The following is a 57,261-nucleotide window of genomic DNA, read 5'->3' as shown; positions in this document are numbered from 1 at the left end:
CGCGATAGTTTCGCGATCGAGTGAACCTTACGGTTTCACGCTCGTTCGGGCGAGGTTCTTTCGCCACTCGTCCCGCTAGTATCATAGAAACAGAACTCTCGCGATATCCTCTCTCTCTTTCTCTCTCCCGTTCGCTCCGGATGTATCGGTAGCGCGATCTCACCCCCTATCCTCCCGGTTTCCGAGTTAACGGCGTGTGGCAATCGGTGGCCAGTGGCTCGGCAACGCCACCGATAATTACGTCGGCGGCGAGATTATCGCGCGAAAACTTGGCGCGAGCGAAAGAATTTCAAGGCGGAGCGCAGAAACGCGGAGCGATCGTATAGGGATCGGCGGAGCGTACCGTCGGTCGGCGCCGCGCGCCGTCACGATCGCTCACCCCAAATCAATTCGATTAATCGCGTTTTAAGCGACAACCATCGATAATTGCAGTTGCTTAATCGCGCGGAGATTGCCGTAACGATCCATCGCGCGGCCGGCGCGGCGCGATGAGGCAACGCCGGCCGTTCGGTAACCGGCGGCAGCGGCCTTATCTCCATCAATAAGCACCTGTCGAGGCCCCACGTTGGCCCGACGTGAACCAGCCAGCAGCGGTGTGTTTCACCTCCATTCACGGAATGAAAACCGCGAGCGGAATGGCCGACCGCGTGCACAATCCGCCGCGAAGAGAGCCGAGCGTTTTGACACCTCGGATCCGAATCGGAGAAGCTGGGCGTCATGCGTGCGAGTGTGGTTGCCCTGGGGCTCTTATTTCCTCAACTACGCTGTATGCATATCGAATTACGTAAAATACGGGGAATTGCATCGATTCCAACTTTTTCTTCTTGCATATCACGCATCGAGATAAATTTATTTCCTCGCGTGCCCCCTCGGTGCACGTGTATATTCGACGGTATGGTCCTTTTTTTTGATTTTTAGATTCGTAGATAATATAAATGTTAATCAACCGTCATAAGGTTCATTTGCGGTGGAAATGTTGAACGCGTGCAGACTGAATGTGCTCGCAGCATTTGCTGTTGCGACATAATAAAAAAAAAAAAAGGGAAATTCTCTGTATCTTTTACCATGCAGTCTGCGAAGGCGAATGATGGCGCACAAAAAAACCGATTTATCTCGACGTACGGGCAATAGCAAGAAATTCGCATTCGATTTCTCCTTTATGACGATTTACGATTCAATACGGCTATGAGAAAAGGAGTCTCGATATTCAATATTGCATTTTTGACACGAAGCAAACCGTTTTGCTAAAGTGTCTAAATCCAGACCTGGAAAGTAATTTTGTTAGAAAATATCAGCCAAAAATAATTACGTATAGGATACTCGAGCTGGATGCTCTACATGTCCCAACTTTTTGCAGCATTGCTTATCGTGCTTGAGCCTCCTATATAATTATTTTTAGATCTGTATGCATAGCTAAATATTTTAATACTTCAGCAAAACGGTTCTCTCCGCGTGAGGATTTTTTAAATTTTTTTTATAAAGCGCGTCAAATACACAGCTTGCCTCTGAAACCCATTAATTAAATGTTAACTGACATAACGCTAATTAACACGTTAGAGGCAGATCTTGCCGATATCGAAATCCGCGTGTTCCGGATGAGAGGACGGAGACGGCTCGCGATTTCATTCCCCGAACGCGTCGCGTCCTATCGCGCGATACGCGATCGCACGCCAGCCTGTATCCATTACCAATTCGAACGTGTCGACGTCGTTCGTTGAGCGACCATCATGTTACATCTACACACGCTCGCTTCCGAACGGAGGAGAATCGCGGACCGCCCACCGAAATTCCATCGATAACGTGCCGCGTCGCCGAGCTGCGATTGCAGCAGCTATGAGGAACTAGGTTAGATGCATTCGGAAAAGGAAGTGAAGACGGGTAGAAGACGGCGACGCGCCTGTTATAATCGACGAAATCTTATTTATACTGTTCCGTTCGGGCCATCACTTTTTATGCAGTCCGGATTATCACGGGGGTTGGACGTACGAACGAGGATTGTGCGACGGAGGAGCTCGCGAGATCTACGTCGCTTTTTACACCGGGACAAATCAGGCAGATGGAAAAAGAGAAGATGACTATACGTATATAGGTAATTCGACGACCACAACATCGTGCAAACGCGAACATTGCTTTGAACGAGGCAGCATCGATCGTGTAAGGTAGCCGCATCGGAGGAGCGGGATGGACGATTCGATCGACCTTAGAAGAATGCTCGATAGTAGATTGGCATGGCGAGATAGAAACTCGACGAAGGTCGACGAAAAGGTAGAGGAGGAGGAACAGGAGGAAGAAGACGAAGACGACCAAGATGAAGAAGAGGAGGAGGAAGAAGAAAATCAAGAAGAAGAGAGGAAGAAGAAACGAGAGAAGAAGCGCGCGGAGCAGGGGAGAGAGAGAGAGAGAGAGAGAGAGAGAAAAGGTGGAAGGCCCCCGGGAGGTGAACGTACGATTATGTGATCACTGGAGGATGCACACTCCTCCCTCTTTACCCGTCTCACAAAACTAGTTTACACCGAGACTGGAACTGGAAGACGGGGAGAGAAAAAACGTGCCCCCCCGTGCACGTCGACAGCCGATCTGATTGGATTTATCAGAAGGCCATTTTTTCCTCCCTTCCCTCCCCCCCCCCTTCCCCCTTTCTCCCGCGTCGATAGATTAAATCTGGGATGCCCTCCGTGGACGACGGGGATATGACGGGTAGGATCGTGGAAATAAAAGCGGCTCCTATATAGATAATCCGCGACGTAAGCGAGATAGGAAAGTTAATTACGTCTCTTAGACGGCTGGAACGCGACGTCGCGAGTCTAAAAATAATGTCACCCCGATCGCGAGGATGAAAAGGAGAAGGAGGAGGACGCCGATACCATTGGGATACGTCATGTCGCGGTGTTTTCTCGGGGAGGAAAGTCAGAAAAAGAGAGAGAGAGAGAGAGAGAGAGAGAGAGAGAGAGAGAGAGAGAGAGAGAGAGATACCCCCCGGGGAGCAGTGGAGCCACCCAAGAAGCGGGCACCGCGACCGATCCGCGTAGGACACTGCAGCCGTAAATACCGTTGTTACGGCGCATGCAGAACGATCCTCCCCTGCGACCAGGTGGCCGGCATCGGCCACCGCCTCTCTCGCGATCGCTTCCGATTTGGTTGCGGACGATCGAGCGGCTACAGATCTATAAACGCGCGCTAACGGTACGCCGTCACCGTCCGCGCGCGCACGTACAAATCGCTCTCCACCTTACGGGTGGCGCACGACGTACGTGTTAATTATCGGCTTAGGCGGCTTTTTTCGCGACAGCATTCCGCGGCAATGGCCGATGTTTACGGCGCGGTCGCATCCGCGCGAGCGTTACACATTCCAAGCTCTCTCTCTTTCTCTCTCTCTCTCTCTCTCTCTCTCTCTCTCTTCTCTCGGTGGGCGTTGACATTACACGGTTAACCGTGCGAATGGAAACTAGAGTGTTGTTCCGTAAGATCGCTCGCGGAGACGTTAATATTGTTATTGGACCGGTCCGCGCAATAAATTTCCAGAAACCGGCCGATCGACGAAAAACCGCCGCGATATTTTAATTTTCACTTCACGCCGGCTTGTTTTTCCGTCCGCGCTGAAATAAATTGTCGCGATTACGCGTTTATCGCGACCGGTTGCTAATAAGCTGCTGCTGCTGCGTATTATTCGCGTAACCCGGACGTACGCGAATACCCGCGCAATTTGTTGAGGGCAGATCACAATCCGAGAGAGAGAGAGAGAGAGAGAGAGAGAGAGAGAGAGAGAAATACTCGAGGATATTCTCTTGTTATTATTACTATCTGAAAGCTCTACACTCAGCTCTAGATGATAAATAATTCTATTTTTCTTTATCTCATAACTTTGCTGCATAACACAAAGGCATTAAAAAAATTTTTAAAAAAGAAGTAAACCATCGGTTAAACTACTGAAAAGATTATATTGAGTTTTTTTTAATAATTGCTAAATATCAAACTTTTTATAAAAATATTATGTTTATGCGTGAACTTGTTTTTTTTTAATGAAATTGTAGAATTTCATCCTAAGATCTGATTACGAGTTGATTACGAGTGACCTAAACGCACACATACACATCATCCCCTGAAATTAATAAGAGGAATCAACATGTCACACTTCATGTCGCATAGAGATTCATAATTCAGTACGATCGGCGTAAAACGGAGGGGCAGATCTTTCCGCGATCGTCACTGGCGACAACGCGATAACCAGGGTCGTCCCGAAAACGAGGGACGATCCATGGATCACAATTTCGACGAGGAGACGCCGCTTAAGGCGAGACTCTCGAATCCTGTTTATCGCCTCTTCGCCTCGAGTTTGTTTCGAGACCGAATCGGCCTTGTACGACCGCGTCACGGCAGGTGCAAGCTCCGACCTTTTTCTCTTCTTTCTTGCGTCTTTCTTTCTTGTTTTTTTTTTCCTTCTCTCGTCCACCGGTTTCGTGCTGCCCTACAGGCGCAACGAACAGCTGAGCGCCAGGATCGGACCAGCCTTGGCCGAGTACTGACTGGCCCCATCGAATCCGTTATAAAAATGGATGCTGACGTGTCGCGCGAAATCGGCAGGATTATCTAGGTCGACTTGGCCTAGATAAGACTGTTATCGCGCTGTTATCGCGGCTTCACGCTTCTGCGATTACGTCTTCAAACGCGTCCGAGGTGCGAGATCGACCTGGGAGGAGGTTGGCACGCTTTTCTCTCGCCCTCTAGAAGAATCCTAGTGTCCAGATGATCAAACGTGTACTTGTGTCTTTATTAACGAAGTCAGCGTGAAAACGTACTATACAAAAAAAATTGCAGAGAACAACACCTAAAAATAGACACAACGGAAGATGTAATCAATTCCCTTTAACATCTTTATGCTGAAATTACACATAATTACACATTATATATAGGCGCAGCCTAAAAGCTTACAGCATTGTAGATGGTTTCTGCTCGACCTTCCGTTCGATATCGCGAGGAGAGGCTGTCTGAGGGGTTTGCCGCATTTGAAAAAAAGTCGCACGCCGATCACGAAACTCGACTGATAACGAGTTATCCGCTTTTTTAAATACCGAACCGGTCCCGCCGGCCACGAAGAAAACCAGTCGATGGACGCTAATAACGCGAGAGGCCCAACACACGGCAGAATTACGGCCGGTACAAGTTACTTGCTCACAAAGTTGTAGCAAGGCGCAACTAATAAAAATCCGAGCGATGCAACCGAGAGAGACTCCTCTGGTAGTCACGCGATATATTCTCCGCGCTTCTCCGGCCGCCATTATATTAATAACGATATATCGCGAACGTGCGAACGAACAAATCTCTGACTTTTCTGCCCTTTCGGGGCCGAGCGCGATTTGTAGGATGCCGAGGAACTTCGGGAAGCGTAGTGCCTCGTAATGTCGGCCGCGGTCATGTTACGCGCTCTAAGCTAATTGAATTTCCGTAGTCGTGATAGCCTCCAGGCTAAGTCGAAACGGGCGGAAGATGCGAGCGAGAAAGGGCGAGTGATTTTTTTAAAGATCCGATGCTGTGAAAAACTCACAGTTTCTTAACGTGAATATTTGAATATGGAATTCTAATTTAAGGGATGATACACTGAGAGGAAAAAGTATTGCGGCTACAATTGCATGGTAAAATAATTATGCTTTATTTTTATAGCTGTCACTGCTGTGATGTGTGTTTGTATATCTACTAATTAAATGTAAAAAAATTTTATTTATACATATATAACATATAAAATTAAATCATATATATGAATACAACTATTTTTTAACTTCCTTACAATTTATGTAGTGATAGTAACTAACAAGCTATAATTTGCACAATCATATTTGATTATCACAACTATAAACATATAATTGACACTAAAAATGACTGTAAATTATTATATAGCTATTAAACTAAGGCTGTGCAACTACATTTTTTTCTCTCAGTGTAAATTTATTTGCACCACTTGGCGTCAAACAAAACTCGTTTGTTATATTTTTTTCTCGATATATCTGTAATTTTTTATCAAGATTAATTCCACAGTTTTTATAATTCTTTTTTTTTTTTATTTCTAATGACCAAAACGACAGGTTTCTCCTTGACGAGCGCTCGTAATTGAATTATCATGCAACGATGAGTGATCGGCGAGCACATAGTACAATATATTTGCCCGATAATTTCTCGTCGCGAAACAACAAGACACTCGTAAAAGTCAGAACGGCCCCTTGTTTTATGCGTTACGGCTTTATAAGAGACCTCGCGCGAACATCCCGGAACGTCGTGTGAGGCGTAAGACACACTCTGCGCTCTTTCATTCGCGCGTGTACCCAAGCGAGTAGCCATCTTTTTAAACGGCACACGGAGTGTGATCTTTGAGAAAAGGATAGGTGACTTCCTTGGGGTCAATAAACGGCGGTCGCGATTTCCCCATCAATAATCATTTCTGTTGGTACAACAGGTACGGTGAACTTTCTTTTTAATTTTGTCGAGTTCGCTAGTTCTCGAGACGGAGCACGTGGTACCGGGAGACAGATCGAAGATCGAGGTATGCGAATATACGAGCGTCGTACGGCGAGTAACGACGCTCTGAAAAATCAGAATGACGTCGGCGAGGCTAATGCGGGCTGCACATTCCGCGATATCACGGCGAGCAGGGCGCCGAGACGTTTTGACATTTAACCAGCGGTGCCGCTAATTGCCTCGATTAATGACCGTAATGCTCGGAGCCATTGAACGCGCAAAGGTGTCACCGGGATAGATATACGCCAAAAGATTGTTTCGCTCGCTTATTAAACCCATGCGGGATTAAACCGCGCGCGGGCACGCGCCGAGCGGTTGAGAGGTAATCAAGAAAATTCATTAAGGCGAATAACTACAGCTATTTCGCGGCGATACGAAGTGGGCTTCGCGAGGGATTTCTTTCCGGCTTTTCTCGGCGAGTGAAAAAAAAAATACGCGAGAGACGCATGGCACGTCGAAATTACACTCCGAGGGCGTCCGGTGTTGCGCGCGGGCGTCTCGCGGCGCTCGGAGCATAATTTGATCCGAGTTAATATCGTCGACGGCTAATAAATTATCCGTCGTGCCGCGTCAGGGTTCAGACTTCTGCGATCCACAATACGGAGCTGCGAGGCGTAGCCGGGGCCGGGGCCGGTTAAGCAGAGAGGCCGGGGTTAATCGAAGGAACTCCCCGGCAAAGCGCGCGCGACGCGGTCCATAAATCCAGCCGCTCGCGGCCGTTTCACGGACGCCCGACGCCTGGCGTCAGGACGCGCGACAGGACAAAACGTCGCGACGTGGTTGCGACGACGGCCGACTATTTTTTCCAGGGTGAGCGCGTAAACGCGTCGGCCCCGCTTTGTAGGCTAATGCTTTCCACGAATCGCATTTGATTCAGCTCTCTCAGCTGTAAGGAAGGCCGAGTCGCGAGAGCAAGGGAGAAAAATCGGAGCTGAGATGATGATAACAATAGGAGGAAAACGTCAGACGTTTTATTTTACGTTGAATCTTTTTTTTTTTTTCTTTGAAACAATACGTTTAAAGCAATACTTTTTACTGCATTAGGTGTATTGAAAGAAATAAGTTTGGTAATAATAAACAAGCTTTAGTGAAATAATTTCAATCAAGTTTTATTAATATTATTATAATATATAATATTATTTACTTTGTAATTAATAGTCCATTTGTTCATTAAAAAATAGTTACTAAATCATATTATTAATAAGTGTGTGTGTGTGTGTATTTCAAAGCTTAGCAATTATTATTCAAGCTTGATTATCAAATCCTTTTTTAGTGTATTTTTTTAACAAGTCATAGGATAATTATATTTGGGAGTTTTATTTCGATCCGTTTTACATTGCCATTTTTTTCTTTTTTTCTAATTATAAATACCTAATGTAGATATGTTGAACCTGACAGTTTTAAACTAGTCATTTCTGTCGTTCGAATACGAAGATTTCTATCTTGCGAGCAAACGACTTGTCGTTCGCAGATATGGACTCTTAGAATAATTATAATATATTAAAACAACCTTTTTAAGGAGTTTAATACGTATAAGAGGCAGAGATAACTTATTAATATACTATAAGAAGTTCGAGTTAATTAAATGCACGATTAATTGGTCGTGATAACGACCGGTGTTGTTGCGGTCATTAAGAGTTTGTTGCAACAAATAGAGTAATGATCGTGTCACTTCAATTCTTAATTGCTGATTGGACCCGAATACACAGTTACGTTCCGCTTGAATGACAAGAGATCTAGAAACGTGATAGGATTCTCTAACGTCAAATACATAAAACAAATAATGCCATTGTATGGAACTGACTTAAAAGCTTTGTTTCATGCTCCTAAAAATATTGAAATATAAAAAGTTTCGCTTTAGCGTAAAATATAATTATTTTTTTGTGACAAAATAATTATAAAAATAAAAGGAACTGCCGTTTCTCGGTTGAAGCAGATATTAGTACTAATAATAGTTTTATATCGAACATTAAATATATTTTTCACTTTTATATACTGCGTACCGATATGGTTTGTTGAGAACCTGATATGTAAACTACATGCTAAAGATATAATATCTTAAATTGATTTAATCGTTAGATTTAACAACGATGTGCTATAAACATCTTTAAAAAATTATTACACGTAATAAAATAATTTCACAGTATTTAACATTGTAGAGGAAAATTATTTATTTGATTCCACATCAATTTCAAAATATTATTCGTCAAACGTTATAAATTTTTTTATTAGATTTTTATAATAAGTATATTTTCAAATATTTTTTGAGTGTTTTCTTTCAAATGTTATTAATAATGTGATGACGAATTTCGAATTCTTCTGTTGAATGCTTTTAAATAGTTTAATCACACAAAATTTTTAATTATTGCTTCAAATATTATTTGTAATTGAAAATTCTTGGACAATCTTGAAAATTTCGTAATTCTTGAGTCTTAGATTCTAAAATAGTGTCGAGGCTTTCAAAAATCTTTTGATTTGAATAACATTCGAAACAGTTAGATTTCCAAAGTGACTCGATATTTCTTGTGACTATTCGTGTTACCTGTTTGTTATCAGAATTTCTTTATGACCTAGACCACTATGTTCTTGCATACTTTGATACATTGTAGATAATTTCTCTCGCCGTTAACAAACTGTACTAAATAACGAAAAGCCGGTAGAACAACTACGATTTTAATTTGCTCGTATCGACACGCACACGCACAGCGGACAACATTTACGTGTTCAACATAAAAGGACCTGACTTCGTTCATATGAAAGCCCCGCACCTCGCCCGTCCTGTAATTTATCGCCATAATGAAACTCGGCCTGAAGGAAAAAGAAAACCGGGGCCGGCTACTGGTCATCTGCATGACGAGTAAATAGGCTCGCATTACTCGCGCCAACGTGGCACTTTATATCAGGCGAGAGATAGCCAGATAAGTTTCCGAGCGGCGCGCCGCTAACGTTTACGAAGAGCCGAAAGATCGCCGCCATTTGTCTGGGATGTGATGTTTCGCGCGCGGGATTCGGCTTGCCGATTCCGAGATTCTCCAAAGTGTCGAGTTTTAAACTGAACTATGTCGAAGCAGGTCGCCAAGCTCGAATTAAATTGATCATTAACCGGAAAGGAGCTTGTAGAGAGAAAAGAAAGTTTTCAGAGGGGGAGGAAGAAAAAAAAGATTCTCCCGAGGGTAGTTTTAGACAGCGTTTGTTCCTCTCTTGCAGAACCGCGCTGCTCATTGCCGCGATTATTTTGCTCACCGCAAAACAGTTCGCTCATGTAATGGCGTAACCGAGAGCCCCGGCAGATACGAGGCGGACTACGGAGCGAAGACACTGGTAATTAGGTGGTAATTAATTGCATAATTAACGACGATGCCGGTACGCGTCTTGCGGCGGGCTGCACTCGGCCGCAATGTTCCATTCCCCCCGGGTATCGGGTGTCGCGTCGAGTCTCGAGCCGCGAGCAGGAATGGGATCAAGTTCAACATGCACTTAAAAATCCAAGACAACTCCAATAATCAAGTTTCATAGAATATTTAAGTGACATTTTGCATATGCAATTACGGAGTAATCGACACCGACTAGTTCCTTCTTAATTTTAAAACGAGTACTCATAAGGCAGTTTGAAGAATCGAAAAATCTTTTACCAGTGATAAACTCGTGGTTTACTCGAACTTGGAGAATGAATAAATTCTTTTACTAGAAATAAAACTTTAGTAAAATTCCTATAAAAAGTACTCATAAAGAATTCGAATGTTCGGCTTCAGGTCTTATCTCGTACTTAAAGGAAAATTCCTATTATTTTTCTTTACCTTAAGTAATACAGAGTTCGAGAATCTACGTAGATTCGAATCTACTTGTAAGATACTTAATCCCATCGCTGTGGCCGCGAGTACGCGCCGCGTATCCCTGTGAACGTGCGCGGAGAATCCTAGACGCCGTACAGCGGCGTATTTATCCCTTAATGGAGTACCACGTCGCATTCCAGTATCTTACGATAATTATTTCGAGCATTCTCCCGTTACGATAGTCGACTTCGGCGCATAAAGCGTACGCGATATGACTGTAAGCATGCCGGATTGATAAAAGACGCGGTAAACGGTCCAGCCCTTTCGCGTTCCCGATCTTTTAATGGGAGGAGGTGGAATCTAGTTTAACTGTCTTTAAAAATTTTCGGCCGTTAAACGCGAAAATACGATCAAAATGTGACAAGTGAAATTGGCGCGCGGGGGCCATAAAATATTTTCAAAATATTCTATCTCATAAAAGTGGGTATTACGAGATTTTTGTTTAAAGGAGTTAAGCACGAAGGAATTTTTAATCTTGTTTTGCAGATTTCTACAAGATCATTACTATATATAATTTATTCCTTTACGTGCTAATTGCACGTAAAGGAAATTATATAGAAGCTAGAGCTAAGTAGATAAAAGAAAAAGTGCACTGTTTTTTGTTGTTTCTTCAATTCTTTTGACGAATCGTTGTATCGCTTATTGATAGGAAGAGAATCCGGTTGCAACTGCGACCTATTCCCGAGCTCTCTCTCTCTCCATTAGGCGAGCGATTCAACGAAAACAAGGCTGGAGTTATGAACGGCCAATGTCAGGAATCTAACGTTGTTTCACCAGATTATACGCCTCGGCGTCTCCCCCTCGAGGGAGGGGGAGTTGTTGAACGACGGACGCCATCTTGTCAGGCGTGCCTGCGCGAAAGCACCCTACGGTGCTGCGGTGCCCTTCGATCATCCTCTCCGATCCCGTAACTATTCTCTTCTCTGCCCGATTACGTGGATAGCACCGTCATTCGTGTGTCGTAGGGTAACGAGCGTTTCACGGCTGCTGGGAACATCGTCCTCCCGGCGGCGAGGGCCTGGCGTCTCGAGCAGAAACGCAAGCGCATTGCGGGACGTTAAGGCCAAGGATAGAACTAAATCTTTACTGTTTCATATGTCCTTTATTATATGTACATGTAACATATAAAATTAAAAAATTTTTAAATTGTCCTCTTTTCTCCCTTTACCGTGCGAGCGTTCGCTGCAATTTATTAGCGTTGATCCGCGCGCAAATGCGCGCCGCTCGCCCGAGACCGCGGTCAATAATTATGACAAACTCCGTCCCGCTTGTCTGTCACGAGACCACCGTAGTTCCTCCACGGTTAACCGGATTAGACCGTACGGCTGCAAGAGACGCGTCTGGCCTTTCAGCAGCCGACTCGTGACCTTTCCGTCGTCGCTGCAACACGTTGCACGTTGCTGCATCGCGTCGCTAATTCTGAAATATGATCGTCGCGCGCTCGCTTCCTTCTCGCACCCTCGCGACTTCTCTCTCTCTCTCTCTCTCTCTCTCTCTCTCTCTGTCTTGAAAATCGAAATTCGGCCGTGCGGATTTTCATCATCGATGATCGAACGTGCATTCCAAGTTTCAACGTCGTGGAGGCATCGATTTTCCGTTGCGCGAGCGGAGAGATCGGCGCGATAGTGCGAACCCGCGGCTCTGCTATCAAATTGAAAAGGAACGTGGAACGTCCCACTCGAGGGGCAAAGGTGGGCGGGGGAGCGAGGGAGGGATGCTCTGTCGCTCGCGCCAAGGCGGAGAGCCGCGAGTGCGGCTTAATGGTCCGCGCAGCGGTACACACGTGCGGGGATTCTGGTATGCGCTTTACCGTGTTATAATTCACCTGGAGCAGTCATAACTCACGACACGGCTACCACGGTAGACAGTCCGATGCAGGGCGGAGCGCTCTTACCTATTTATTGCCGTCGATGCGCGCGTGACGCACCATCACCACCGGACGAATTCTCGGCGCGCTCGTCGCTCTCTTCGCTTCCTGCCACCCTGCGCTTCGTTCCGGAAGATATGGATATTTCGGAGCAGGAGCAAAAAAAGAGAGAGACGGGCGTGTGTTCGCGCTGCTGATTCCGATTTTTGCTTGTTGCACCCTTTACCAACGCGCATTCTCGCGCCGGCCGTTAAATATTTAAGCGTCATCCCTGGAAACGTATCGTGTAAGAGGATACACTTCTTACGGTAGTTAAGATAGGGCAGATAAGAGATAGTAGTAGCTGAGATAATGAGCGCGATAGCCCCCGCGATTCATCTCGGGGGAGAGGAGGGGAAAGACGAGGGGAGGAGATGCGTTCCTCTCCTCGTCCTCTTCCTCTTCCACCTCACCGGCAGGCAAACGTGTATATACGCTACCCCCCGCGCGCGAGCGCATCCACAGAAGCTGCGTGTCTCGCCATTGTTAGGCTTATGGGATCCATTAGGGAGCTCCGATATTTATTGCACGCGAGCGCTATATCGGAGGAGCGGCCGCGGCCGCGGCCGGCGGTCTACCCGGTCGCTCGGGGTCCCCGACCGGCTGCACCGATCCCCGACGTCCGTCGATCCGGAATTTATGAAGCGATCGATAATGGCGAAAGGAAGAAGCGGTTTTCGCAGAGCGAAAAATGCGAAGGAACGACGCGGAACGTATCCCGAGTATCCAATAAGTACATTTGAATATAATATCAACGGCATATATATTTATTTGAATCTTCGACGTCTATATCCTTCCCGGGTCTGAAATTGCAATAAAGTTTCTCGTTATCTCGGAAGGTTCACCGGGACATTTTTGTACGTTACACTCTGAGGATTGATGTAATTATTCGGGTGTTTTAATATACAATCCAGATACGATCTAACACGTCAGTGGCGTCGTCTTGTAAGCGCGACCGATCCCGGTAAGCAAGTCGACCGGTAGGTCGAACCTGTCCGTGCCCGCGCGCGGCAATATTGCATTATTATTTATTAATTCAGGGCATACCAGATGCGTATCTCTCTCCGCACCGCACCGCTCGGGAATCACGACTCTCTTATCTGCAGAAGCAGCGGCAGTGGCTCTCGAGCCGCTCGTGCTGCTGCCCACGGCACGGCGAGGGCCATTAAGTGACGATTGTCAAGGAGATCAAAGTGCGAGCCGAAAAAAATATTCAACTTCCGGGAAGAGACAGAGAGATTTGAATACTTTATGAAGCCGAGCGATTTTCTTCTCAAGGAAGAACAAGTCGTAAAGTTCCGTTAAAACGCGTCCTATTTTGAGTAAATTGTAACTATATATAAATTAAGTTAAACGTACATATTTTCAAACGTCGCAACTTCATTCACGTCGTAATTTTAACGAAGCTTACATTAGAGAGGCTGAAAATCGACCGAGGTTTTGTGTCTGCATTTAAACGCGGAGTGATTCACCGGAGTAAGGGGGAAAAAAAAGCCTGAATTTTAATCGACTGCGACGTTGATTTTTCGGGATGCCGAACGACTCCCCCGTTTCTCGCCCACGTTTCCCGCTCGCACGCGAAATTCTCCGCCGGCCGAATCGATCTCCATATTGGAGCGTTTATTTGCCGCGAGGAGAAGAGAGTTGATGGGCGAGGCGAGGCCTGAACTCCAGCTCCGGCCGAAGCGGATCCCGAGGCGAGAGAAGAATACCACTGGATTGCCAGCACGGACAGTGTCCACCGCCAGTACCTTTCCTTACGCCGCAATCTCCGTGGCATCGGTCTGACCTCTCCGGTACCAGCCGGCTACTGTTCTGTGATTACCATGATAATTCGTCGGAGAGAGACTCGCCCATACCCCTCCCCCTCCCCCTCCCTCCCCGCTCTGCCCCATGGCACGCCGCAGATAATATGCGATATACACCGTGCGCGGCCTGACGCTTAACGATCGCGGCCGCGGCGTGCGCTTTAAGCGGCCATTGTCTCTAAACTCTCGGCCGAACGAACAGCCGGGCAGTTGTCGTGAAGCAAATCGCAACCCGCGCGCGAACGCGCGCGTGGGTGAAAAATCTGGCGAAGCTGAAACGAGAAGCGGCGAAAAAGACCGCGTCCTGAATCGTTCGCGCGATCCCGACGCTATATAACGTTTATGGGTATATATATATATATATATATATATATATATATATATATATATATATATATATATATATCTTTCTCTCTTTCCTTCGACCCGCCAACCAGCTGGAACAGCGCCGGTTCGATGAACCAGTTCCGGAACGCGGATCTGCAAATCGCAAATCGCGTCAGAGTATGCTAGCGTGCTACCTAAGGTCGGTCAGATCGCACACGCTTTGTCTTCCGTATCAGCGCGGGCTTCATTAGGAATTCGCGTTCCTGTTCTTGAAAATATATAAGGCACGCTCGTGTGTAGAATATAGCGCGGAATAAGATGCTCCAGATATCTCTCACGACGTAGAAAATAAAAATATGAACTCTTGTTCACGGGCCATGGAAGGGTCTGAGGGGTTCAAAAGTCGCCCCTCTGAAATTTTAAAAACTGTTTGCGCAACACAATAGCAAAAGACGTTCTGAATAGAATGGTCGATTCACAGAGACGTTATTGTTAGTCCTAAGGACATGTAATATGTATGTATATAATTCTTTAATTTCGCAAATTTTATTGAATAATTTTCTTTGCCTTCTGTTTATCGTTCCTCCTTTTCTTTTTATTTAATTCAGTTTAATATCTTTTCTAATTTCATATTTAGCAATGTTTCTTACATATACAGGAGGCTTTTCTGAAATTCTTTTTAATTTTTATTCCTACAGAAATGATTATGAATATCGCTTATGCAATAATATTAACAATAGCAATATTGAAAACATACATTTTCCCTTTAATAATTATATTTCGCCTATATTTTTCGTTTAGAACAGAAATAAAAGTTATAGTTTGCAAAACCCAATTTTTTCCCTATTAAAAATAAAGAACGAGAAAACATTCTAATCTTTAAAATTATACAAGAAATTATTTAACCCCCAAAATTTGTTTACGCGATAAAAGAATTAATAAATGCTCTCCTCTCTCGAAAAAAATCTGATCAATAACGTCCATTTTCTTGTTATGTGACGTAAAGAAAATTAGTAAAAATTCAATTGGAAATAAACTAACAGAGTTGATTTCACTTTCTACTAATTTTAATAAATTCTACGAAGTTTCTTAATTATTAATTTACCAATTTTATTTGGCACACATTGTATCGAACACCGTGTACCTAATACTAGTAGACACAGAGAACTCGATTTTGGGAGTAAAAGAAAGGGGGGAATTTGGAAGATGTATTTTCACGAAAAATATTACTAGTTTATAATACCCTATTTTTAGTATTAAAAGTACAGCTGTTGATACTTTTGATACTCAAAATAAGTAATAATTAAATTAGTCGGTCCAGTATTACATTTTATAAGGGTAATATATCACTTTTTCCAGCGTTGCTCTATTCCCCGTAAATCTAAGATTCTACTACTATCGGCTGGCAACAAGAAAGTCAAAAGACTTCGCGTTGATGAAAATGCACGACGGCTCTTTGACAGAGCACACATCGCTTTATTAAGTGTATCCTAGAGAAGGCTCTCGTCCTTGCTCGAGCGCGCGCGTGCCTTTCGAGCCAGGGTGTCCTTCCGTTTGGCTGCATCCCGCGGAATAAAATGCGAGATCCCTACTTCGGCAAACACCGAGTACTTTCGATTAGGAAGGAAGATTACGCGCGGGGAAAGGGGGAGGATTTATCTGCCTCGCACGTCCTCGCCTTTTCCTTCCCTTACGCGCGCCGTAACGCCATGCCTCCTCCGGTTCTCTCAACCCCGTCCGCTCCCCGTGCTGCCGCGGCAGCGTGGATGCACAAAGGGTGAAGGGTCCACCCTTAGGTCCGGGAAGACGAAGCTGACTGGTCGGTCGATCGGCAAAGCGTCACGATAGGTCGTAGGGTGTGGTCCGGCCGCTTTTCTGCGCTATCGAGGCCTCGTAAAAGAAAGAAGGGTCGGTCGTCAGCTCGATCGATTTTCCGCTCTCTCCCTCCATCATCGGGCGAGAGGTCGAAAAAAAGAGACGAACAGTACGCACGCACGCACGCACGCACGCGGTGCGTGTGGCGCAAAAATGTTGCCGTGCGTGGCGGCGGCGACGGCGGCGGCGGCGGCGGCAACGGCGGGTGGCGGGTGGCGGGTGGTGGTGTGCGAAAAAGTTCCCCGTGTCGGTCGTCCCGGCGTCAGTGGTGTGCGTCTCTCTGGTGTGTGCGAAGGAAACCGCCCTCGTCGTTAACCGCCGTCCGTTCCTCCGTCTCTCGGGGGATTTTTCCTCCTTACTTACCGGCGTCGCGCCTTCCCACGTCGGCGACGCCTGTGCACGACGCCGAGCGTCGTCGGGCGTCGAGCGCGACGAAATGAGGGCCCGGCGATGCGCGTTTCGCACCTGCGTACAAGACGCCGCAGCACGTCGATGCATCGCACGTGGACGTGTGCCGCCACCGCCACCGCGGCGCAGTCAGGAGGAGAGGAGAGGAGAGGAGAGGAATGCGAGTGAGTAGACGCGACATCGAACGCGGGCCGGAGGTCGAAACGCTCGACGAGGACGACCCGCGATGCATTTTCAGTTTTTTTTTCCTTTTTTTTTTAAACCCTTTCACTCGAGTGCCGGCTCGGATCAGCGCGTACCTATACGCTTCGCATCGCCGAGGTATCGGAGAGAGACGGAGCGGATTTTGCGAATAAAAAATGAAAGTAGAAGTGCATGAACGATTACTGCTCACTGCTAATGATTCCCGACAATTTTTCCCCTTCCTCTCCCATCTGACAACAATTATTTCGGATGAGTTCCGGTTTTTCGGTGACATGTCCCGGTGTCGACAACAGAAATCGGATTGTAAGCTCAAACGCTGCAACCCTTCCGCGAGAGTCTGGACTCCTGAATCGCCGACACTCGTTGGGAACCACGGGCCAATACGCTGCTCCATATCGCACGGCGTCCTCCACATTGATTTACTCTCATCTCCCCCTCCATCACCCCCCTCTTATTCCATTTGCTTATCAATTCTAGAATTTAATACAGCACGAACGTTTTTTTCGGGAATTGACCACACATGGCCATTTCACCTGCAACTATATGGAACGTTTTTTTACACGCGAATTGATTGAATAAATTATATCTGCTTACAAAATGGCGGAAAACATTAGGCTCGTTTATAATTTTTATCATTGAAATGTATCGCGACGTCGAGATAATTGAACGCACGGAGAGAACAGTTTTGTAATAATTTAGCTATAGATACAGATATAACAACAATTTTGTTAAACTATTAAAATAATTGGACACTCAAATTGATTGTTGGAATGTCAAAATTTTCTGCAGCTTTGCTCATCATGCTTAAGCTTCCCGCATAATTATTTTAATTGTCCAACAAAGTAATTTTCAAACATGAAAATGAAAAGAATCGGGCTATAGTACTCCGTGGCAGATATCTTGATGCCAAATAATAAATTTTTGGGTGACTTTTTTTAACAAAGAATTTAATAATATATTGACGCTCATGAGCATTTTAAAATTATTTTCAAATGTGCGTCCAGCTAAATTTTTAAATATTTTAAAAACATTCCCCTTCTCGTTGTTTTTATCCGTTCATTGATCGCAAGGTTTATTTAATCAAAGTGTAGCTCTTTTTTCGAAAGATAAGCTTATGCGATATAAGAGAGATAACGGAAAATGTTAAGCTACACAAAAAGAGCCGCGATTAAAGTATCTAAAAATTTAACTAGATAGAGCTAAAAATAATTTTTTGGGGATTCTCAAAATAATTGTGCAACAATTATAACAGATTCAAATTAATTGCTAAAATGTCAAATTTTTTTGCGGTATTATTATAATATTTAAACCTACTTTGAAGGTTTAACAAAATTTTTTTCAGGTTAATATTTAGTTAAATTTTTAGACACTTTAGTAAAACTATTCTTTTCGTTTAACTTTAATTTCAACCATCGGTTTTGTTTATCGTTTTATCGTAATGTTTCAGACTTGAGAAATTTTTTACTGAGAAGCCGTTCGGAAGAATACTTTTCTATCATTGGCACTAAAGAAAAGCGTCAATCGTACTTAAAGACTCAATGATTTACAAAAAAGCATAAGCTACGTCGTCATTGTATAAAAGTCAAACCGGTTAAGACGATCAGCGGCTTCGTCGCCGCTTGTACGTCACGCATATCGCGCTAGATTAAAACACTCCAATTCTCTCAAACGTACTTTCTTACATCTATTATTTATTTATAGTGCGTTGACGTGGTGTAATGGCATCGAAAACCAGAACTTTGTCCCGTATCTAACACGAACGAGAATCGCCAGTATGTATATCTCTTTCTCGTGCATCTCGTTCCCGATAACGCTTCCGGCACACCCGTTACTTCATAGCGTGCATAAAATCGCCGTGGATGACTAGGTGCACTTCTGAGTACTTAACATAATGAATAAGATGAACTGTCTCGGCCGACGAACGGCCATTAAATGCTTCCGACGTATTTGAATGCGGCAACGTTTCTGAAAACGTTTCGTCTCGCAGAAATTGGAGAAGAAGAAAAAGTAATGGGCATCCGCGCTAAGGATGAGACGCCCGACCTCTCTTCTTCCTGTAACATTCTCACGTAATTTATCGCGTATTACAAATTACAGTCGTCTAAAAAGTTACGTAAAAGTTGCCTGCATTTAACGCCCACGTTATAGACGATATGCAAATTACATTTTAGGATTAGAGTTTTATTTATATAATTAGTTTTAGAAACGTATAGAAAATTATATTTTAAAACATATCTTGACGTGCATTTTATGAGAAGAAACTAAAGAATTTCTCTACGACTTCCACTAAGTTATATAGTACCAATTACGAACATAACGTATATACGGGATGTAAACTCGAGTATGTCGCTATCACACGACATCCCTATTCTAGATGTCTATTCTTATATTACATTATAAATCTTGCAGGCTGCGAAATACGAGAAATTTTTGGAAAAATTAAAATACGCATGTACATAAAATGCATGTCAAGATATATTTTAAAATATAATTTTCTATACGTTTCTAAAACTAATTATATAAGTAAAACTCTAATTCTGAAATGTAGGCTTGGCTTTGCAAGTGATAAATGCTAGTCTATTTTATTTTTAGTAATAGAGTAGAGTTATATTATAAATCTCAGACCGTACGCATGTCTAAAATGACATCTTTAAGATTTCTCTTTGACGTTTTTAAATATTGCGTTTAAGATTTTATATAATATAATTCTACTCTAAGAATAGAATAGCATTTATCACTTGCAAAGCCAAGCCTAGGATTATAAAATTACTTAAAACATCCATCCGTCTTAACTAAATTATAATGTAACATAAGACTCTGAATTTCAGTACGAATTATAGATTATCTAAAATAAGCTTTGCCATTTAACCATTTTTTTATGTAATTAAAAGCGTATGAGAAACAATGCGATCATTGAACAAGATTTTTTACGAGTAAATAATTGCTTTTGGGATATCTTTTTCAGATCTGCCATCAGAACGTTCGCGCGCGGTGGACGGTAAGGGTGGAAAATGTCGAGGATGACTTGGGCCTTAGTGGTCCTGTGGTGGCTGCGTTTGAATCCTACTGGCCTGCTAAGTCCCAAGTTACCTCCGGCGTAAACGCGATGGGGCCTCTCGCCGACTGAAAGAATCTGTCCAGCGAATACTCTCCTAAATCTTAAAGCAAAGCGTCTCTCCGTATCTCACAATCAGATACGATGGTAAATTCTTTAATTATGTGACAAATATGTGTCTAGAGACTGTTAATTGATAATAATAACATTGGGATATGAGAATTGTAAGAATAAAATATCTTTGTTCCACGTTATGAAAAAAGTGATCAAAATCGGTGTCTACAATATTATGTTGTGCAATAATTCTTCACTTATATGTATCCTATATACATTCAATGCTTGAGTAAAAAAAAGACGACAGTTGTCATTTTATTTTAAACTTCTTTGTTCAGAATACAAATTATCGTTACTTGAGTGAGAAAATTATTGTTAAGGGTTTTTTCCTGGTTTTTGAGATCTCAAGAAACTTTACAGAGGAATTTATAAAAGTTAGAAATAGAGTTGTAAAATAAAGTTCCAAATATAATGTATAATATAAAAGAATCATGCATGTTATTAATGTAAATTGATATCACAATTCTTAATATTTGTTTTTAGTTTATGTATACTGCCGAAGCAAGTACCAATTGTCACTTGTTAATGTATATGCTTAAATGTGCATGTGTAGTCGATATGTGTCACACGTAATCAATCATCTGCAGCGATTACGGGAAAATCAGACATAAAACACCGACATATACAATAAATCCGATAGTAATTAATATAATTCACGCAGCAATTATTGCATTCCCGCGTTTCCTAACTGTTCCTTTATGAATTATCTCTATCGTCTCTTTTGCGAATCGTACCCGGTCAGAGAATTTCGGAGATATCAAAAATTTGTTTTGAAAAATATTAAAATAATACTAAAACTAAAGTGGAATCGTTATTGAACGAATACTGATATTTTTGTCATTTACGAAAGAAGAAATGTAATTTTTCTTTTTTTAGATTTTATTATTAATTATATGGTAATGTAGTGAGATCGTGGCGTAAACATTGCGCGTTTATTCTCAAAGATTCAAATCCACTTGAAATACATATATTAAGGTATACATATATTATATTATGAAATCACTCGGAATGGATTCTGATCGGAATTATGTTTTGTTTTCCCTACAGAAAAGATAATAGAATACTAGGAAATAATTGAATAATTCTGGTAGAAATCCATTACGAAAAATGCTAAGTACCCTGATCTTTAGTTGATCATCACCTCTCGGAAAGCAATAACAAACCATCGAGAGTATCTTCTCTAAGCAGTTATCATGGAACATGATTCAAGTGGAGTTCAGTCATAAAAAACTAATTTAAGAGACAAATATATACTATAATATTTTAACAGATATGTATATATATATATATATATATATATATATATATATATATATATATATATAATTAATCATACAATATTTTTTATACGACATAAAAGATGCTGCAGTTCAAGTGCGTTGAAATGTGCGAATTTAAAAATTACCTTATTAATGAAATAAGAGATGGGCAGGCTTTCAAAATTAGTTTGTTGAGGCAGCTTTGGGGTTTCTATGCGGCATGTGCCTCGACACGGAATGAACGCAATGCCCTTGGAAATCCCAAAGGAGTCCAACGCATCGCAACGCCAAAAAAGGACGGATCTACGAGGTATATTGGACTCACCGATTTCGTACCATCTAGCAGCTCGGTTCTGCGGAATCTCGGATAATCGCCACGCAGAGGGGTGTCATTGGCAATGTTTTGATTCTGCCAATCAAGACTCGACAAATTGAGCAAGAACCTATTCATCTTGCGTAACTCCTATAACGTATAATATTCCGAATTTATGCGGCTAATAATTTTGTAATAGCGTTACTTATTTAATTTAAATCTAGTTAAAATTTCAGTTAGAATAGAAAAAAACATCTGGCCAGATTGTTTAAATTTGCAAACCTTATGTTTAAAAAGTTTTTAATTACTTTAAGAATTTTGTTGTGGATCTAACAGATTTAAAATTGCACGAAAATAAAATTCTACGTGAAGAATGACTCGCCTTTTCTACACCATACTTTGCTTTTTGTTTTTGTTACGCACCTTTGAAAGATTTATTCAAATGACACGCACCACATCGACCATCCGCTGATACGTTCCAGCCGAAACTACTAAATTGTTAAGTGCCAACTGATCCAAACGGATCGCTAGTTGAAATATCAACACGTTGATTCTAAACGTCATGCTCCTATCACATTGCCAAGTGTAACAAAATTCACAAGGTCGATCATCGAAAACTAACGCTACCGTTTGTTGTAAAATCATTGTTGACGCATTGTGTTAAAAAAAAAAAAGAAAATATCTCTATATCCGTCAAATGACAATTTTTAAAATAGAGTTTTGCATAAATTGTGAACCGCGATTAAATGAAATTGTAATAATGAATCTCGGAATAAAATAAATGTAATGTAACGAAAGAATCGCTGTGGTTTAACATCGAAATTCTAGAAATGTGCCGAGTTCGTACATGTGTATATAACAAATTTTCAAGCGATAATGTGAATCTAAAACAACATGTAGTGTAGATTAAAATAAATACGCATACATTATTAGAAATAAAGGATTTATTAAGAGTGTGAACACATTTATGAATATACATCTCAATATTACACACAATATTGACTTTCGTCTAATTAAGTATTAGGAATGGAGGTCAGTGAAATAAAAAAATCACTTTTCTTTCTTTTTTATTCAGCGCTGCGTTACGTATTATTCTCCATATGCATCTCGCTGCATATCATTTCGTACCGCTCAACGTGACGTGTGTCGTCGCTCCGGAACATCGCAGTTATTCCCAAGTGTCGTTTTCCTCGAAAGTTTTCTTCTCGGCCGCGACGGTAGTAGTTTGCTCCTTGCGTTTCTTGCGCTTCTTACCTGCACGAGACAAATCGGGCGGTTAATGCAAAGCGCGGGAATAAAAAGAGCGTATAATAGTACCTACCCGTGGCAACTTGCCAGTCGTCGTTGTCCTTCGGTGCCTTCACGCCGTTCCTGGCCGTCGACGTCTCGTCATCCTTCACATCCTCCACTTTCCTGCGGACAACAATTCCGTCATGTAACGCAAGTAACGAAAAAGGGTCTCACCGTCAGCGTGGCAAATGTAATCTCCGCGACGAGTCGCGGCGTAAAAAGGAGACTCCTGTCTCATTCACGAGGTCCTATCCTACCGTTTATATCTCCTCCTCCTCCCTCCTGATAGATTCTTTATATCTCGCGATATCGGCTGTATTTAACGAGAGAACGCGCACACGTGACGCGCGCACGTGATGCTGCATATTCATAAGTCGCGAGCCTCGTAGCGCAATAGTTCCGCGAGCGACTCCGACACGCGCGCAGAGTAAATTCCTCGAGCGTAATGTACGATAATGCCAATAATGCACAACCGCGAGCGGGCGAGGGAACGAACGAACGAACGAACGAACGAACGGACGGACGGACGGTCGGCTCCTCTCTCTTTCGCGATTGCATCCACCGCGCGCCCGAGGTGCTTGCCGCTCGACGTTTAGAGGCTCGGTTCTTCATCCGTTAAGTCGCAATTTCCTTCGAGCGTAGATTTAAGCGTATCTTGTCGTCTTAAAACCTGGCTGTGCCTAAAAGTGTTCCCCTTCTCCTTCCACCCTTCCCGCGAGACAACGTATCCAGACAGATCATTATCCGCAGGTGAACCAACAATTCTTAAAGCCTTGTACTCACGAAATTAGAAATCGGAAAAAATTGACAAATCGCACTTAAGCAATTCGATCAATTGATCAACACGATTAATTAAGGCTATTTTAGCTACACAATAGTCAAAAGTTATCGAAATTTAAGAACTACAGGTTTTTATTCTTTTTATTCTTTTTTCTTCCATTTTCCTTCAATAAACTTTCTCTTCAAATTTGCAAATAAATCTCACAATAATCTACAAGAAGGTGAACAAAAAATTGAATAATTTTTAAATCGATAAGAATCGTATCCAAATTTTATATAGATGTAATAATAGATAAATTTTTATATTTAAAAATTTTTCAGATGTCTCAATTCGTTCACCGTCCGAGATCTCGGGGTGATTTCTAGCGTCGTGGGTGCAAGGCTTTGGAGTTTAAATCGACCGATTGTAAATCCCATGTTCTCCCAATGATGACCACACTACTCTTCCTGGAAGCGCCATCCGTCCCGCGGTTGTGACCGCGAGCTCCTTGTCATCCGACACGTACGTGTCGCTCTCTTCCGCGCAGCGCGGCACGGAAACGCGTGCACGCGCGACGCGCAGCGGGGAGAGAGTTACGAGCACGGTGATTGCGAGCACGTGGGCGATTCATTAATATCGTGTCGCCCGCGAGACCGTGCAACGTTGTAGTTACAATGCGGCCGGGAGAGACTGCAGTTGGTTAAACGGAATAGGGAGGTGTGTGTGTGTGTATGTGTGTGTGTATTTGTGTGTATATTATATGTATAGTATATGAGTCGCAGTGTCGGCGGACGAAGACTGCGGTTAACGACAATTGACTGGAACATGTGCCCGGTGTATTGATTACCGCGGCTGGTGGTGCCTCGTTAAAGAGTTTTTCTCATAAACGCGCCGCTTTAAACATACAATTGACTACTTGCTGCCTGAGAAACACGCACTATCGCAAAAAAAAAACCTTTATCGTTTTCCCAGAAAATTATCCTACGGATGATATATTCTTGACAATTAATAATATTTTTATAATATTCTGTTATCTAATTGTCAAACGTTAGATCGTTATTTCTGTAATCCGAGATGTATAAAGAAAATAAAAACGAGCGTGAATCTAATTGAAACCTTTTATGATTATTGACGTAATATAATTGTGGCTTTTAATAGACTGAAAGAAATAAACGAAATGAAGTACATTGAACGATCCGGATGATTTCACGCTTACACACCGTTCAATGCAATTCTTACAGACACCAGTCACTCACATGCCGATGATACTTCGTAAACCGGACCAGAAGGCAAGGAAGAAAAGGAAGAGAAGCAGAGACGCAGAGTAGAATAAGAGGAAGCAGAAGAGGAAAGGAAGAAGACGAAAAAGACTAAATAGGCCTGCAGGAGTAAGAGAGAGAAAGAGAGGAGAGAACAAGCGTCGCGTGCATTAATTCAGAACAAGGTCTACAGCCCTATGCAAATTTCTCGTGTACAGGAAATCCTAGGAGGCCGCCTAGGGTCTCTTCTCTCTCTTTCTCTCTCTATCATTCTGGAAATCATACCGGACCCATAACGCGTTATTCATCCTTACGTTTAATACATCTCGCATGAACGTGATAGCTCGCGGCGGAAAATAAATTGCGATCATTCATTTTTGGAACATGAATGCGTATAATTTCCAAGATTGCGATGTAAACGTATATATCCGTACTGCAAAAGATTTATACAAAATTTTTCACGCCATCTTGTCTTTTTTTAAACTTTAAAAAAGTGTTAGTCCAGAAGCAAATAATGATTTAAGAGTATCAATTCTGAATTGGTAAAAACTACTAAAAGTGAAATATTTAGAAAACATAAATATTTAGTAAAAAATCTGAAAAATTATTAAATAATGTTTCTAAAAGCATTTATGTAGATTGAATTAATCGCGTGAAATGTCATGACAAAATATAACTTACTCCGGCGACGATAACTTCCGTTTGCGGTCGCCAGAAGAAGCATTGGCTTGCAAGGTGGCTTGATGATTTGCATATTTCTGTATTTTGTACAATTTCCCATTGGACAAGTTCGTCATCACAACACCAGCCTGATCACGACGATATAAACCTACGTATGCAGATGTGTCGGATAACCACGAAACATATCCGCCTCCTGTAAACAAAAAAGTAAGGGATTTGTTATATTTTTTCATATATATCCTTTACATCAATATTGGTCTGATTTGTATGAAAAAAATCGTTTATTTCATATTATTCTATATACAATACTTACCATATGGACTAAAGAGATTACTTATATCTGCATGTTTCCATTCTTTGGGAAATGTTAGATGAAATATATGATCTCTACTAGGAATTGCTAAAAAAATTCATACTTTTGAAATAATTTTAATAATATTAATAATTATACTATAATTATACTATAATGTCTTTTTAATATCACTAATATTAATACTTACGATCTTTTCCTGCCAAGTTTATATATGGGACATCTTTCAGTCTTGCTATAGGAAGTCTGTAATAAATAAAGGATTTTTAAAATGTAAGCTAATATTTTTGATGTTATTAATATAAGAAATAAATATAGAATACTCACTTGTTGAGGAAAGAATTAAGCAATGGTGAATTTGGTAAAACTGTAGTCTTTTCAGACGTTTGTAATGTACCTGAAATAAATAATAGTTATCCAATATATATACTTTTTAGTCAACCATTAAACAAAATTGATCACAAACTAATTTAGTTGAGCCAATTGATTTATGTGTGCGGGCGTGTGTGTGTGTGTGTGTGTGTGTGTGTGTGTAATTGATGTTTAAAAAAAATACAAAAGTAGATATAAATAAAAAACACATTTCCTGTGTTATGAAATATTTAAAATATAATTCTTATGTTTGGTACAATTATTTACAAAAATAAATAACAATGCACAAAGATCCATCGCATTGTAATATGTGTACTTGATACATTGTTACTGACCAAGATAATTAGACAAGGCGATAAAGCATAATCCAGTGATGTATGCATCATATCCCGCCTCATGCGATTTTTCCGTTGATATTGAATAACTACGTCCTTCAACAGATTCAACATCGGGAATCGAGAAAGGAGGTTTATTCACAATATCTAATAAGAAATTCAAATTCGATGACGTTACGAGCTCTTTAAATTGCTGTGATTGACAGATAACTTTTGTATCTAGTAAACTGAAACAAAGAAGATTAGAATAAATAATATTCGAAATTTTTAATTTAACATAAATATTTAAAATATCCTGATCCTTATCTCATGCCTCAATTTATAAAGAATTGAATAGTTTCTGACAGTAAAAGAAAGTGAGCATTTCTAAAATCATGAATAAATTATATATATCACACACATACAAAAATGTTTGTGCCTTACCTAGGAAACAAACCATGAAGTAAAGTCTTGAATTCTAAATAGTCACTTGGTAAAGGTCCAAAAAATTGATGTACAATGTGACACAGATCTAACAGCATGTTATGTCCTACTATTATCTTTTCCTAAATCAAAAAAATTGAAAAATATTTAAACACAATTATAAATAAACAAGAGAAAATACATATAAAATGAAGCAATGCCTTGTCCCTTATTTAAAAAATATAAATATATCGCTCATACAATTAAAATCTCTATATTCACTTACAGATTCTACAATCTTTTTTAACAGATTGCTGAGTCCTACAGCCTGTTGAATCTCCAATTTTTCTTTCTGACGTTTTTCATTATCTTTCTCTTCTTCTTCCTCCTTGGTACCTGTTTTCTGCACCAAAAGACACTGCCAGGTATTTTCAATTTTAGTTTCAATTCTCACTTTATTGGGCCACCTGATCCTTGCCTCCTGATATACCAGTCTTCTCATAAAACCATTACATCTATCTATTGTCAATTCCTTTGCATCTGAGGCAAGAAAATTCTCTATTCTAGAACTGAAATTTATACACTAGATATTTTCTGATAGACAATTGTAATTTTCTCCCTTATTTTTTTTATTTTGCTACATCAAAAAAAATATTAAACAAAAACAGTTACCATATTTCTTCTATTTGAGGCCTGTCATTATCCGATATTGGAATTGATTCTTGATTGTTTTCTTCTTTGAGTTTCTGTTTCTCTTCCAGACGCTTGACAAGCTTTTCTTCATTGCTCGCGCAGAGGTATGGTATGCCATGCTTGAACAGCTTGTTGAAGTCAAAGTCCTGATTTGCCAGAAATGCTATGGATGACGCCTGACACATGAACCTGCTGTCTGGTGCCTGGCGATTCAATGGTTTGGGAAACACATAGAAGTTGTAAGAACGCTGAGAATATCTGCAATCAGATATTCTTCCAAATATTTCTTTTCTCTTTCAAAAGTATTTATTTAGTTTAAGTAAAATTAAAGATTCTAAAGCATTCTAAACCACTGTACACTTTTAGTAATTTCATTTAGAATGTAATTGTGTTGAGTATTCCATTTTCATCAATGTTAACAAACTTTAATCTGTCCTTTTTATTTTCAAAGCTAAAAAAAGATAAACAGAAAGATGTACCAAGATCAAAGGCTAATCTATTTTGGTGGAAATGGGCATGTTTACTAGTTTACACTAATGCACAGAACAATTAGACGGTATCTCACTTGTTTGTTTGCGAGTTGTATGTGAAGACGGACAGACCAAACTGCACGAGTAGAAAATCCATCGAACCAGCTCGAAGCTTGGCATAGTACTGAGCCGGCGTGTCAAAGGCGCCTGCATCCGGGCCGGAGTTGAGACCAGTGAATTCACCGTCGATGCTGAGAAAAGTAGCATTTTTCAACACGCTCTCCAGTTCGCACAGCACGTCCTGAAAGTCTATAATCAAAGTCATTACATTATGACGAGCAGCATGGAGAGATGGTACATCGCGTAGCCTTTGTTAACGAGATTAGCGTCGAGATCGATGGTTTATTGACTTGTCCATACTCACTTGAGTTCGTCACCTCCATCGTCGTCTTCCTCTCGTGTTATCCTTCACGTTCACGCGAATACGCACATGACGTCGCGAGGAGGGAGAGAAAACCGGAGAGAAATGGACGCCCTCTGTTCTCTCTTTTTCTTCCGAAAAGTCACGCGGTAAACAGTAAATTACTAGACATTCCGCGAGCTGTGTGGAGCATTTCTAGTGATTTACGGGCCCACGCGATGGTATGACTGCGCCGAAGATCAAAAGGCGCGTTGTGCCTCAAATTAAGCGTTTATTGTGTTTGTGTTATGTGTAACGATATATTTATTTCTGCCTCGGAGTATGCCACGATTGAACGATTGTTCGAGTAATTCACGTACTATTCGAGCTGGTGCTCATTAAGATTCGAAGAGACGACAAAGGGATTTAACAGTCCTGTTAAGCCTCACCGGTCTGCCGTACAGGTTAGGATTTACCTAACTAATACATTGGAATTACTACCTAACTAGTACATTGGAAGCTCTATTACCAAATAGAACAGAGAATTTAAAAAACGAGCGAGTCGAAAGGATTGATAATGAGATGTGCAGAATTACAAATTGGCAAAAGACCGCACTTGACCGTGAGGAAAGGTAACTACAATGGATCTCATTCAGGTGCATGACAGATGATTAGAGTAGATTATTTTAATCTTGATTTTCAATTTTGCTTTTCTATTGTATCTAATTTTTAAAACTAAAAAGAAACAAAAAATAAGTTAAACCAAGATTAAATCCTTTAATCTACTTAACTTAGTCTAGTAACTTGAACCTTTTAATCCACTTTCCATTTATCTAGTAAAAAAAAAAGATTATAAGTAAGTTAAATTATGAGAAATTAAATCACGTTTAGCGTCCTTTTTCTTTATTATTAACAAGAGTGCATGTGGCTTGTGTAGGTGTGGAAAATGTGGCAGCGAATGACAAGGTGAACAAGAATGACAGCTCTGCCCGAGATCAAGGTCAGGTGATCGCTGGCCACAGCACACCAGTCATGAGAAAGCCAAGGGCAAACGCAGACGACTCTCCGGATTTCGATTACTCTCCGAGTCCAATCCTACCACCGTGCACACAAGAGGGTGGTAACGAGGTTGCGTGGGATTGGCAAGGTTCTTTGGGCAGGTCTCCCGAGAGTAGGAGTAGGAAACAGAGAGTCGAGTGTGAAACACCCAAACGGACCAAGCTGTTGCAAAGGAAAAGAAATTCAAACTCTCCTTTGTTGTACAAATCACGTAAGAGGAAGACCATCAAGATGGAAAACATACAGAACATCGGACAGTTCTCAGCTGAGCTGCAAGCGTTAATAGAACAAATGAGAGTTATAAAGGAAAATGACAAGGATCACTCGAGCGATTGTGTAGTAAAAAAAGAAGAGACGACGTCAACGTCATTAAAGACGGACACCAGTGGTGGGGAAAAAACGTCGGAACTCGAAGACGATAAGTGGAATAGAAGCGTCGAAAAAGGCGGCAACAAATGTGATGGCAGCGTTGAGGAAACAAATGATAATGTTGGCAAGAAAGAAGCGAGTGGAAATTATGACGATTTGTTTGACGATTCTGTGGACGAGGATATGATTAGGTGTACTCAGGAGATAGAGGAGAAGTTCAGTTTGATGGACAAAGGAAATTCCGCGCACTCGCAGGTCAACAGGGAGGGACCGGAGGTTGTGGCAACCGTCAAGACGCCTGTACAATCCAATTCCAGTGAGGATTTTAAAAACTCGTTAATTAGAAATGTTTTAGGCACAGGTGACGACGGCAACAACACGTTGAAGACATACTCAAGATTATCGTTGAAACGCGACATGAACTCTAGTGTAAATTTTGCAATCCCGAGAAGTAAGGATTCACATAAACCGTGTCCAAATAACAATAACATGATACACTCACCCAATATCCAAGTCAAGAAACCGTGTGAAAACAAGAAACTGCCGAAAAGTAATACCGTGGAGTTATTTGATTTTTTAGACGATTCCTTTGACGACTGGTTCGCTGCCTGTGACGAGAAATTGTTCCCGGAATTCAACGAATCCTCGGTACGAGAGGATGACGGTACCGCGAAACTCCAAACCAGTTACAAGTCTTTGACTAACGCGCCGTTAAAGTCTATGGAGGCAAGCAAATCTATCGAGCCTGCGGCGGCAAAGCCAGAAACGTCCAACGTTTTTGCTAATAGAAAGTTCTTTAAAACAAAGAGTTTGTCAGAGCAATCCATGAATCGGGGCGCGAGTACGATTGCTAAAGGTAGGATAAATTCTTCGTATTACGTGGCGAAACCTATACACCCGAACTCGTCCAAAGGCACGCACACGAGTGTCGCGCGTACCCCCGTAAGTACAAAACCGATTGTTACCAATGAACGTAAGATCGAGAATAATATAATCTCGTTAATACACGATGTGGATCGAACGCATGGGTTCGGTGTTAACAGGTGCGCGGTAAAAAGCGACGCTAACCGTTTCGTGAAGCATCATTCGACCGATAGTATGATAAACGACAGGAAAGGGCAGGAAATGACGAAAACTGTTTCGCAGCCAACACGGTGCACTGCGGAGGAGATCGAGAGAAAGAGATTGCAGGCTCTGGCGAGGCTCGAGGCGAAAAGGAAACTATTCTCCAATAATGTCATAAATAACATAAATAGGTAAAGCCGCAGGACGTGCCTTATGTATTGCTGTACTTATTAAAGTGAGAAAGCGATGACTTATAATGTTGTCATGTAATAATGTTATATATCGACAAACCGTCTCGCTCTGTGATTATTATTATTGTAATCATTGTTATACTGTAGAGTTTTAAAAAAGTTACGCAAATATATTTATAATTATACGTACGAGTAATCTGTATAATCTGACTTTATATGTGAATCACGTGTGCTCATGTACATACAGTTTTGAAGATGTACGGTACATGTTCCTGAAGTCTTTTTTTGTGACGTGCAGTAGCCATACTTCGATTTAATATTGTTAAATTGCAGCAGAGAATCTGTAATTAACAGCTAAGATTTTTAAAAATCATGATTTGAATAAATCTAGAGAAGAACGAATTATTCTCTAGAAATGAAAATAAAAATAGAATTGATTAGCTCTAGATTTTTCTTATTTTCTTTAATTTTTTTAGAAATTAAATAAAATTTAGATTTTACTTACGTTTTATTTTTTAAGAACAAAATTTCAAATAAAATTAAGTTTTTACTTATTTTCTGTTATCTTTTAATATAAAACAAAATATAAAATTTGTTTATGTATGTCTTCTGGTTTTATTTTTGGCTTGCATATTACTAATTATTATATGTGACAACGGTTCATTTTTCTGTATTTATAATTCGATATATTGGACTGCGATATATCGAATTCTATTTTAGAATTTTACGAAATTGATTATAATCTATTTACGACGTCGTATGTATTATAGATATAAGATCGAACGGGAATTACGGTCATGTGTAATAAAAGTAAGTATATAATCGATCATACACAAGTATATACACAAAAACTATTATCGGATACACGTGTCATCTTGTCGGTAACAGCGGTTCAGCTTAAACGTTTTATTGTGAGACTTGCGCAAATATACTGGATTCAATTTATGAGGATTCTTGTAAGGAAGTTCTGTTGCATATGAAATTTCTCTCGATTCTGATCTTTCCCCTCTTTGCGTTGTTTGCACGAGAGATACGTTTCTCATTATCGTTTATCTTGTTATACCTTTGTCCTTTTATCCCATATCTTTGTCCCTTTACATATTGCAACGTTATGGTCTCCTGTTAAGCTAGCTTACCGCTTTTATTAAAATTTAAAGCGTATATATTTGAGATCTTAAGATGTAATGTGTGCAACATATTTTACATACAAAAGAAAAAGTGTAAATTTTTTTTTTTTTTTTTTTTTTTTAAATAAAAATTAGAGGGTTTCCTTGTGATATAATTTCGATCTCTACATTTTCACTATATCTGGGATGTAATATAAATATTTTAATACAAATTATATTTTTTAAACACAATAACTGTGTATATACTATTCATCCCCTATCTTGAACGACGGAGCGACTGTCCATTAAAACTTTTTTCGATAAAACATCAAAGGACAAGAGTTGAAAGAAACAATAAATATAAATATGAAGTTGGTTAGTGGGAAAATGCTAAAAGTTTTATTTCACTTTAAGCAAATACGAGTCTTCTCTTGTTTTTAGTCATACAAATATTCATATTTCAAAATTTTTATTGAAAATTTACTGAAATTTTATTGCTTTGAATTTGTTTTTCTCTTTTGTTCTGAATTATTTTTATTTTTGTTTGTCATCACGTGGACGTTTTATCAAGTTTTTTCAATAAAATGTATCGCCTGCAGAGAAGTGATAAAATAATTGTTTTTTTAATAAAAAATGGAAGTTTCTCGGTCGAAGTATATCTTGGTGCTTAACAATATTTTCATATCAATTATTAAATATTTTTTTAGCTTGGTAACTTATGTCGATATCAGATTGAAACGCAATCGTAAACCAAATTATTTTTTCAAGCGATGTATATATAAAATAATAAATTGGATATTAGAATAATATTTTCATATCAAATTCTTTGTGGTTTTTTAATACTTGTTTTTAGATACTTGTATCATCTCGAGTATATACAGCATCTTAAATTTGATAATCAAATTAATTTAAAATATTATTTCTAGCTTCAGGTTACGATTGCATTTCAAATCCAGCAATTGTATCGGTACTTAGTTAATAAAATTGAAACTTATATTTAATAAATAGAAACGTTATTAAGCATCAAGATTCACTTGGATCGAAAAATAGCATTTCCTATTATTTTTGTATCATTTACATTATTGAATTCATTTGTTATTGGAATAGCTTTTCAATTATTTTAAAAGTGCCTCTTTGTCGAACGTTAATAAAATTTATTCTTCACGTGTGTGGGTGTTTCAGGAAAATTTAGAAAATCCCTTTGCTCTTGGGTTTTAATAAACATTGAGCAATTTTTTTATAAAAAAGTTTATTAAATAAAGAGTTACATGTACTCTCATGATTTCTCAGTGAGATATCACTGCCATATTTTGGATTCTACTTGGGTTTTTATTAATTTGTTCAGATTTTTTTTTTTTTTTTAAGTATAAATATGTTTCTTATTTTTATTATCCTTGAGAAACGAATTTTTGCGCACGCGCGACTGCCGAATTTCCCCATGTTGTTCGACGTCGACGTCGACGACGCTTTAATCAATATATCGAGTGACGTCACACGCAAGAGGTTTATCACCTGCCCGCTTCGTTGTTCTACGTGGCGCGACCACGCAATCGTCGTGACTCCCCTTTTTTATCCCCTTTCCCCCGCGGTGATCGCATTTCGATTCATTCTCCCTCGATTCCCTCGATCTTCATTAACCGAACGTACGTCGCGCGTACCCGAGAAAACGTGACAGATTGTGCCGTTGGAGAGTTTTTTCTCGCGCGCGTATACTCCTCGCGGAGGAACCGCGGCGTTTGCGCGTTAAACATCGTCTCTTTCTCCCTCTTCCTCCCCCTTTTTTTTACCTGTCTTTCACGTGATACTTTGTACCTAAACGCTTATCTCTCCGCTCGGATATACGCCGCTCGCGGATGGCTTCGGTAAGCCGTGTCGCGCATCCGCGTTACCAGCTCCTCCACTTCCCGTCAGACGGCTCCGCCGTGGCGTCGTAGCGCCGAGCGGTGCGTTTAACCCCCGCGGCCGCACCGGCGCGAAGGGGTGGAAGGAGCTTCCTTTCTTCCTTCTTTTCCCCCCTTTTCGTTGAGCCGACCGCGCCGTGTGACTGGTGAACCTACTGTCACCCGCACGTCGCCTTCTCCTCCTCTTCCTCCTCAGTCCTCCGTCGTCGTCGCCACCTCCATCGCTACCGTCATCGCCACCACCGTCGCCACCGCCGCCACGAAGATCGTAGTACCGTCGCGTACCTCGAGTAGCCGAGTACCACCTCGAGCGTCCAGTATCCCCGAACCCGCGAATGCGGAGTACGAGTACCTGGACGTACGACCACGCCGGCCGCCTCTCGTCACGATGCTCCTACTCGCGGTGATCGGGCTCTTCGTCCTCGCCGGCACGACCACCGCCGAGGTCTTTACCAACACGTTCCTGGTGAGGATGCGGCAGCCAGCGGAACGGCAGACAGCCGATCGCGTGGCGCTGAGGAACGGCTTCGTCAATCTTGGACCGGTGAGTTCGATCTACCTGGCACGCACATTTCAGACCCCCGCCGATACGGTTTCTGGTCGAATACCCCGGGTGACAACAGCTAGTGTACGTCGCCTGGAGTACCGTCACTCGGGAACGCGCAAACCTATATGTACAGCGTTCGCCAAGAACTTCTTTGCATTTGCTTCACATTTTTCCACTTTCCTTCTATCTTCCTTCCAGGTATCCCGTCCTCTCTTCTTCAGCGCAGCTGGCCACCCGAGATTCATTTCTCTTTCGCGGAACTGGACGTTCTTTGCGTGGTCCATCTTTTCTCTTTTTCTTCACATTAGAGGGGAAAAAGGAGGAAACCTGAACCGTGCAAGAAATTCAATCCTGGAATGAAAAAGAAACAACTCTTCAAGTATAGATTAGTTGGACGAAACTTGAGGAGACTTCGGGCCACGGCTCGTCGAGCCACGCGCGAACGGGAAGAGGTCCAGGTGGACGCGGTAACGATCGGATCGCCTTCTCGAAGTCGCCCTCGCGTATGGCGAGGTCTATTCGCGTCGCCGTTCAATTCGCGACGCGTTTCTAGTTCATGTAGCGCCCCTCGTTCCAGCTCCCGTGCCCGACGTCCGTAAACTTCACCGTGCCGTTGTCAGAACGGGCGTCCATTATGTATGGTTGAACTACTTTGGTTCTCCAATAAATGTCACGAAAAAGGGATGCCCGTGCACACAGCAACCCACAGTACGTGCTTGATTCGCAGTTATTTGCAGCACAGTTATATTTGCGAATATATGCTTACGACGGATATATCGCGAATTCCGAGAACGATAAATGATAAACCACGTATTCCATGTATTTCCCGGCTCGTTTGACATCTGATTAATTAGCGCGGTTAGTGGAGCGATAGAGGGAAGGAGATTGGGATGAAATAAATTTTTTTTTCATATCGTACACTACAGCAAAGCGCTGAGACCGCAGGACCGCGCTGATTCCACAGTTGCGGCACAGTTCAATTACACCGCAATAGATTGCATTGTATTACTTGGTTGTATTTTCCAACGCGTGCTGCCCGATAAAACGTTCATTCTCGTGCCAATTGATATTACAGCTTTACTGCTTGTACCTTTTGTATTTTTCAAATATTTTGGATTCAATAAGCGCTCATACAAAAAATGTAATGTCGCATTAATTGCGATATATAATATCCGATATATAATATCCCTGTGTCATTTATAAAATTCTTAATTAAAAACATCCCTTTGTATCTTCTAAATGTTTCAAATTAATAGCACTTTAGCTTTTCGTTCTGACAGAAATTTAATTCTAGCCAGTATTAAAAGCACTGATTAACAGTGCTTTAATTTAAATTCATTATACCAAGTAATTAATACAGTATTAAATGTCTACGTTAAACGGATAGCTGAATTTCATCTAACGCTCTTACGTCAATCTATAAAAATACACTGGAATATACCTTTCTTCTTTCTCTCTCTCTCTATCTCTTTTTCTCTCTTTGTTTTTCTTGACTTGTAAATAAAAGTCACTAAAATAGCACACGCGTAACCAAACATACGTATGTCTGAAATTTTAATTAATTCTCTAACTGCGAATGGCACACATTCGCCGAAAGTCGCGGATATTTGCAGCAGAGGCAGGTAAATTTTTAAGTGGAGTAATCGATCGAAACGTTTCGTATTCGCACGGCATCGTTATCATCCTCCTCCGTCGAGGAATCTGGACGGTGTACATACGTGTCGCGGCGCATTCCTAAATGAGTTTGCTCGTTTAATTAAAAAGGAGAGATAGAGAAGAAGAAAAATCGTGTTGCGCCCTGTTGTTCGCAAGGAATTAAATATTTCATATACCGCTGCGCGTCGTCAGAATGTCAGCGCCACGTCCGACCGTAGTTTGATGTACTCTACTGATTGCGATCCGACTGTGCCGCAACCACCAGCAAATTCAATCTGCTTTACCCTTCCCCACCCTTTCACCCCGCATTTGGTGCACGCTGAAGGCCACACGAGGTTTTTTCAATCAAAAAACAATCTTAAAAACGTTAATAATTATAAATACCTACAAATAGAATGCAATATTTAAAATATCATAGTTCAATAACTTTAATTCTTGTGTTACAGAAATATAATAGTATAAACTTATTAATTATAAATTAATAATATTATATAATTATAAATATATAATATTGTATATTTTTTAATAATATAGATTTGTAATTAAATAACTTCAAGTACTTTACATCTTATAGGCTTATAAATGTGTAAGCCTGACCTGCAAAACGTTTGATTTATAATTTTGTCACGTTTTTGTAGCGAAACACATTTTATCGAGTGAAACACACTTACATCACACTTCTCTGCATTAAGATGTCTTTATGTACACCATCTCAAAACGTTCCATCATGGGAGTAGCGCAGACAACCAGGTTTCCCTATAAAAAGAGTATTACGGATAGGGGATAAGAGAAAACGTGGAGCTTAAACATTTCTTCTCGAGCACTTTGTTTTCGCGATGATAAACTGCGGTTTGGATTCGAACAAAACCTTCGCATTTCCTTTCTGCCGTCTAGTTGATGTACTTTACAACGGAGAAGTGCCAGCGTCGATCAAGACATTTGTTTCAGCTTATATTATTTATAGAGAGCCTCGATTTGCTATAAGAACCGCCTTCATAACTTATCGAGTGGAAGTTTTTCAAATGAAAGACTGTCGTTCCCTCACGGCTGAAACTTTTCTCTTTTTACTCTCAAAAGTTTCTCGCTACCGCACACATTGTACGTAAATTTTTATGGTAAAACTAAAGGAATTACGGTTTAATTGCAAATTTCTTCGCGACTGCGAGTCGTGAGATTGATAGATGCAATTTTTTTAAAATTACGAGAACTCGCATAAATCAGACTCTTATTTGACGCAAGCCGCCGTTGGCTAAGTTTAATTGAACTACGGTAGCCTGGTCTGCATCGAAACGAGGTATAAAGTTACTCCCGAGATCAATACCCGGGAAAATGGGGTTTTAAGGAGGTTTAAAAAATCACAACACGTGACTTCTCGGCGCACGTATACACGAAGTACTTATTAACGACACGATCGAGAAGATTATGGCTTTGAAGAACGTGAAGCAGTAATGTGCGCTAAAGTGCAGAATAAAATATTGTTTTAATATACAATATTCTGCTTTTCTTCTTAAATTCATATTGATTTTTAAATCCATATTGACGGACAATTGACAGATTAAATTTGCACGTTGCCTTTAGAATTTGAATAAAATTTTATTGCGCTGTCTCAACAATGGCCTTCAGAGCGCAAATAAAAATACTAAGTATTCTCGATTTAAAAGAACAAGTAAATAAATAAAATTGCCGTATAAACAATGAAATAATAACAATAATAAAAATTTGCTTTAATTCCTCTCGACGAAACATATTATATCTTTTCCTTATATTTTCTTATTGTCGCCGAGAGACGAGTTTTATCGAGTCGCATTGTTAAAAGTTTACAATAGGAGAAAAAAAAACATTGTACATTCTTCGCTCGTGATTTTTGCCCGGCGTGATTTTTCTCTCGTGCAAACGGATTTTACTTTCAATTACTTGTTTCTTTTTCCACATTGAATCACCGGATTTGCGGTTATCACCGATAACCGCCCATGCGGTATTAGATGGACGTGTCTGATGTAACTTTACCAATGTACAGGAAATTCGTATCCCGTAAGCCCTATTTACCGGCGTAGTGACGTAGTTTCTTCCGATTAAAACTGTTTCCTGGCTGTCTCGTGCGATTAACCACCACGGGACATGGAGGCTAAATTATCGTCCGGATCAATCGCTTCCATTGCGATGCGATTAATTCTGCCATGCTTGGCAGTGACTGATTTTATGTTGCACAAGCTTGGATAGCGACCGACGCGATCGATTAAGAGAATCCTCCCTCCACCCCTTTCTCCCCTCTTAGCTTAACAAGTTGTCGAACAGCTGTCGTTGTCTTTCATTTCGTAGATTAATCGCGGCGTCGATTTCGCCGACAGACACGTGAGAATGCAGTGACCTGCGACATTCAAATGCTTATGAAAAAGAAGAACACTGTACGCCGACTGTACTGAGAAACTCTCTGTTTCAGAAAATAAAGAAAAAACAATCCTGACTTCCGTTCTCATTTTTTTTTTCTTTTTACTACGGCATCTATTATTGGCGATCGCAACGAGGATTTACGTAAAAAAACGATCGCCGAGACAATCCTCGCTATTTACGACGGTTGAGCAAACTAATTATTTTATCTCGATAACGCACTTTCTTTATTTGCCGTTGTGAGCGTATCGGGGCATTGGATTAAAGAATAAAAATATTGCGCGTCAGTATTCAAAGAAAAAAGCGATAGCTTTAATCTACATATTACTGCAAATCCCACTGTCAAAAGTTCTATTTTTTTCCTTCCCTCCAGGCATTACATTTATCTCATTTTCTACCTGTGTCACGAGCTCTGTCGTCATTCGTACACCCGATCCTCTCATCCATTTCCGACGGTCGGAATTAATGATACTCTCGACAAGAAAAGACAGAGAAGAAAAGAGAGAACTGAACATATTTCTGAAATTATGCGTACATAACATATTTATCATATTTAACTATTTTTTTATATACAAAAGAGACTTACAACTAAAAAATAACTATATCATAATTTAAAAAAATAATAAACAGAATTGAGTATTATGCTTATATTTTATGCACACAAATCTGAACAAAATATTCTTTTTCTCTTATAAATTAATGCAACTTTACACTGAACAGAATATAACGTAAGGTAAAAGGAGATTTCTTCTACTTGCGATAAAGTATTTATTTACAATGGAAAAGAAATTATCCAAATATTAATGGTTTTAAGAACTTGTTCTTTCTTTATCCCGGCAAGAATTGAACTTATCAGAAGCTTCGCACGTCCTTGTCGAGGACGTATAAGGAATAAAAAGAATAAAAATCTTTTAAAGGTACTGGGCAGTCAGACGGAATATCACTTCGTACATAAAACTCTGCCGCACGTACGGAGCAAACGGTCCGTGCCGCACATGCGAAGATTAAAGGTCGACCCTCTGGTAAGTTGATATCTCTCTTTGTTAGGTCGCGCCTACGCGACAATTATCACTGTAAAGAAAAAATGGAAGTTATCAAAATGCTAATACAGCTGACTGAGAATCAGATTACTAACTTAATTTTTTTTACACTGAAAAGAATTAAAATTGGATGAGTTTTGTACGCAAGCTACGAGGGTGCATCAGTGGAAGTCCTTTTTTTGTAATATTTAGAATACAAAGTCATTAATACTTTGCGCTCCAAGTTGTTTGTCGAAAACGAGCAGTGATCAAATTTTTCATTCTCAATTTAATTAGCGAATTTAATAATAATCAATTTATTTTTTATTTAATTGGCCTTAATCTTAAATGAGTTTTATCTATATGCAAGTCATTAACCCTTTGCGCTTCAAATTGTTTGTTTGAAAACGAGCAGTGATTAAATATTGCACTCTTAACTTAATTGACGAGCTTAATGTGCAGTGATCAATTTGTATTATTTGAAACGAAACTCAATCTGCATTATTTCAAGAGTTCGAAACATCTTGTTGATTGTAATCAAGCATCGTTTCGAATGTTTGGAGAGGAGGATTATCACAAAGTGATGGCGTGGAATCCATTTCGAGGATTAGGATGGCAAGGGGTTAAATGACAGTGGACATCTCTCTATATTGTTTATTTTGAGAAGAACGACGGAGATTGAAGTACAATAAAAATTTAGGTGGCCACGGCGATACAGCAGCCCGGTTTCAAGAGAGTGAAGAGGGGTTACAATGACCTGAGCGTGGACAACCTCGTGCCGCCGCACGAAATTAAGAATCCGGCAAACAAGGACCCGACAGATCCTTTTTTCAAATACCAATGGTATCTGAAGAACATTGGGCAGAATGGCGGCAAACCGAAGCTGGATCTGAACGTCGAGGCGGCCTGGGCCCAGGGTGTCACGGGGAAGAACGTAACGACGGCTATAATGGATGACGGTACGTGAGAGAATATTTCACTTCGTTCTTTCTCTCTGTCTCTTTCTCTCGTTTTTTTTTTTCTCCGGAACGAATCTCCGGGCTGCTTCGAAGTCAAAACGGCGTTAAATTACACGCGCCCTCGAGTGCAGTTCGAGGGAACTGGCAGGCTTTGAATCGATACCGCGCCGAGAGGGTAGCGCGAGAGTTACGCAACGCTTGCTCTCCCGTTCCTCCACGAGAGAGAAACCAAGGGAGATGTATTTTCCGAGCGTCCGTCCTAGCTGTATTTGACGAATACCGTTACGACGGATGGCATAATAAGATTGTCCAATCGAGTCCTTTTAATGCCGACGGCTTTTTAATGAGGAAGCGAAATTGCCACTTTGCCTTTTCGTCCTCTTATGCGGACGGCCGTATTGCCTTCCTTTTCGTGAAATTTATTATTGTTATACAACACGTGGCAGCGTTTAACGTCACACCGCCGACACAAAATCCATATGAGTGTATTAATAATACCATTGTTCTATTATAGGTGTCGATTACATGCATCCGGATCTTAAATATAATTACGTAAGTGTATTATAAATGTTAGTTGCAATTAACACTTTGTATACACGACGATTTTATTTTGCAATTTTTTTTTTTTGAAAAACTAAAAGCACTGTAATTAATTATAAAATATTTATATACAATTTTTTTAAATCAACAGCCAAATACTTTCTAGAAATGTTATATGTATATTTAAGTTATCGAAGATTATTTATACCTGCCAAAGAGTAATAAAAATTAATTTAAAAATTACCGTAATGACTCAACGCGTAAAAAAAGTTGAAAAACGACGTGTGTACAGAACGTTATGTAAATATTTGTGTTAGCATGTGAATATAAAGAGTTACTTGTTTTTTCACTGAAAAATTATTTTAAATAAAATCTGCGGAAATGTTTAAAGAATAAAGAATAATTATCTCGAAGGTATAAAAACTACTCTGAGAAAAATATTCTTTGCAATTGTAATTTTATTCTGTTTCGATAAATACGAACTTTGTTTCGATAAATACGACAAATTCTTCTCGCGCCAATCTAATGGAAAAATTAAATAAATTTGACATCTTTTAAAAAATGACGATGAAGAAAATTTTAATTTCTATAACGCTTTATTAATGCATTCAAAACTAATGTATTCAACATAAGCAGGATAATATAATATTTCTGCTACGATAAATCTGCGAACATAATTTCACTTTAATGCCGCAGCATGTTAAAGTCTGTTATAATAAATAGGATATAGCGCGGATAATTCTCTTCATACTTCCGCGTGAATGCCATTCTTGGCGCACCTTCTTGCAAGAAAGTATGTTAGGAATTTCAAATCCCAAAGACTTTGAATGCGAGTAAAGCGAAAATAGGAAAGAATAATTACAAGATTCGATCAAAATAAAAGAAATCTGCAGTTATTTCTTTGTGTTAATGTCAACGGCAACGAGGCAAGCTTATTATCATGCTATTTCCTTATCACAATATTCACTTTAATTATCTTTTAGTTATATAATACAAGTTATCGAAATTTAAAAGCCGCAAGTTTTTTAAATCTTTCTTTCTTTTTCATAATCAATGACAACAAATTTTAATAATGAATTTTGATGAATAATTTGGCTCATAACTTTTAAACAATTAAATAAATCCAAATTAACTTTTAGACAAATTTTTATTACAATATTACACATAAAAAATTTTATTTAATTCACTAGCTATGCCCTGCCACGCGTTGCTGTGGCTCTCTATTCTTACGCTACGTTTTTTTCAAATTTTCTTTGCTTTCGTTGTTTAACTTTCAAGAGTCTTGCTTTACTGTTGCTCTTTTTATTTTATATTTGAATAAGCATTTATCTATCTTTAATAAATCTAATATTCATTTATTCACGTACTTCTAACTTTTTTTTCTAAAAGCTGCCATGGATTTAGAAATCCATTCAAAAGACTGTTTTAAATAAGTTCCTTTTTTTCAATAAAATAACAGCCATCTTTATTTTTCTTATTACCTTAATTTAAACACAATAAAAACATTCTTCGCTTCTCCCGGTCTCTCCCGTCTCTCCCCGTCACTCCTGGTCTCTCCCCGTCTCTTCCCGTCTCTCCCCGTTTCTCCCGGTCTCTTCCCGTCTCTCCTCGTCTCTCCCGGTCTCTCCCCGTATCTCCCGGTCTCTCCTCGTCTCTCCCCGTCTCTGCCCGTCTCTCCCCATCTCTACCCGTCTCTCCCGATCTCTACCCGTCTCTCCCGGTCTCTCCCCGTCTCTCCCGGTCTCTCCCCGTCTCTCCTGATCTCTACCCGTCTCTCCCGGTCTTTCCCTGTCTCTCCTCGTCTCTTCTGATCTCTCCCCGTCTCTCCCGGTCTCTCCCAGTCTCTCCCGGTCTCTCCCCGTCTCTCCTGGTCTCTCCCCGCTTCTCTCGGTCTCTCCCCGTGTCTCCCGATTTCTACCCGTCTCTCCCGGTCTCTCCCCGTCTCTCCCCGTCTCTCCCGGTCTCTCCCCGTCTCTCACGGTCTCTATCCGTCTCTCCCCGTCTCTCCCGGTCTCAAATTTGCAAAAAAATATTACAAAATGCAATTTTGTAGCAAGAAACAAACGCAAACAAATTAAATAACTTTTAAATAAATAAGAGAATAGTGCTCAAATTTCACACAAATATTCAAAAGTAATAATAAAACAATTTGTGACATTTTTATTATTTTCGATACCGCTTTGTTTCACATACATCTTTAAAAACGCACGAGTCAGTGTCTTTTATTTCATTTGTCTTGAACGGTCAGGAAATTATAAATATTTTATTATATTTGTTATGAATTAATACAATTCGTAAGTTAACTGAGATCGACGTTCCCTTTCAGAACGCGAAAGCCTCTTACGACTTCAGCAGTAACGACCCTTATCCGTATCCGAGATACACCGACGACTGGTTTAACAGGTAAGGGCAATTCTATCTTTTATTTAAGAAAAGAATTACTTTCTCGAAAGAGAATAGAACGAGGGAAAGTTAATCAACCCTCAAGGAGTCGAAGAAGTAGATAAACGAGTCGAGGGGGGGGAGAAGGGTGGAGTGAGCGGCTCTTACCCGAGGGCGTAGGAGACAAAGGCGCACTTGTGTTGCGAAAGTAAAACAAAGGCGCGTCCCACATCCGCGCGTGAATCGTCCATGCGAACCTCCGCGTGGAGGTAATAACCAGAGCCAGAGAAACCTAAAGCTTTTACGGTCCTTTGTCACGGGTAGCCATGGCACGAGGTGCGCCGGGGAGGTCGCGGCGGCGCGTGACAACGGGGTGTGCGGCGTCGGGGTGGCGTACGACTCGAAGATCGCCGGCATCCGGATGCTGGACCAGCCCTACATGACCGATCTGATCGAGGCAAACAGCATGGGCCACGAGCCGCATCTCATCGACATTTATAGCGCCTCCTGGGGACCCACGGACGACGGGAAGACGGTGGACGGGCCGCGCAACGCGACCATGAGGGCCATCGTGCGCGGCGTTAATGAGGTATGACATGCATAATTACTCGCACGTTGGAGACCATTAATGTTGCTTGATTAATAGAATCGCTGGTAATTAGTACCCTTTAACAAGGTAAAATCATTATCAGAAAGCTTTTTGCCGATCGATTCCTGAATGAAGTAAAGTCAGAAAAGAGACACGTAAAAGTGTATTGCTGCTAATGGCGAGTAATGAAGATTGCTCTTCCTTTCAATCTAATTTCTTTTAAATTCTTTTTGTAATTTGCTGACGATTTAATTCATTATTATTTGCGGAGGAGTTTTTTCCGAGGATAATTTAATTCTCAATCTGTTTTTTGAATGCACGGAAAGAGAAAAAGAGAATCGCTTTCGCGATTGTTCGTTCATATCGCTCGTTTGCGCTTCCATCAGGGCAGAAATGGATTAGGTAACATCTACGTCTGGGCGTCCGGGGACGGTGGAGAGGAGGACGACTGTAACTGCGACGGATACGCCGCGAGCATGTGGACCATCAGTATCAACAGTGCCATCAACGACGGGCAGAACGCGCATTACGACGAGAGCTGCTCCAGCACTTTGGCTTCCACCTTTAGCAACGGTGCCAAGGACCCTAATACGGGGGTGGTAAGTACTATAAATACTGCAGGGATCAGCGAGAGGATTAACCAATCGTCCCTTTAGGGGGCGATTTTATTCGGAGCGTAGAAACGTTGCTGCACAAAGATTATTTTATTCATCATACCGGATAAGAATAATACCCAGTCGACACAATTGCTATATATAATTGTTATACATACATAATAAATAATTCGTGATGTTTGTATCACAGTTACTTGTATCTCTTGGCTCCTTTTATATAATAGAAATGTAGAAATGCTCCAGTTTTTACATAACAAGAGTGTGCGACACTTCAATATGTCAGAATTTAACCATTGGAATACATGGACGTTACATAAAGAAATAATTACATAAATATACCATCACCGTTATTTAAAAAAAAGCGCGAAATATAATATAACTACTGTATAGTAAGTTTTATTTTATATAAGATGTGATACAGAAACTTTTAGCTATTATATATAATGAAAACATAATGTCGACTACGTATATTCTCATTGAATTATTTCCGAAAGGTTTTCTTCAAAGAAATATTTTTTTTATTTATGCTTTTTTACAGGCTACCACAGATTTGTATGGAAAATGCACAACTACTCATAGCGGAACATCCGCCGCGGCACCGGAAGCTGCGGGAGTGTTTGCTCTTGCTCTCGAAGCCAAGTGAGTCCCTTTCTTTTAGTGTATCTTTCATTAACGTCGACGCAAATTGTAATATTTAATTTATATTAATTTAATTGTTGAATATATAAAAAAGTCCGTACGCGCTTAAAGACATTCTACACATTTTAACATTTCTAACATATTACTATTCTTATATGGCCGATATTAACAAAAATTGTTATTTGACGCTGTTAGAACTTCGTAAATCGTAAAAGTTGTCTTTCGTTATTTCTAGCCCGCAGCTGACCTGGCGAGACATTCAACACTTGACCGTCCTAACTTCGAAAAGAAATTCTCTGTTCGACGCGAAGGACAGATTTCATTGGACCATGAACGGCGTCGGGCTCGAGTTCAATCATCTTTTCGGGTACGGCGTTCTGGATGCGGGCGCTATGGTGGCCCTGGCCAAAAAGTGGAAGACGGTACCGCCGAGATATCACTGCGAGGCTGGTACCACGTTCGAAAAACAGTAAGTAGATGTTCCAATAGACTGGCAATCGACAGGCAAATAGATCCGAATGCGATCAGAGTGATAAACCAAATGTTTATCGCACGATAAGGTTTTCCAAGGCGAGTCGGAATCGATTTTTTACCCTCGAACTCAATCCGTTTTACTGAGCCGTTTTACGTTTCAGGGAAGTCACGAGCGATCGATCCATTCTCGTGAAGATTAAAACGGACGCGTGCGCCGGCACGGAGTACGCCGTCAATTATTTGGAGCACGTGCAAGCCGTCATTTCCGTAAATGCAACTCGGCGCGGTGATCTCGAGCTGTTCCTCACGTCCCCGATGGGCACCAGGTACGACAAGCGTCATACTCCCGAGTCAGTCCCGACCTGAATCCTTCATCGGTGTAAAACGGATAAAATTAAATTCGCTCACTTTTGGTATAAACTTAATACGAGCCCTCAAAGACTTACGTGCGATATAACTTCAACGTTTCCTTTCCTCTCTCTCGTTCACGTGCAGTTGAACTTTTCGCACTTTTATCCTTAAACTGATTCGATAGTCAACGTTTCCTTTCTTCTCTCTCGTTCATGTGTAGTTGAACTTTTCGTACTTTTATCCTTAAATTGATTTGATAGTCAAACTCATACTTTTCTTCCTCTATTCCCTCAGCGAGTTGCTTTTTTTATCTTAAATAAACCTTCGTGATTTTATTCCAGATCTATGATCTTGAGTCGCAGAGTAAACGATGACGATCACAGGGACGGATTCACGAAGTGGCCATTTATGACGACGCACACGTGGGGGGAGTATCCTCAGGGAACTTGGCTGCTGGAGGTAAATGGCAATCATTCACGCGTGTATCTCTCACTCGGATTTCGTTACGCTTACCTTTTCACCCGCGGGAATCAAATGAAACTCGATCTGAACATTGGGGGTGCCTCTAGGTGAGCTTCAACACTCAAACACCACAGCACGGATGGCTGAAGGAATGGACGCTGATGCTCCACGGTACCAGGGAACCACCATACACGGGACTGTCGACGGTGGACCCTCACTCCAAGCTGGCGATCGTTAAGAAGGCTCACGAGGAGCGGAGATTCAGCGCGATCTAACGATACCGATGACCACAGTCCACGCGATTATCGCCGATCTCAGCGAAGAAAATGGGAATATTCCGATCGGAAGATGTTTACGCGAGCGCTCCTTTACCGCTTTCCTGATTTCGCGCCGCGCAGCATTAGGGAATGTACCTCGGATTTTTTCGGATTCGGTTGCGCGTCGATCGCAGCATCATCAATCGTCATCATCAATATCATCGTCACCCGTGCCAATCTATGTCGTCATTCGTTACTCCAGCGCGGACGTTGAATCTTGTATTTGCACTCGCGTTTACCGAATCATTCTCTCTCTCTCTCTCTCTCTCTCTCTCTCTCTCTCTCTCTCTCTTTCTCTCTCTTTCTCTCTCTCTCTCTCTCTCTCTCTCTCTCTCTCTGATTATGACGTCAACTAGATAATTACACATATCACATCATTAATAACCAAGCTTGTATCGTGCGTTAAGAATATGTATCTTTTTTATACAATTTTCACGCACTCTCTCAGCTCTTTTTTTTTCTAAACGCTTTGTTACCGAGGAGCAATTAAATACCATTAGCATCTAGCAATCTAAATGAAAAGATGGTTTGTACCTTTCTGGGAAATTCTGATTAAAAGTATGTGAAGTTTGATATAATTAGACATTTATTTGTTACATTATATCATTTTCGATTCTTTGTTATAACGAAGACAGGTGCTAGGCACCGCGCAAGAGAAAAAATGCGAAAAAATTAATTCACGCGTCTCTGGACGATGATTAAAAAGCGCGGTCTAGAATATTGCAATCTCCGTTACAATAAATCCGATATTTATTATATCTATTATTTTTAATTAATGTTATTAATATTATTGTTATTAATGCTAAGCTTACGAGCGAGAAGTATTATTTTGTTGAAATTGTGTCCGCGTTGACAGCTATCCGAAGAGTTCTCAAGTCGACGATCGAGAAAGTTGAACCATTAGGGGAACAAGATGAAAACAAGAAAGGAAAAATTTACTATGTATTACTCAAATAGCGGAATAAAAATTCTTCTCTTCTGGCGGAGTGATAAACTCAAAGCATTTTAGCGTTTAACGATCGTTATCGAATCGATAGCGCCTGCGAGAGAGTATTTCGGGAACAAGAGTTTCGTGCAATCATCGTCGTCCTCGCAGCTCGATCATTAGTGTCCGTCTTGTGCCAATTAAAATCTTAACTTCTTTTTAATGGGAAACACGATGATGCAGGCGAGTCGGGTTTTAACCAAAGGCAGTGATTACTTGTGAAATTATCTATTAACAACGCCGTAAACTACACGAATGAAGAACTACTTCTTCTTCTTCTTTCTGCGTAATTATTTCATTTTTAAATTTTAATAAAGTTGGTTTAAGAAAGAAATTATCCGTATCTCTTTTCTCTCTTTTTTTTTATTAATATCTGCTTATGTGTCAATACGTTGCCCGGAGACTATTTATTTGACGACGGAATTCTGGAGCAGCGTGCACAATATTGAATGTAATTAAAAGCCTCATTTGTGCAATTTTAACAGAAAGGACAGGGGGACACGCGAGGACGTCCGTGAAAGACGCGAGAACATGAAATACGGATGCTAAACAATCCGCATGTGTAGATGATGTACCTTAGAACCGTAGCGAACAGAGAGTTTGATCATTACATAAATTATATAAATATAAATGCATATATAAATAAGGTATGTGTACATGTGTATGTGTATGTACGTGTAGGATGTTCCCGGGAAAAGGGGGCGGATTATCCGAATAATTTCAAGAGAAATATCTCAATACGAAAATGTCGAAGCTGTCGTGCTTCTAAAATGGGGAAGCGATTGCACGACGATCGTGGTGTACGAATTGGCTCTCAACGCTTCATCGTTTAAGAAGTGACATAACTTATCACGTATCGAGATCACGTATTGAGAATTATTCAAAGAATCAACTATTACGTGAAGTGACGCGATCGCGATGGAACACCCTGCGTAAATATATACATATATCCCACATATATCTTATATACAGAGTGAGATACGTCTAATTTTGCGACCTAGACGATCTCTATTGTTCAAGGCACTTTTCGATAACCGCAGAGGTAAACTGAGTCACGAAGTCGAGAGTAGCCCCGCCCTGTATATTTTATATATGTACGTCTCATTACATATATCTTGCAGTTGAAATGGATTTAATCAACTTTATTGTGTATACGTTATAGGTGGATGAATAAAATCTGTATTTTTTGGCTGGCATCGTTTTTATCTAATGTACCTTCAATGCTTACAACTTACTATCAGCTTTCTCCTGCTATCGTTTCTGTGCACGCAGAAAATTATCATCATAGTACTAAAAGAAGACGTAATTACTTCATCTTAATTTTTTTTCTTTCAAGTAACGATTATATTGCAAGGGTTATTTTCTTTATAAATTATAGTCTTAAAAATGCACTTATTATGTACTTGCAATAAGTAATATAGACTTAAAATACTTTTATTTATTATATGAAAAAATATTACTTAACAAAAAATATATAAATATGTATAAATTTATATATATAAATATATATAAAATATATATAAATTATAAATTACTTTTGTGAATTAAATGAACATTATTTCATATATTTTATAAGTTTGTATATCTGCAAATCTATTGTGAGTTTATCAGGCGATAAATTTATTTAAAAGTATGTTACAAGTTTTAATAATTTAATATCGCAATCAAGAATATAATTTAAAACAAAATTTTGATTTACTTATTATTTTGATATTTTTGATAAAATATTATAATATTCTTTGAAAAAGTATACTTTTTTAAAATAAATAAGTAATGAGTTTTTCTAAAAAAATTAATAATAAGTATATTCTAAGATAATTATTAAAGAAAGAGAAAGAAAGAAAATATTCTTCACGTTAAAGATAGTTACCTCACTTCTCTTAGCAATGGAATTAATATTTTTTTACGTCTGATCTTATTACCTTCATGGTGAAGTAATTTCAACTAAATTAACTTTTTAATCGATCGATTCAATCGACGTAATTTACTTACAGTTAAATTTCTAATCATATAATTCGTTGTCCCTGAACTTTAATATCATTTTACAATTGTAAAAAAAATAAAAATTAATAACTTTGTTCACATTACTGAGATAATATTACTTCATAAATTACCCGATTAAGTTAATTAGAGTTTCCTTCGAAGGTCGCCTTAAGACTTATGACGAAAGTGGAAATGCGATATGTTTACCGATTAATTAAGTTTTCATAATTAAGTTTCGGTAATTAAATTTCGCGTACAAAACACATTTTGCACTGCAATTTTATTACATTGTGCTTCCTCAGATGTTTAAACACGCGAGGCATTTAAAAAATGGACAAAGATGCACGTAGAAAAAGAAAAAATCTGGGAGGGAACTGAAGGGGGGCGAGAAGAAAGGGTGGGAACGGGGTGGTTAGTGGGAGCGGGTGTCCGCGGCCCGTCCGAGTTCAGTCCGACAGTCCGCGTGTCACTGTTAAACTCGGAGAACGGCGTGCGGCATATATCGCGTTTATTAATTTGCCAGGCCAGTACCATTGGCAGCGTGGTAAACGTCGATTATCTAAACTACGTCGAAACGTCGTAGTTAAATTTTGCACGACCGACGCGCCGAGCACGTCATGTGCATGTTCCGTTCTTTCGCGTCCAGTCGCCCAATCGGAAGTGAAATTCGAAGAGACGCGGCGAGTTTGTGCGAAATTGTGAATTTCGATCGTTGCATCCTGTCCTGCCCGAAAATTCACGTAAGTTTAGCAAAGCGTGTCCGGAGCTGCAGAATACGCTAAGTCAATTTCAGCAAGAGAGCTAAAAACAATTATAAAATGGTTTTCCATTTATCGAAGTTATTACAGGTGCTTTTTTCACATGCAACATATTTTTTCCTGTAACAAGGAAGATTTGTAATTCCTTCTTTTAAAAAAACCCAAAGTTACTTAAAACGGAATATAATAAAAATCTCTGTAACAAAATTTACTATAAAATATACTATAAACGTTTTATGATCGTGTTTAGCTATAAAGTTCTGTATAAAATGTAAAATATGTATAAACCTTTTTTTCGCCTTGACCTAGCGATGTAATAAAAGTTTAGGGGGAAGAAAATCGCGATAATTCGCGACCTTTGAGAGGCGCGCGGCGAGGAACGTGATTTCAAATCTAATTGCAATTTTCCGTGGAATTTCAGCCGTTGCTCGAGGTGCCGACGACGATCCCTCGGTGAGAGCTGGTGCCTCACACTCTCGCCGCTCATCAGTCGTCATCCCCGCGGAGGCCGGGGGGCGCGGAACGACGACGGTCACCGTCGACTACGCGGGTACGGGATTTAGGGACAGGACGTACGCCGGGACCCGGCAAATGTGGCTCTGTGTACGGTGAGCCAGGGTTACGGGGGCCGTTTGGCCCGCGGGGCCCGTGCTGGTGGTGGTGCTGGTGCTGGTGGCGGAGGTGGCCGGGGTGGCGGCGGGGGTGGTAGATTACGCGCGGGCGACGCGGGCGCGCGGCTGCCCTTGAGCCCCCGCACTTTATGCGCCAGCAGCGGCGGGACGGGGGTGCGCGGGGCCGCGCACAGCGCGACCCTGGCTACCAGCGGTATCGGGGGCGCGGAGGAGGTCGCCGGAGGTCCCGGTCTACCGGACGAGCCGATGGTGCACGTGGAACGATCGGCGCACCAGGGCACATGGATATGCTGCGTGCCCTGTTACTGGCTACGGAGGAGCAAGACCGTGCACAAGGCTCTGCTCACCTTCGCTATGATGCTGGTCACCAGCCTCCTGGTCACCAGCCCGATGCTCTTCCTTATCTCGACCCTGCCGGAGGGGGAGCAGCCGCGCAAATGTGCTCCACTGGTGGGTGCCCTCCGGCGACTTTAACGATCGCCGGTTTCCGTTTTCCTTTATCGTATTCGTATTACGCGCGAAACGGGGCGGAATAAGTTGGTTTTCGGGGATCCGAGGACCAGGATTATATTTACATCAGCGAGAGATCAGCTTCCGATGTTGGACGCGCTAAATAAAGGATTTCCATGAGTCGTCGCGTTTCACTTACGCATGAATAAGTACAGCGTCATTGTCGAGCTTCTATTTCATTTTTCAAGACAAATATTTGCCATTCCATTAAAGTTACTTTAAGAAAAAGAAATGACACTAGTAACTAATGATAATGATGAAGCAGTTTGCATCGGTAATGTTTTATCAATAACTGAATACGAGAATTAATAACTGGTAATACTCTTCAGTTTTTTTTTCTAACCAGTTTTTTTATTAGTAACTAATAAAACTGAAATACCGATTGTTTTATCAAATCATTTATTTATTAAATTATCTATTTATGTTCAGTTTTTTTTTTAATTTTTCTTAAGAGTTGTTCCGTTCGTGGTACCTTCTTATTCTTTATCCAATGCTTCTCGAGAGAGAAACATTTATTCACGCGAAATTTACGTGAGACAGTACTTTGTGCTCGAAAGCTATCCATCTTCCGTACTTATTTGCGTACGTGACATCGTCACGCGTGAAAGTAGAAAGCGAAGACGTATCGTACTGGATCCTTGAGAAATTAGTAGGCATAAATCGCCAGCGAGATTTACAATAGGACGTGTTTCGCGAAAACGTAACGCACGAGAGGTACGCGAAAAAACGCACGAAGCGTGTGACGTGACGTGAATAAGTAATCGTCTACTTATGCAGCACATGGAAAATTAGCGGTTGCCCGAAGTAATTTACATCGATCGTGAACGTTAACTTCTCGAAGTGAGAAAGGTGAGGAAGGTCGGCGTTTATAGCAATGAGCGGGCGGGATTCCCGATAATCAGCAACGTGCCCTTGCGCCGCAATTTCATCCCGTCGATCTTCTCTGTGACTGAATCTCGAATTAAAAAGGGCGGGCGGTCTGTCTCTCTCTCTCTCTCTTTTTCTCTCTGTCTTTCTCATTCTCTCATGTGCATGAAATCGCAAGATCGCAAGACGAAGACGGAGAGCCACGCTTATATGTACGATAACTCGACGATCACTCGAAGTGATACGTGTACGCCAATATGTATACACTAACGTAAAGCGAAGCCGTATTGACAGGTAAGGTTTCGAGACGAATAGACGGCTCATCCTCGGCAGAGGTCAGGGCTTTATCTCTTATTCTGACCTTTGTACCGATATTTTTCTAGATAACGTTCGAACGCGAGCAGATCTAATGAATGTTATTTATAGTTAACAATGCATTAGAGTAAACGTTGGAAATATTATCTAACGAAGTATAAAAAGTCAGAGAGGAGAAAGTGATTTTGCAAGATCGAATTTATATCCAAAGAATAATAATTAATTATTTACTTATTGTTAATTTATTTTTCGTCACGTTTATACCTAAAAGAGATTAAAAGACCATTTGATAAATACAGAAGGTATTTTGCTCTTTCTCAACTAAATTAAAATTTATTCTGAGATCGAGAAATCTAGCGCCCTGTTCCTTATAAAAAAAAAAAAAGAAATCCATTAAAGTGACGCTAATGACTGCGATTTTAGGATGAAGCCTGCGTCAGGGAGCGGGATGGGCCCGAGGGTGTTTGCGACACGGACGTTTGCGTGGAGGCCTCGAGGAGGATCCTGACGTCCATGAAACGAGGCGTCGATCCTTGCAAAGATTTCTACAAATTCGCCTGCGGCGGTTTCCGCGATCAGCAGCCCTATCAGCCGAGCGCGAGCTTCAATATGCTCCAGGCGCAAATCGACGAACATGTACACAGTGAGCGTTTTCCTGAGTTCTCGATAACTTTTTTCTGATCTTCTAGTTTTAAAAAATTTCAGTCGTTTCAAAAGCTTTAATCGCTTCGCCGAATCGAACGCGAACAAAATATATAGTCGCGTTCCGCGAAATAAAAGTAATTCCACTATTTTTTCCGCGTTATATATTTCAATCTTTTTCAGCTCGGTAAATTTATATGGTCTCATTAAAACGAAATATACTATTTATTCACTTTCAATGGACCTGTAATATCTTTCAATTGAATACCTATAAAACACGCAGCATTTTTCGCAGAAATTTACATAATTTACGTATATTTGCTTAAAATAAAGCGAATACTCGTTTTTGCAGAAAGAAAAAACGACTGGAAAAGATAACTTTTCGTGAAAAAGAATTAAATGGATCAGTGATTTTATTGCTGCCATACGTATGCGATAAAATTGAATCTGTGCAAGAAGATCCATCGTCTCGGTCGAACTTTTTACGCGAGTTCATAGAAATTCGTCTGCAATTCTTCTACATTGCCGTCCGTCACGATTCTATAAAAGAACGTATTGAATATCGAAGCATTGTGCGACGATAACGACGGTATCACGGCAATCCTATCGATTTTCTTTGTCCTCTTTTCATCGCGATTATTGCGATCCTCGTGCCGGCGAGGAGAAAGGGCAAAAAAAAAAAGGAGGGGAGCCGAATTTGCGGGCGAGAGACGGGTGTGTAATTGGCGACGTATTAATCCCGAATGGCGATGATCCAAAGCACAGGAGGGGGAGAGGGAGGGCCTGGACATAGAACACGACCTCAATTTGGTAAGAATCCATCGTGGACACGATAGCTGGTGTAGGGGTGGCGGTGGTGGTGTCGCCGGCGCGACTGGCGCCGAGCGACTGGCACCAACTATGCCGCCCGCGTATGGATCCATCCGTGTCGTCGGGATAGTATGTATGTGTGTACAACTCGGTTCGGGGATCGAAACTTAAAGGGGAGATGAATAAACATCGACCACGGCGCGTACCGGGGAACGTACGGGACGTGGACGGATCGAAAAAAGCTCAGCGCTGTCTCTCCGTCGACGAGAGATAAGCGCGCGTGAGGCGGGGATGGCGTTGTAGATCCCCCGGAAGTCCCTAATGCTCGCACCCTCGCGTCCCACGGAAGAGCCGAGCGGGGGAAGGTCGATTTTCCGTTTGTCGAAAAAGAAATTATCGGATATTCTAATGCGAGGCGAAATCGAACCGGCCGACTTGCTGTTATGCTATAAATAATGCACATTAATCGATATTACGTGTGTATACGTGTGTTACGCTTATCGCTCTCTCTCTCTCTCTTTCTCTCTCTTTTAAAAGCCTCCCTCGCTTTTACGCAACCTTCGAAACCGAGCTATTCGCGTGATTCAAGGTCGGCGAATTACCCCCGTCTCTAATCAGATCATCTGCGGAGATCTTAAGCGGCTATGCCTTACCGCCCCCCTTTAAGTTCAGCCTTTTTCGCGAGCGGTAACAACGTATTTCCTTTTCCAGGAAATCATCCTAATCGCAAGCATTATTGTTTTAGAAACGCTAACGAACGAGACAGGGCAGATGGTCGCTGCCTTCGAGAAGCTCGGGCAGTTTTACGATACTTGTCGAGGGTTTAAGGAAAAGCCCGTAAATTTTACACCCGGTAAAAGAAAATTATTCACGATATACCTCACAGTTAGCTAATTTGTCAATACTTTTATCATTAAAACGTATGGATTAACATTTGCTAGACATGAATGAAATTGATAAGGACAGAGCTGAAAAATTTCTTAATAATTGTCTTAATAATTATTTCCAGTTTCGATGAATTAAGTAAAATTATTTTTTTTAATCAGCCAAGATCATAGTTCTTTTATTAATAAAATTACATAAGGCGCAACTGTTAATCCTCTTTCAGTTTACAAACTGTTGGATGAACTCGGTGGCTATCTGTCGCCGAAAAACGTGGTACCGTCCGACATCACCCCTCTGATTTCTGCATTGTTAAAAGTAAACGGCGCGCCGCTCTTCGACTTATACGTCGACGTAGATCTTTACGATCGCACAAAGTCATCCGTATATCTTGATTTTCCTGCCAAGCACGAGAATTATGAGTTTCTCGCAGAGGACCAGGTAAGGCGTCTATGCTCGACAATCGTGTTTTACCTCGAAACTTTGCACGGCTTTATAATTTAAACATTTATTTTTTAATTTAATTAAAAATCAAAATTAGTAAACATTTAAATTCTTCAGCATTTTTCAGAGATTTTAATGCTATATTTTGTTATAATTAATTAATGGTAAAAGAAAAAATAAATGTAGTAATAGATACGTGAAATGTCAAGCTGCAGTTTCCAACGTTTATTTGCGTGCAAATCGATAAAAAAAAATAATCTAAATTGAAGATCTGTGACAACTGTCGCCCACGTATCGATATATCTTTCCAGAATAATAGAGACGTACAAAGTAGAATTCGAGAGATTGTCCGAGGATTCTTGCCAAAAAATATGGATCCTGAGGAACAATCGTCGGAGACGGATCTGCTTTTGCAATTTTGCTTATCGCTCGAGAAGGTGAGCCTCTATCGCGGTCGCGATACTTTACAGTGGATTAAACAGCGAATAAACTTGCGTCCGTTTATCTCAGATTTATCCGAAGCACAAAGACTTGTACAATTGGGTGGACATCGAGCAGAGGGTATACGTCGCTTACAACCTCACTTATCTCCAAGAAAGCTTTGGTTACGTAAGTATCAATTCGATAACGGACTTCTGCACGAAACTGCACGAAATTCCGCTACGTTCGATCGTAGTTAGCAAAGCAGATACGCGCGCTAGAACAGTTTCCTCACAAACAATAACTATTTATAGAAACTGATGGTAGCGATTCTGAAGTTTAAATCTAATTAAGACACATTAGATCGATTTGGCTTTTAATTTGAATAGTTTGTCTTTCGGCTCACAAAAGTCTTTTCTTTCTTTCCCCATTTATTTAATTATCAGACCTTTTCTTTTCGATTGATCTTCCTTTCTCCCAAAATAAAAGAAGATTGTTTCTCTGACGGGGGCGGGGGTTTCTCTTCCTGAGACAGATAAATTGGAGATCGCTGCTGAATGCTACATTAGGCTACCGTGCAAACGGCGTCGATCTGCACGGCGATAATAACGACACGAATCGCGTACACCGGCCGCCAACATATGTCGCATCCGAGGACCAGCAGATTTACGTCTACATTACGGCACCACGTTACTTTCGCAGCCTTGGCAAGCTGTTGAGCCGCTCCTCCAGACGGTACGGATCTCCTATACCGTTGTAATCGCGCATTTTGCTCACGTACATATTATTATACCTTCGTGAAGA

At 40.8% G+C, this 57,261-nt stretch overlaps 4 protein-coding genes and 1 long non-coding RNA gene across 8 annotated transcripts in view; 4 read left to right on the top strand and 1 right to left on the bottom strand.

Moving 5' to 3' along the window:
• Positions 1-22,535: 22,535 nt before the first annotated feature.
• Positions 22,536-28,739, bottom strand: LOC105836433 (poly(A)-specific ribonuclease PARN). Of its 2 annotated transcripts, XM_012680462.2 has the most exons (12): positions 28,606-28,739; positions 28,277-28,490; positions 27,691-27,969; positions 27,305-27,587; positions 27,040-27,161; positions 26,617-26,843; positions 26,237-26,306; positions 26,100-26,155; positions 25,913-25,999; positions 25,600-25,792; positions 22,931-23,022; positions 22,536-22,863 (listed from the first exon to the last, which is right to left on the bottom strand). In XM_012680462.2, the coding sequence occupies exons 1-12, from the start codon at positions 28,622-28,624 to the stop codon at positions 22,778-22,780; spliced, it is 1,728 nt and encodes a 575-aa protein (XP_012535916.1). In that variant the 5' UTR covers positions 28,625-28,739; the 3' UTR covers positions 22,536-22,777. The 2 variants fall into 2 exon arrangements, with proteins under 2 accessions (XP_012535916.1, XP_012535917.1); XM_012680463.2 differs by lacking the exon at positions 28,606-28,739 and having other exon boundaries at positions 27,691-27,914; positions 28,277-28,418.
• On the top strand, positions 23,157-24,768 carry LOC114253844. The gene is made up of 2 exons (XR_003625292.1): positions 23,157-23,649; positions 24,001-24,768. It is a non-coding gene; the product is annotated as an uncharacterized LOC114253844 (long non-coding RNA).
• Positions 28,740-28,844: 105 nt separating the features above from the next.
• On the top strand, positions 28,845-32,623 carry LOC105836434. Of its 2 annotated transcripts, XM_036295021.1 has the most exons (3): positions 28,845-29,213; positions 29,519-30,951; positions 31,053-31,225. In XM_036295021.1, the coding sequence occupies exons 1-3, from the start codon at positions 29,159-29,161 to the stop codon at positions 31,074-31,076; spliced, it is 1,512 nt and encodes a 503-aa protein (XP_036150914.1). In that variant the 5' UTR covers positions 28,845-29,158; the 3' UTR covers positions 31,077-31,225. The 2 variants fall into 2 exon arrangements, with proteins under 2 accessions (XP_036150914.1, XP_012535919.1); XM_012680465.3 differs by having other exon boundaries at positions 28,846-29,213; positions 29,519-32,623.
• Positions 32,624-34,330: 1,707 nt separating this feature from the next.
• On the top strand, positions 34,331-49,390 carry LOC105836432 (neuroendocrine convertase 2). The gene is made up of 12 exons (XM_012680461.3): positions 34,331-34,816; positions 39,781-39,885; positions 40,583-40,841; positions 41,356-41,393; positions 43,708-43,784; positions 44,088-44,352; positions 44,739-44,951; positions 45,505-45,605; positions 45,841-46,074; positions 46,241-46,405; positions 46,772-46,889; positions 47,000-49,390. The coding sequence occupies exons 1-12, from the start codon at positions 34,661-34,663 to the stop codon at positions 47,165-47,167; spliced, it is 1,899 nt and encodes a 632-aa protein (XP_012535915.2). The 5' UTR covers positions 34,331-34,660; the 3' UTR covers positions 47,168-49,390.
• A 1,244-nt stretch (positions 49,391-50,634) lies between these two features.
• Positions 50,635-57,261, top strand: part of LOC105828362 (neprilysin-1) — an 11,348-nt gene continuing 4,721 nt past the window's right edge. The window contains exons 1-8 of one of the 2 annotated variants that reach the window (XM_036287832.1): positions 50,635-50,917; positions 51,357-52,017; positions 53,683-53,902; positions 55,457-55,564; positions 55,820-56,034; positions 56,349-56,474; positions 56,548-56,646; positions 56,993-57,192. In XM_036287832.1, coding sequence (XP_036143725.1) covers positions 51,814-52,017; positions 53,683-53,902; positions 55,457-55,564; positions 55,820-56,034; positions 56,349-56,474; positions 56,548-56,646; positions 56,993-57,192 — 1,172 coding nt within the window. In that variant the 5' untranslated portion in view covers positions 50,635-50,917; positions 51,357-51,813. The other variant, XM_012666656.3, reaches the window with a different exon arrangement.

This window comes from Monomorium pharaonis, chromosome 1, assembly GCF_013373865.1.
Source record: "Monomorium pharaonis isolate MP-MQ-018 chromosome 1, ASM1337386v2, whole genome shotgun sequence".
NCBI lineage: Eukaryota > Metazoa > Arthropoda > Insecta > Hymenoptera > Formicidae > Monomorium > Monomorium pharaonis.
Note: the sequence above shows the minus strand (reverse complement) of the source record. Positions and strands in the feature narration are given on the sequence as shown.

Coding starts and splice junctions, on each gene's coding strand:
- LOC105836433 (XM_012680462.2), bottom strand. Junction 26,000..26,099: donor AAACTTGGCAGGAAAAGATC/GTAAGTATTAAT, acceptor GAATTTTTTTAG/CAATTCCTAGTAGAGATCAT. Junction 22,864..22,930: donor CGACTGGCAAGTTGCCACGG/GTAGGTACTATT, acceptor TGTCTCGTGCAG/GTAAGAAGCGCAAGAAACGC.
- LOC105836434 (XM_012680465.3), top strand. CDS start 29,159: ATGAGATGTGCAGAATTACAAATTGGCAAAAGACCGCACTTGACCGTG. Junction 29,214..29,518: donor GCACTTGACCGTGAGGAAAG/GTAACTACAATG, acceptor TGGCTTGTGTAG/GTGTGGAAAATGTGGCAGCG.
- LOC105836432 (XM_012680461.3), top strand. CDS start 34,661: ATGCTCCTACTCGCGGTGATCGGGCTCTTCGTCCTCGCCGGCACGACC. Junction 44,353..44,738: donor TCGTGCGCGGCGTTAATGAG/GTATGACATGCA, acceptor CGCTTCCATCAG/GGCAGAAATGGATTAGGTAA. Junction 45,606..45,840: donor GCTCTTGCTCTCGAAGCCAA/GTGAGTCCCTTT, acceptor CGTTATTTCTAG/CCCGCAGCTGACCTGGCGAG.